Source organism: Mytilus trossulus, chromosome 10, assembly GCF_036588685.1.
Source record: "Mytilus trossulus isolate FHL-02 chromosome 10, PNRI_Mtr1.1.1.hap1, whole genome shotgun sequence".
NCBI lineage: Eukaryota > Metazoa > Mollusca > Bivalvia > Mytilida > Mytilidae > Mytilus > Mytilus trossulus.
In genome coordinates, this window is record NC_086382.1 from 72249756 (window position 1) to 72321844 (window position 72089).

Consider the following 72089-nt stretch of genomic DNA (forward strand, 5'->3'; position numbering starts at 1 on the left):
CCAGTCAGACATGCAAACCCCGGCTTAAAAAAAATACGCCCGTTTAAAGTCCGGCAAAACAGACATTCCAGTCAGACATGCAAACCCCGGCCTAAAAAAAATACGCCCGTTTTTATTCATCATGTTCATTTCATGCTAAATATTTTTGTTGGAAATTTTAGTTTTTAATAGCAAAAAAGTGGACAAGACTATTGTTTTCAATCCAGATACGGCCAAATTTTTTGTTTAAGGCAAGAATCAGAGTCATTTTTTTCTCTCTCAAATATCTCAGACTGCCTCCTCAAATCAAATGGTTCGTACCTGAGACTTGAAATCTTTCGAAAGCTTATACTGACTGGGGCTCATTATTCAATTTGTTAATCATGTTTTCGTAGGTAAATAATATTGTGGAACTTTTTTTTCATGAGAGTGTAATAGTCTATAGAGTATTTACCCTTACTTTCTGTTTAGTGGAATAGTGAAATAGAAGTCAATACGTTCTTGTTCAATCCTGTGTCGCTTTGAAGGTTTCCTGATTGTCACGACAACCTCAGCCTAAGCAATGTGTATTACTGTAATTTGAATTTCAAAATGACCGAGTGCCGTTTTTTCAACGCACTGGTCAACTCCACCATAGCAAATCACATGACTTTGACAATCAGTAAATACCGGCCAGCGAAAAATTTCTTTATAAGTAAAGAATTGTCGTATAAAAATTAAATACTCGGGAAATGGCAAAGTTCACGAAGTCTAGTCTGATTAATCATTTTACAAAAAAAAAAAAAAAAAAAAAAAAAAGTCCGAGCAAAAGGGGGGGGGGGGGGGGAACGGAGCGTACGCCCTCTACGCCCCCTCTGAATCCGCCACTGAAAATCATTCAACAGTCTCCCTATTTTTATATTGTAAATAAAGATGTCTGACTGTGAAATATTTAAATTTCTATTTTATTTTGGTACTGGCTATGGTTACATTGAAATGTAACAGTCGTAAAAAAGTTAGTGTTACAATGAAGTTTAGGCTATATCGCCGGAATGCAGACCTAGGGTTGACTAAGGAACTACATAGAATACTTACAAGTGCAAGTCCCCTGCCCCCCCTAAACCCACCTCTGACTCTAGGCAGCCCTCACAAACGAGTAATTGGGGTGGATGGGTTGGGTGGCTCAGTGTTGTATTAATATATAAGAAGATGTGGTATAACTGCCAATGAGAAAAGTCTCCTGTTCATATAAGTCGTAATATGTAGAAGTAAACCATTATAGGTCAAAGTACGGTCTTCAACACCGTGCCTGCATGAGCTCTCACCGAACAACAAGGTGTAAAGGGTCCAAAAAGTGACTAATGTAAAACCATTCAAACTTGAAAACCAACTACTGAATACCAAACTCCTGACTTAAGACAATAACCTTTTTTGTATTGTTACAATCTCAAAAACGCGTGCGATAATTTAAGAATGTGTCCGGTTAAAAACGCCAGAATATTTCAAAACTCATATACCCCCAATGATACTCTGTAAAGTAAAAACGCAGTTCAATATTAATGGTGTGGGATACGATAGAACCCGTATTGTTCGGTTGGATTGTAAATGATTAGAAAAAAAAGTCGAAGCAGGTGCCAAAAAAAAATCTGGAGGAAAGGTTTAGTAATCCGTACAGACAAATGTCCAAGGAATGCTACACTGTGCACGCTTTTTTCTGCTTGCAGACTATAGGTCTGGTTTATAAAAAAGAATGCACAATAAAAAGTTATTTTTATTTGAAGCGCTTTAATTTATGATTTTCTTTATCAATATGATTATTATTATTATAAAGTTCAGACAGAGGTACTTCACAATTTAGAAAACTAATACATCATGTACATTTTATACTGTATTTTCTTCCTGGTGCTTGACCACGTTTACTGAATGTCATTGATAAACATTAGTTTGTTCAGCATAGGTAATTCATAACAAGCATAACTGCAGGCTAAGTTTACAACACATAATTAACTAGTGATTACTTAATGTCCAGTGGCAAATATGTCATGCGTATTTAGAAAAAAACCCATTAACATTTCATTTAATAAGTTTTGTTAAGTTTAAATCATCGTTTATAAATAGTAAGTAAATTCTTTTGTTTTAATATTATCCGGTGATGCCTATAAATGTTTTTTTTACAAAATGTATGTCTATGAGGGTACTGCTTGACCGGCGTCTCGCAGAAGTGGTTTCGCCAGTGCAATTTGACATGTTTATCAAATCATTGACGTCACATTGACGCGTTTTTGAGGAATCGGACACATTTCTGTGTGCTACCATAGATAGATGTACAACATCTCTGGCTAGGTGCTATATATATGACTATGTACGATAAATTTTCAATTAAATTAAATTTCCACTTCAATCTATTAAACATTAATGTACTTTTGTATAAAGTAGTTAGTATATATTTAAATGTCTTTCGTCGTTGTTTCACGGATCTTATTATAAAGAGCACATAAATAGACCGATGGTTAAAGCTACACGTGTATGAAATACTTGCCACTGGCAAACACCAATACTTTGATGATGATGAATTAAATTATCATATTTTCCTTCTTTTTTTTTTTAGAAACAAATTTCAACTTTGATTGATTATAATATTATATATACATGTAGTATCAGAAGTCCAGTCCATTAGTGATTACTGGACTTATGGTAGTATATAAAGTAATAAGTAAATTTTGATGACATACCATTCCCTTCCATAATTGTGCATTCTTTTTATTTTTACATAACAAAGAAATGAGGAAAGTTTTAACATAAGATAATTTATTGTAGCCTAGACCTGTTGGTGACGTTCTGCTGTTGTTTTTTATGTGGTCGGGTTGTTGTCTCTTTGACACATTCCCCATATCCATTCTCAATTTTATTATTCATATATTCATTACATTTTCTTTCCTCAGAATGATTAACAGCAATGGAGACAGGAGCAGACATGGGAATGTTCGATGTGAAAATTGAAGACCTATAAACAAAATGATGTATCTAGACAATATGGCACTCATCAGAAAAAAAACCCAACATTTAATAATGAACCCTTGAATCCTGAGTTTCGTACAAATACCAAAACATTAAAGGTGGATGCTTATAATGAGCTCATATTAGAACTAAAGTGTCCTCTTGAATTACCACTGTACATGTAAAAAGACACATCATATCAGAGACTGAATTGAGGAAAAGAGCCAGAAAACTGACATTCAACAAAGCATTCCAAAGAAAAGATGGCATAGGGGGAGAGCAATGAAACATGATACATGCAAAATTAATTGTTTCTTTGATTGTTTTATTTATGAGCTTTAAAGGGTCATAAAATAACCAAGGGGCATGAAAATGACACAAACTTCACATGTTGGTATGACATTGAATGTTTTATTATATATTAAAAAATGGTTATGATAAATAAAAGAAATTCCAGTTATGATTAAAAATAAGGTAATCGAGACATTGTTTTGTGTTGATTATAATGCATTGCCTAACATAGTAACATATAACTGCATTAATTACAACATATTTTAAGCAATAGCAAAATACCAAAAAATTAACAGTATTGAAGATTCTAGTCTTGTTTGATATATATATAAATTATGCGCTATTATACAATTGATACTGTAAAATATCAGCCTCGAACCACAGTGTGAATCTTCCTGATGTCGAGTGCGTATTATTTTTATAACCAGTCACAATCAAAATCAAGAAGTAAGCAAAGAATCACAAAACGAAAGGGCATTTACAACAACACATTGAAAAATACATATATAAAAACAACACGAACTCCATTAAAAACCGGGAGTGAATTCAGGTGCTCCTAATGCGTATTTTTTTTATAAACACTGAAAGACATTCACAACCAAAATCAAGAAGTAAGCAAAGAATCACAAAACAAAAGGGCATTTACAACAACACTTTGAAAAATACATAAAAGACAACACAAACTCCATTAAAAACCGGGAGTGAATTCAGGTGCTCCTAATGGGTAAAATCCGATACACTGCTTATCTTGCTTCATTTCTGTTGTTTTCTCCTTCGCTTCAATAGTATTTCGATAGACGAGAGTAAGCTTGATAATTTTCCTTGGTCATGTTCACGTCATTAAAAAAAAGTTGCGCAGCAGGATGATATAGTCTAAGAGAAAAACGTAACCAGCTAAAAAAGGATAATAATAATATTGTTATCAAACCTATATTTGGATACCAATTGTACTGAGATGCACATTGTAAAAACTTCTCTAATGATAAACACTTAATCAGAGATATCAATAAAAGATACAAAATATGCCACAAATTATTATATAGCATACTATACTTACCGAGTTTAAAAGTTTTCAGTTCCAAATATTGTTTTAAACAATTAACATTCAAGTTAAAAAGATTAACAACACCAAATCTACTGAAACTGTACTGAAAATAACAATACCGAAATAGTACTGTCAACATCAGTACTGAAACAGTATTGACAAAATCAGTACTGAAACAGTACTGTCAAAATCAGTACTGAAACAGTACTGTCAAAATCAGTACTGAAAAAGTACTGATAAAATCAGTACCGAAACAGTACTGTCAAAATCAGTACTAAAACAGTACTGTCAAAATCAGTACTGAAACAGTACTGTCAAAATCAGTACTAAAACAGTACTGTCAAAATCAGTACTGAAACAGAACTGACAAAATCAGTACTGATTTCATTGAAAGTATAACATTATAAGTTTTCAGTCTTTCCTAACAGTACTGATATGCACGAGGGTAGAAATGTACCAAAAAAGTATGGGTAAATTATTGGTAGTGTACACATTGTTTACATGTTTTGGGTCCAGCTGAAGACCGCTAGCTCTTGGAGAGAGATTTTCTCGCTGTGTTGCAACCCAATTTGTGGCCTTTGGATGTTTTCTGTTCTTTGGTCGAACTGTTGTCTCTTTTATTTATTCCCTGTTTTAATTCTCAATTTTACATATTGTACAGACATATGGTTTTTGTTAGTTAATCTAACAGTAAATTTTAATCAAAATATGATTTCTTCTTCTTTTTTTTTCCAAGTGTGTATGTCCATGGAAATGCTCTATCACACAATCTTGGCTTTGTCTCTTATTGTAAATTGAACTACTCGTAGAAAAACACTTCAGCTAATGTATTATTTAATAAATAATACTGTAGTTAAAATAATATTTTATTGACTTGCTATTTTTCAAATCACAAATTTGAAGTACTGTTAATTTATTTATTTACTTGGGAAGCCTATTTAGTCTAACTGTATAAGCACATATAATTTACGATGTCTATCATCATCCTAAATACTTACTTCACATTATGTGGGTGGACATTTAAACAATTTATAAGTGACAGACATCTAAGAGCTGTTGACTAAGTTATTCTACTTACAAACACTTGCCATTATGTCACCATTACTAACCTTAAATTAAGTTTTCTATCTTATCTTAAAATAATTAAACAATTGTAATGTCAATAAACTGACTAGAGACTGGATAGACATCCCGTAATTTATAGAAGTGTTTTATCGTAAGTGTGTAGTATGCATGGGTTTCTTAGTATTATTTGAACATCATTATAGATTCAAACTTATCTTGAACTGAGGCTAATATGTTTAAGAATTCGAACCAAGTATTATGGCTTTCACGTTATAAGTTGGTATAATGAGCGCTGCAGAACACCTATAAAAATGACAAGCGGAGGACCTCGGTGTCCTTTTGTGCTTACTGTCTTGTTAGCGACCTCGGTTTATTTATGTTTTCGATTTGAAATCTCTGAATATAGCTTTTGCAAAATACTCGTTTATGTTGCAAATTATTTGGTGAAAAGAATTAAATTGAGTTGAGATCTTCTTCATTTTTAAGACTGGTGGTCAATAACTCAGATGATGCTTACTTGTAGTTCATATTTATTAGTTTAACGAATATATCAGACCGCAAGTTATATATTTAATGGATCAGCCAATACTATAAAAGAATAAGAAACTTTGTACATAGCGCATTTATCAATTTTCACTTTATCAAAAAGAAAAAGAAATAAAAAGTAAAATCACAAAAATACTAACTCCGAGGAAAACCCAAAACGGCAAGTCCCTAATCAAATGGCAAAGTGATAAAACACATCAAACGAATGTATACAGTCTAAAACCGATCACTGTACTAACGGAAACACATACTGCACCGTTTATAGTTTATAGCAAAATTAAGTTCCTATTCCATTAATCCATGGAAGTATATGGGGTTGCGATTAGTAAAAGTAATGCAAATATTCAGATATTCAGATGAGCCTTTATGTTAATGTCATATATGAGCTAGTATTTAATACCCTATCCATTTTTTTAAGGTCTCTTACCTAGAGTTGCTATTCAGCATATTTCTATAGAGCTCATACTATATTTCATAGTAAAAAAAACTTTAGCAATAGTTTTTAAATGGTCTGAAAGAGGATTTCAAAAAAGATACGTCTGACAACCGTACCGACGACACAGCAATAAATTAAAGTTCGTTGGTTCAAGAAAGATAACTCTTATTTGTAATTTTAGTTTTTTCAATTCCTAGAGATTTGAAATTGAAATTTAAGGTACTATTTAACCATTATCATAAACATGGTTGATCATAATTTAACAATGCATTGCAAGAACATGTAGATTACATAAAATAAAGATCATTAATTTGTTTCAAAGAACTTGCTTTGGTCTTGTATCGCTCACCCGAAATGCTAGTACTAAGTGTATTCCAAAGCTTTACACATGTTACAAGGGCAACAAAACACGTGTCTTTTCTATTTCAAGAATGGTGTAAGGTGTTTTCGTCTCGTTGAAGTCTTACTACACAAAATACTTATTTGTTAAAATACTAGTAATCATCAACATGCACTCAGTGTTAACATTTTACGCGATCCATCTGGATGCTGAAAGAAATAACGATGCTTGCTATTCACATATACGAAATTCTGATATATCATCTTAAATAATTAATTGAAGATAGTTTTCTGTATATATGGATTAAAGGCGAATGTATTAAACGACAATGGGAGAGCTTCCCAACGACACATACTCACAAACAAAATCTAGAGAACAACATACATTCTTTCCAATAATAGACATACATGTATATAGATTAGACCTTTTTTTCCCCGTTTGAATGGTTTTACGCTAGTAATTTTGGGCCCTTTATAGCTTTTTGTTCGGTGTGAGCCAAGGCTCCGTGTTGAAGGCCGTACATCGACCTATACTGGTTTACTTTTATAAATTGTTATTTGGATTGAGAGGTGTCCCATTGACACTCACACAACATATCTGCCTATATCCATGTCATTTTAAATACGCCAAGCTTTTAAGGTAGATACATGGTATACTGCCATCTCCGATTGTATAATCACAGTAAAAAATCGGTCTAGTTATTTGACTAATTCTGCAAATTTGGAGTCAAATTTGCAATTTAAAGGTTAAACTTTTGATAATATAAAGAAAAGATGGTAATTTATTGTATAATCCAAAATATTTAAACAAATATATTTGTTTTTGCTTTTAGAATCATTTTTTTTCAAATGAGCCAATTAAGGGAAGATAACTCTTTTAGTAAAAAAATTATACTGGACTGATAGGGATTTTTGTAGCAAATAAAAAAGTTCGGTGACACCATTTTTGCTTTTTATTTTCTTAAACTATAGTTCAAAACCTATCTTTTCACAATTTATTTCAAAATTCTATCTCATAGATACTTTTTTTATGCACACAAATGTGTTTTTCCATTAACAATCTTACCAAATTTAGGCAATTTTCAACGATACATAGCTTGAAAAATAGCACGGTGACCCATACTTTTTATTACATGTCTGAAAAGAGCATAGTAAAATCTTCATTTTGGCTAAGTATAAGAAAATTCTGTCTAAATTTTTTTTTACTTATTATCTACCTTAAATCGTTCTTAGTCTTTGGAAAATGCTTTGAATTATTCGAATAACAACTACATGCATGAACTAGCTACCATCAACAATAAACGAGTCTCCTCGTGAGGTTTTTGATAACTAACGAAATTGAAATCAAACTTAATACATATTTGAAATTATTTGTAATTTTGTATGCTGACGATACTGTGCTAATGGCAGAATCAGCTGCAGATCTTCAAAAGCAACTTGGCTCATTTCAAGATTACTGTACTTTATGGAAACTGAAAATAAATGCAGATAAAAGTAAAATCATGATTTTTTCTAAAGGAACACTTCCAAGAAACCTAAATTTCAATTTGAACGGAACAGAATTAGAAATAGTGAATAGTTTTAATTATCTAAGGATAGACTTAGCTAGAAGTGGGAATTTTAAGAAAGCGAAACAGTCCATAGCTAATAAAGCTACGAAGGCTTTCTACGAGGTTCTAAAATTAGGCAGAAACCACGGACTTTCAATCAAAACGCAACTAGAATTATTCGATAAGATGATAAAGCCTATTTTATTATATGGGTGCGAAGTATGGGGTTTTAGCAATAATGAAATAATAGAAAAAGTCCATTTAAAATTTTGCAAATTGCTTTTACATTTAAAATCTTCTACACCATCGTATATGATATATGGCGAACTTGGAAGACATCCTCTAGAAATTGACATAAAAAATAGAATGATATCATTCTGGGGTAAAATTCTTTCTGGAAAGGAGTCAAAATTGTCAAAAGTTGTCTATAACTTATGTTTTCAATTGTCATTTGTAAATGGAGATAAATTTTTATGGTTAGATAACATAAAAAATATTTTGAATGAATGTGGCTTAACATATATTTGGTATTCACAAACTTTTATTAATTTGAATTGGCTACGTCTTATAGTTAGTAGAAACCTTGAAGATCAATTTGAACAGAATTGGCACTTACTGTTAGAAGAATCACCAAAAGCTGTAAATTACAAAGTGTTTAAAGATAGTTTTAGTTCTGAAGCTTATTTAGATATTTTAGATAACAAAAATCTTGTAGAATTTTGCAGATTTAGAACGACTAATCATAAATTACCCATTGAAGCTGGTAGATGGCTAAACACCAGCAGACAAAATAGAAACTGTACTCTGTGTAAAAACAATGAATTTGGGGATGAATTTCACTTTATTTTGGAATGCCAATTTTTTGAACAGGAGAGGAAAAATTACATAGAAAAGTATAGCTACACAAAGCGTAATATTTTAAAGTATAAATTATAAATGTCATCAAAAAAGAAGGTAAAGTTGATTAAACTCTGCAAATTTATTAAAATTATAAATAAATCTGTGTGAACTCCTGGCTTTATCTAGTGTGACCCACCATATTAATTATTTTTGTAACATGTCTTTTACTAATTGTATTTATTGAATATTGTATATATTGTAAATATTGTACATAATATTGTGTATTTCTCTATACCTGGTCAAAATGATGGTTTATTGAGAATAAAGATATATATAGATTATTTGATTACTTGGCCGGTTTTTTTATAGTGTTTATTTGATTACAAGACCAATTATTTCACGGTTATTTGATTATTTGATAATCTTGGACTGTTTTTTCATTATCTAATATCTTGTTTAAAAATAATTAATGATTATGTGATTATTTTGGCAAAATATTTGTGATTATGTGACTTCAAAGACACCCCCATGAGGAGCCTCATAAAAGCTGCGCTGCAAAAAAAATAATCAAGTCATGACATTACCCAAACACCAAATCTAAATGAATATGGGGATGATGTCAACCCTGTCCTTTTACATCTCAATCTGTGGACCAGGAAATAACACAAGGAACATTCAATAAAATCAGTGAAGGAAAACAACTTAACTCTTTATAAAATACTGTATATTCGATAACAATAGTTTGTTGTCACAACGTTACAATTTAAAATGTCTCGTCTGTCTGTAATTTCCTATTATTCTTGTTTAGGAAGATAGAATATTCCACTGGAATGTCAAATATATATATATATATTATCAAAAGTGGACAATTAACACTATCACATTCACTTGACGAAATTCGTGACACTACAAGTGAAGGAGCAATCCAACAATCAATATCCAGAACTAGTAAATAAACTCATCGATTCCGCAGAATTGAAAACTGTCTGACGGGCACGATGACACATACTAAATTCAATTAATATCCTATTTCTCTTAATAAGAGAGAAACTAACCTTAAAAATAAATGGGAATGTGTCCATGGGACACAGATTATGCCCCCACTTGCATATCTTGTAAAGTTATAAAGGGACATAACTGAAGAAAGGTAAAACTGACGCTACCAAATCTGTACCAAAGTTTTGTGATAATAATCATTGTGCAAAAGTTTCATAACATTAGGTTGAACTAAACTTAAGTTATAGAATAGAAACGAAAACTTCAGCAATTTGTCTATTTTTAACGGGGCATAATTCCAGAACAGTAAAAGTGACACTCAAATTCAAACTCGATCTGTATCTTGTGATATTAAAGGAGCACTAGCTACGATATATATAAAAAAATAAAGTATGATTTTTTTTTAGATTAATCATTAATTAAATTGGAATAATGAAATAATAATTTGCTTTTAGCAATCAATTTGCTTTATTTTTGTTGAAATAAGCGATTATACATAATTTTTGACTGATTCACTTGCAAGTGAAAACGTCATCATCATTCTAACCGGTATTCATGTGAACTTCAATTTAACCCCTAGCTAGAGACTGACAACGCATGCATTGTACGTGAACTGGTTATTTAAAGAAAAAAAATGTCAACAATGAAAGTGAAACTACGGTAAATCATTTGATTACTAATTCGATCCACATAAATCATTCTTATACGGTTAAAAACAATGAGAAACTTATATTTTTAATCTATAAATTCAAATCAAACAGACCTATAAAAATCCAATTGCACGTGCTGGTTTAACCTATTCATATCTTTATTTGTGTTTACATCGCTTATATGGTCATCTGAGGTCAAATCGATAGTTAATTAGATGGCATCTGGATTTAAATACACACGAAACGAACCTACATATCATCTACCCCATGCTTTGTAAACTGTTTATTTTAAACGTTTGATAGATTGGATAAATGTTTTACATTGTAATTAATCAATTATGAGAATTTGAGTCAAATTGGTGACCATGAATTTGACAGCTAGTGCCCCTTTAAGCATACATTTGTGTATATATACGTTTCATAACATTTGGTTGGGGTTTTAAAACTTAGATAGAGAATAGAAACGAGAACAATTTTTCAATTTGTAAACGGGCATAATTCTGCAACAGTTAATGTGACATCACCAAAATTTCAACTTGACCTGTTTTTTGTAGTAATAAGCATTGTGTATAAGTGTCATAACGTTTGGTTGAGGCAAACTAAAGTTAAAGAACGGGAACTAACTTTGTGACGTTTGTACGGACGGACGGACGTACAAACAGAAAAGGATAAGACTTAATGGCCCTCAAACACGGCGGGGCTTTAATCAAAGTGACGCATACTTGTCTACAGATTTTTACACATATTATAGTATACATTGCACAATTATATAGTTATGTATAGGAGTTTTGTTCAATGTCACGTGAGATCCGTCATCGTCTTAACGATCAAATGTCGATTTCGCTATCAATGTTTACTTACAGTAAAATAATAATCATTGTTATACCTCAGTATGTTTTTCTATATAAAAAGAATGATTCAATGTTTGTGCTATTTCATTGCACAGAGTGAGTGAGACTATTTGCCAGTAACACTCTACCGAAGTCAATAGTTTAATCAACATATTTCCACAACTTTTTCGTACAATGTTTTTATTTGGACAACTATGATGCCATTGACTCTTCTGCAACGTTATTCTGAAATATCATAAATATAACTTACAGAAGCAATTAAATATGAATAAGAAAATATATTCGACATTTTTTTAAGAACTAAAACAAATGTATGGTATGTAGGTCTTTGATACGTCACCTGGGATTGTTTTGGTGTACTTAGCATTTCTTATATCCATGTGAATTCTTACACAATAATTCTTGGTCTTGATTACAGTAATCAAATTGAAAATATTGACAAATACCACACAGGCTAAAAGAACCCGACTAGTTCATCTTCTGCATGTTAATTATGTGACTAATTTTTATAAGTGGTCATTTTTATTTGAGAATTAAAGTATTGACGCATTGTCATTAGCCAAATGCATAAACTAAACAACTTGTAAATACAAATAACAAGACAAATCTTCATACAATACAATACAATAATATTTTATTAACGTCTCACCATCAATAATACAGTATAAACATTTCACATTATAAAAGTAAACCTTTTTAAAATTATTAATGCCATTCTAAAAGAATTATGAGAGACGGATTAAAAGGAACTAATATTTACAAATTTTCAAAAAGCAATTATAAAACAAAAGTTAAATGATAAAACATATTTACATCAATTATCGGTATAAAAAACGTCTTCTACGGTCTAAAATAAGCTTGCAGGTTTTGGCACTTTTTTGTATCACATTAATATTATCACTCGCTAAAATAAATGAAAGTTTCAAAGAATTCGGCAATAGACTAAAATGTTCGTATTCAAAGTTTAAAATCTTATACAGTTCGTCTCTTAAATCGTCGTATAACGGACATTCAGTCAATACATGCTCCTCGTTTTCAATTTTATTGTCACAAACAAAACAAGTTCTTTGATCTACTGGAAGACTCTCGTAGCGTCCTGTCTCTACACGTATTGGGGCAACACCACAGCGAAACTGAGAGTAAGCTCTTCTGTGTGAAGGTATAATCAGCTTATCTAGGTAAAGTTCTGTATATACATCCTGTTTAAATGTTCTATATGTACGTAGTTTGTTACCTCCTGGTCCATTTCGTCTAGAAGTGTATTTATGCAGATCTTCATTCCATTTCTGTTTAAAGTCAGACATAAGTTTTACGTGTATAGCATTGTTAACTTGCTGCTTATCAATATCAGTGTCATCAAACCAGTTCGCTATACCACATGATTCGAATAGACTATAAATTCTAAAGTTTGAGTTTTTGCACACTCGATGACGCCTGAAATTCTGCTCTGCCCAATTGTCTATTTTCTGATTTATTCTATTTTCATTCATATATCTTAACCGATTCCAATAGTTTATGATTACCCGCCATTGTTTCACAGACTATGACTAAACAATTCTTTGAGACTTGTTTTCGCCTTAAATGATCTTAAATGAAAAAGATTTTCATTACACGGGAGGTTAAAACAAATTATATTTTCAATTATAAAAAACCATCATAGCTTCGACTCAATTTTAAATGGAACATTACCATAGCAAATACAGACATGTAAGATATATAACTATTTTCATTCATCCTTGCACACAACTAACATACTGTTTTGAATTGAATAATCACAGCACCATCATAAGGAGACAAGTCAGTCCATATGTTCTATACATATAAAGAGCGATAACTCTAACAGTTCGTATAAATACATGTATAATAGATATACTTTTGTAAACCATGAAAAGTAGTCAGGTAGTATTGCATACAACATGTATCAGATTTTCAAATTGGATGAAGATAAAAAATATGAGACATATAAAAATACACACATATATATATATATATATGTATTTACTTAAAAACATAAAGGAATTCGCATACATTCACGTAAGAAAAAGCTGAGCATAACAACATGAACAATCTAGACTATTGAGCATTTTGGGCTGTACGCTTCTGTAAACGGAATGAAAAGAAATAAATTGAGAAATTTTCATTGGAAATATGTCAAAGAGACAATAACCCGTAAACGACCGAAGGCCTCTAATGGGACTTCAACGCAGTGAAATAATTCCGCATCCTGAGGTGGGCCTCAGCCGGCCCCTAAATATAAATGTGTAGTATTTCAGTGAAAGTTGACGTCATACTGAACTCTATTACATATAAATGAATTGAATTTTAAAAAAAAACATAAAAGACTAACAAAGGCCATATGCGCATGACTGATTGGGACAGACGCAAAAAAAAAGCGCCGGGATTAAAACACATATTTCAATTTATGATAAAGATAAAAATTATAAAATTGTGATAAAGATGAAAATTATAAAATTGTGATAAATGAAGAAAAAACAAAAATACCACACAATGTGAAAATTAAAGATAAAACTTTTTACATAAGTAAATCTTAAAATTGCAACCATCTTCTAACAAATTTTCAAAATAAAGTTAAAAACATTTTCTAGATTCAAATGACATTTGACAAGCATAATTAGAGACATAACATTAACCACTTTCTTTCTCGATTTACAATTTGTAAATTGAAATTTTCCGATAACAATGCCTTCACTAATATTATATAATAAATTCATATGCATTCACGGTAAATGTAAGAAGTATCACGAACTGTTTTAAAGACAACCCTCATCTTGTTATTGTTAAATCGCTTTAATAGTAAATGGAGTATGAAAAAGTTCTGGTAAAACTTGAGAGTGCTCGAGTCTTTATCGTTCCTCAACACCGAGAGACGTGTATTCGTTGTTAGAGTGGTTTAGGGATGGACCATTGCTGTCAACTGTACTGCTTAGATGATAATCCGGAGGAGAGGATTCCAATTTAGGTACATTTTCCTTTTTGTCGTTATCTTTTTCTTGTCTGGAACCGTTACAGTAGTTCAAACAGGATTGGTATGATGACCGTAGAATGCTTAAGCAAATATGACGATTAACTAGACCAATGACAATCAAAATAACGAGTAGTACTATCACTAAACTCCAAGCAAAATAATAATCCCACGGAGGCTTTTCTATAGTTTTAACTCCGTCCTCAATTACTAACGGATTTGACGTGTTGAAATGTTTGTGACAGTAGAAGTACTGTATCATCCAGTAATCCATTGAATTAGAATATATTTTATTTAGCCTTTTATTATAAAATGTGTTATCTGTCTTATCAAACAAAACAATGTCAATATAATTAAATTGAGGAACTTTACAAACTTCAACTAGTCTGCAATGTCTGTCGTACAAACATTGGTATCGTGTTTTATTCTCTGGACACATTTCATAAGCTCTGTCGTCCCAGTCCTTCTGTGTACGTGGACATGTTATACTATTGATTGATTGGTTGGTGTTTGGTATACTTGGAGCATCTCCTACAGGTAGAAACGACAGCGTGACTGCTGCTGGAAAAAATCTAAAATAAAAAAATATTTATATATATATATATATCTCAAACTGATTATGCGATTCAATTATTTATGCATGAAGAATGCTGATATTAAATTTGACTGCTTGTAAAATCTGGTATAAGCATGTCTAATTGTGCAATCCAAATACAGATTACACCTCTGTAAAACCAGATGCTCCGCAGGGCGCAGCTTTATATACGACCGCAGAGGTTGAACCCTAAACGGTTGGGGCAAGTATGGACACAACATTCAAGCTGGATTCAGCTCTAAATTTGGATTGTGATTAAATAGTTGACACAGCATAGGTTTCTGACACAGAATGAATGTGGTCTAAGAAACTTTAAATTTTTTTTTTGCCTTTGAGCAATTTACTATGCTGTTGAATATAAATCATCTCAAAAAAATGTTTGATGACATTTTCTTTTTTATTTATGAAATCTGAAATGAGAAAAATTGACCCCCCCCCCCCCCCCAATTTTTTTTTCACATCCCCCTTCCCTTATTCCGAAACTGATCTCAATTCAAATTTCTAATGGAGTTTGCAACAATAACTCATTTCAATACATCATAAAATATTACAAGAGGCTGTCACAACGACAGCAAACCGGATTTATTAGCATTTATTTGTGTCCTGGCAATATCACAAGAACCATTACTGATGATTGGTGAAAGTGAAAATTGTCAATATCAAATTTGACCTCTATTTTGTCATCAGTATCAACATATTAAAATTTGAAAAGCTTAGATTGAATGGTTTGTGAGTAAATGCAACAACGTGAATGGAAACACCATTTTACGATCTTTCAAGAACCATAACTCCTGAACAGTAAAAGTCAAAATCGTCATTATTGAACTTGACCCAATATTTTGTCATCAGTAACAACATATTAAAATTTGGGAAGCTTTGGTAGAACAGTTCATGCGTAAATGCACGGACACGACTGGAAACACCATTTTTCAATCTTTCAAGAACCATAACTCCTGAACGGTAAAAGTCAAAATCGTCATTATTCAACTTGACCTCCATTTTGTCACAAGTAATAACATAATAAAATTTGGGAAGCTTTGGTAGAACTGTTCATGCGTAAATGCACGGACACGACTGGAAACGCCATTTTTCAATCTTTCAAGAATTAGAACTCCTGAACGGTAAAAGTCAAAATGGCCATTATTGAACTTGACCTTCATTTAGTTGTCAGTAACAACATATTAAAATTTTAAAAGCTTTGGTTGAACGGTTCTTGAGTTAACGCACGGACAACATTTGTTTGCCGCCCGCCCGTCCGCCGAGCATCCCCAATTTAATAACCGACATTTTTGTCACAAAAATCCGGTTAAAAATGTAAAAAAAGTGCTTGTTATCAGTCTGAATGGTACAGATTGTTTTAATTTATCAGTTGGTAGTAAAAGTGAATATACATTGTATATTGTATAAAACAATGATTTAAGTCAATTCAACTACTATTCTGGACAAAGAAAGATAACTCCAATTGAAAATTTCTTGCTATTGCGCAATATTGTGCAAATTATTAGATATTTCTTGCTATTGCGCAATACTGTGCAATTGAAAATATTTACTATTGCACAATACTGTGCAATTGAAGATTTATTGCTATTGCGCAATACTGTGCAATTGAAAATTTCTTGCTATTGTAAAATACTTAATAATATTATTTTGGATCCTGATTTGGACCAACTTGAAAACTGGTCCCATAATCAAAAATCTAAGTACATGTTAAGATTCAGCATATCAAAGAAGCCCAATATTCAATGTTTGTTAAAATCCAACTTAGTTTAATTTTGGACCCTTTGGACTTTAATGTAGACCAATTTGAAAACGGGACCAAAAAATAAGAATCTACATACAGTTAGATTTGGCATATCAAAGAACCCCAATTATTCAATTTTTGATGAAATCAAACAAAACTTAATTATGGACCCCGATTTGGACCAACTTGAAAACTGGGTCAACAATCAAAAATATAAGTACATTTTTAGATTCAGCATATCAAAGAACCCCACGGATTCAATTTTTGTTAAAATCAAACTAAGTTTAAAGGACCCTTTGGACCTTAATGTAGACCAATTTGAAAACGGGACCAATAATAAAGAATCTACATACACAGTTAGATTCGGCATATCAAAGAACCCCAAATATTCAATTTTTGATGAAATCAACCAAAGTTTAATTTTGAACCCTTTGGGCCCCTTATTCCTAAACTGTTGGGACCAAAACTCCCAAAATCAATCACAACGTTCCTTTTATGATCCTTAACCTTGTGTTTAAATTTCATTGATTTCTATTTACTTATTATACTAAAGTTATGGTGCGAAAACCAAGAAAAATGCTTATTTGGGCCCCTTTTTGGCCCCTAATTCCTAAACTGTTTGAACCTCAACTCCCAAAAGCAACTCCAACCTTCCTTTTGTGGTTATAAACCTTGTGTGTTAAAATTTCATAGATTTCCATTTACTTATACTAAAGTTATTGTGTGAAAACCAAGAATAATGCTTATTTGGGCCCTTTTTTGGTCGCTAATTCCTAAAATGTTGGAACCAAAACTACCATAATCAATCCCAACCTTCCTTTTGAGGTCATAAACCTTTTGTCAAAGTTTCATAGATTTCTATTTACCTAAACTGAAGTTATAGTGCGAAAACCAAGAAAATGCTTATTTGGGCCCTTTTTGGCCCCTTTAGCCTAAAATGTTGGGACCGATACTCCCAAAATCAATCCCAACCTTCCTTTTGTGGTCATAAACATTGTGTTAAAATTTCATAGATTTCTATTCACTTTTACTAAAGTTAGAGTGCGAAAACTAAAAGTATTCGGACGACGACGACGACGACGACGACGACGACGACGCCAACGTGATACCAATATACGACCAACAAATTTTCAATTTTTGCGGTCGTATAAAAACAGAACAGTTTTTGATAACAACATCTCAAGCATCATGCATCGATTCATGATTTAATATAGCATGAATTCAAAATGTGAACTATATAAAGCCTACCAAATCTAAAACTAGAAACTCAAAATTAAGTTCCATTAAGTTCACGTGCGCCCCTCCCTAGCCACCCCTTACCTAAATTTGCAATGCATGGATTGATAATTTTACCTCAAAAATAGATTTCGCCTGGCTATGAGATTGCGAGGCAGGCTTACCTAAAATCCTGGATCCGCCCCTAAATGGTGTAATAGTGACGGGATACATGTGATCCCCTCTTTCTTGCAAATAACGCCACAAAGGAGCGCGTATTTGAATGACGATATTTGCGGTTAAAGACATAATTCAAGAGTGGTCTATTCATTAATCATTTTAAGAAGTTTGGAGAGGGCGTGGGAAAGGGGGGGGGGGGGGGTCAGTAAAAAAAATATGTGAATTAAGTTTTATTTTATCCTACATTGAACTTTTGATGTCGTCCTTTAGGAATCTAGGACTTAGAACCGCGATGGTCAAGCCTCGTACCAAGGCAATCCGCACAGTCAAGTAAACGAAACACTCGTCCAGTATTCAACTGCTAAACGGTCAACCAGTAAAATTACATCAGTTAAACTATATCCCAGCAGGCACACAACGTTGAACCAAGGAGGTTATATTAGACTAATATAACCTCCTTGGTTGAACCAACGTTGAATCAACGTTGATTTGTGGTTAAAAATATCAACGTTGAACTGTCATTGTTGAATCAAAATTGAATATGAGTTGATGCTTTCAATAATTTATTTGGTTGAAAATATAACGTTGATAAAAGGTTTTAATTAATTAAGGTTCATGACTTTGAGTGTCGACCAAAACTTCATTCAAGATGAGTTTGAACCACCTTTGAATACTAGTAGTCCTTTTTGCTGAATACTTTTTATTTATACTGGTTTACTGAATAAATTCAATAATAACTGATGACTGTTGCATATATAAATTAATCTTTAAAAATCTAAATATTTCATTACTCGAAACGGATATCTTTTTTATGATTGGCGCATGCGTATGAGACAGACATTTCGAATTTATTTGCGCCAATTTGATTACCACATCAAGTTAACAGTTGCTCTGAACAGTGCAAAGTAAGTATATTTTCCATTTATTGTTTGATTTAATAATAGTTATATATAATTTAATGTATACAATACTGTAGCTTTAATTTTATGAGTATAGTGATTTAAGCAGATTAGATATCATTTATAACATTATCCTGAGACTACTATAGTAGTCTCAGCATTATCACACGTAATTGTTATATTCCAGCAGATAAAATACACACAACAAGATTGACTTTAAGGTCTTTAAGATGTATTTGTACATTTATTGGTTGAGGCAACTTATTATGTAAAGATTTCAAAAAGGGGGAGTGTGTTTATGAACAATGATTTGATAATTTAAAGCTTTGAAAAGCGTATGGCAAAGAATTCTATCATTGCAGATATTGGGAGGTTGGAGTCATATACTCAAATGCACTCATGTTTAGCGATTGCCCGATCACTACTAACAAAGTTGTTTGTATTGAAGAAATTGAAATGTATCGATCGATTTCATTGGCCAATAAGATAAACACAACAATCATAGTATTGATTTAATTTCATCAATGAACTCGCGTGACTACAAAAGAATTTACTACAACTACTCACTGTTGCAATGAAACAAAACAAAAATATCTAATTTAAACATTAAAATAGCCGGTATGTCTATAAAATCCTTGAATATCAGACTGATTTATTTCCTGAATAGCTTTTATCACGGCTAATTTAAGGTTTTTGCTGACAAGTTCCTTAAATCTTTCTTGTTTTATAACAGTTTTAATTTTTGAAAAATATATTTCGATGGAATTCAGATCCGGTGAGTATACCAGAAGAAACCCATAATCAATGCCTTGCATATTAAAGAAATTATTAAGGATGCTCTCAGATTGATTGTGGTGGATGGCGCAATTATCAACAATTATCAAATCTCCCGGTAAAAAGGTCGGACGGCCATAACAGTCCTGTGACAAACTTGCTTCGTGCCAAAACGCTCTGAATTTGAAGGACCGTCAACAAAATTAAAATACAAAACGCAGTCAAGACCAATCAAACAGTTTAAAGTTAAATGTGCACCTTCAATAAATCTTCCTATTCCAATACACTGTTCCCCCTTTTTCGAATGCCCATAATTTCTGTTTGCAGTATCTAATTTGAATCCGCTTTCGTCCATGAACTTGATTTGATGTGACCTTTTAGTAAATATGGAGATGTAGTATGATTGTAAATGGGCGATCTATCCATCGGATAAAAAGATTATTTTTATATATGAACAAATCCATCAACACATAGTAAAACCCTTGTCGTACAGTTTGTTGAGCCAAAATAACTGTAACCACCAGGCGGCCTATTTTCGGCAATTTTGTGTAATTTATATATTCAATTCTGAACTTGGGCATGACACGTCGTTAAATGGAAGTTTAATTTCCTCCCCTACCCCCACTGGTGAAATGCAATGTGCATGATTGTTAATGAGAAAACTATTTATGTCCAAGTCAGGAGCATCTCACCTTTGTAAGTCTTGTATTTATTTTTAATTTTAGTTTCTTGTATATAATTTAGAGTTTAGTATAGCGTTCATTACTAGTATCACTAAACTGGTATATATATTTGCTCAGGGGCCAGCCGAAGGACGCCCCCGGGTGCAGGAATTTCTCGCTGGATTAAAGACCTGTTGGTGACCTTCTGCTGTTGTCTGTTCTATGGTCGGGCTGCTGTCTCTTTGACACGTTTCCCATTTCCATTCTCAATTTTATATGGACACAAGAAGATGTGAACAAAACATGTTTTTTTTTATATAAACAGTCAAACAGAACGCTTAGCATACTTCATGTATGCCAAGGTGTGATGAAGTGCGAAATGGTTGCAAAAAGAATAGTATTGACCAGATATATAGTGTTTCGTCTTTTCGAACCAAATCAATGCACAAGTAAAACATTTATACATATAACAAGGTAAAAAAAAATACATCGCCGTTGATACTAGCTATTATGTTGTGATGTTTAGCATTTGTCACATATTTACAAACAAAAAAAAATTAGCGCCTGATATGTAGTACATATAGAGATGTGGTATAATTGTCAATGATGCGACTCTTCCACAAGAGATCAGATGACACAAAAATTAAAATCTATATGTCACCGTACGTCCTTCAAAAATGAGCAACCGCATAGTCCAATATAAAAGGCCCCGAAATGACAAATGTAGTTTAAACAAGAACTCTAATGACAAAATTTATGTAAAATCGATATAAACGAAAAACAAATATGCCCACATCAACAGACAACAATCACTAAATCCTGGCTTCTGGTTTGGACAGGCTCTTACAATTAGTATGTGGCGGAGTTAAACATGTTTTGTTATTGACACTGAAGTTTAAGATTTTCCATACCCGATGAAATTAAATCCCCAAATTCGAAGTGCATGTAGTGTACTAGACCAACATATATAATAGAATAGAATAGACAATTTTGTATTTCCCAAATTACAGGGCCCATAAAGGGCATACAATCAGATATATTTGATTCACGTATAATTGGTAACAACAACATATATACAGCACCAAGTCAGGAATATGACATCCATACCTTCCGTCGACTGACCATATAGTGGAGCGTATTGTTTAGTTAGTTATTTAAGGCTTTCCTTTCTAATTGAATTTGTACCTTGGACATTTTTTTTGATATTTTTGTCGTTTATTAATTATTGACGTATAATCTTCTTCCTTTTTAAACATTTAAAAACAGAAATAACATGTCAGTGGCAAATAGATTGACGAGCAATGTTTTTAAATGGAGACGTATGGACTGGTTGGAACACCCATTTTTCTTATTGTATGACCCCCCCCCCAAAAAAAAACAAAAACAAAAAAAAAATTAAATACAAAAAAAAACTAAAAAAAAAACTCGCACCTTTTGAGGCTGTATCCGCCTCTGCATGTACATGGGATCTAATTGACTTTATTTCTCCGTGACGCCGTGAAAAGATAGAACATTGATCAAACGTAAAACAAAAGACTTGAATTATACTTATACATTTATTTAAACCATTGTGGTGACGTCAGCCTATTCATTTACCGTGGATTCTGTGATATAGATACAATGGATAAACGAGAAAACTAACGGCTTATTTATGAAAAATTGAACAAAAAATGCCACTGAATTACAGCTAGGCTCCTGACTTGGGACAGGCACATACATACAGAATGTGGCGGGTTTAAAAATGTTAGCGGGATCCCAACCCCCCTAACCTGGGACAGTGGTATAACAGTACAACATAAGAACGAACTATAAAAATCAGTTGAAAAAGGCTTAACTCATCAAATGGACAGAAATACAAGTGGACGTGGAATAGCCAACATTAATCCGATTATAAACGACCAAACTCGCTTTTATTACACAAAATATCCACAATAACATACAAAACAAGAACAACCAGATGCTCCACAGGGCGTAGCTTTATACGACCGCAGAGGTTGAACCCTGAACGGTTGGGGCAAGTATGGAAACAACATTCAAGCTGGATTCCGCTCTAAATTTGGATTGTGATTAAATAGTTGACACAGTATAGGTTTCTGACACAGAATGAATGTATTCAAATGAACTTAAAATTTTTGTTTTCTCTTAGAGCAATTCACTATGCTGTTGAATATTAATCCTCTCAAAAAAATGTTTGAAGAAATTTTCTTTTTATTTATGAAATTTCAAATGAGAAAAATTGAACCCAATTTTTTATTCACATCCCCCTTTCCCTTATTCCAAAACTAATCTCAATTAAAATATTCTAATGGAGTTTGCAACAATTACTACTCATTTAAATACATCATAAAATATTAAGATGTAAAAAAAACTGCTTGTTATCACTGAATGGTAAAGATTATTTAAATTTATCAGTTGGTAGTAAAAAGTGAATATACATTGTATATTGTATATAACAAAGATTTAAGTTGATTCTGGACAAAGAAAGATAACTCCAATTAAAAAAAATATTGTGAAATTAGATATTTCTTGCCATTGCACAATACTGTGCAATTGAAAAGACTTGCTATTGCACAATACTTAATATAATAATTTTAGATCCTGATTTGGACCAACTTGAAAACTGGGCCCATAATCAAAAATCTAAGTACATGTTTAGATTCAGCATATCAAAGAGGCCCAAGAATTTAATTTTTGTTAAAATCAAACTTAGTTTAATTTTGGACCCTTTGCACTTTAATTAAGACCAATTTTAAAACTGGGCCAAAAATTAAGAATCTACATACACAGTTAGATTTGGCAGATCAAAGAACCCCAATTATTCAATTTTTGATGAAATCAAACAATGTTTAATTTTGGACCTCGATTTGGGCCAACTTGAAAACTGGGCCAATAATCAAAAATCTAAGTACATTTTTAGATTCAGCATATCAAAGAACCCCAAGGTTTCAATTTTTGTTAAAATCAAACTAAGTTTAATTTTGGACCCTTTGGACCTTAATGTAGACCAATTTAAAAACGGGACCAAAAATTAAGAATCTACATACACAGTTAGATTCGGCATATTAAAGAACCCCAATTATTCAATTTTGATGAAATCAAACAAAGTTTAATTTTGGACCCTTTGCGCCCCTTTTTCCTTAACTGTTGGGACCAAAACTCCCAAAATCAATACCAACCTTCCTTTTATAGTCATAAACCTTATGTTTAAATTTCATAGATTTCTATTTACTTATACTAACGCTATGGTGCGAAAACCAAGAAAAATGCTTATTTGGGTCCCTTTTTGGCCCCTAATTCCTAAACTGTTGGGACCGAAACTCCCAAAATCAATACCAACCTTCCTTTTGTGGTCATAAACATTGTGTTTAAATTTTATTGATTTCCATTCAATTTAACTAAAGTTATTGTGCGAAAACCAAGAATAATGCTTATTTGGGCCCTTTTTTGGCCCCTAATTCCTAAACTGTTGAAACCAAAACTCCCAAAATCAATCCTAACCTTTCTTTTGTGGTCATAAACCTTGTGTCAAAATTTCATAGATTTCTATTAACTTAAACTAAAGTTATAGTGCGAAAACCAAGAAAATGCTTATTTGGGCCCTTTTTGGCCCCTAATTCCTAAAATGTTGGGACCAAAACTCCCAAAATCAATACCAGCCTTCCTTTTATGGTCATAAACCTTGTGTTAAAATTTCATAGATTTCTATTCACTTTTACTAAAGTTAGAGTGCGAAAACTAAAAGTATTCGGACGACGACGACTACGACGACGATGACGACGACGACGCCAACGTGATAGCAATATACGACGAAATTTTTTTCAAAATTTGCGGTCGTATAAAAACTGGAAAACCAGAGATTATGGGATTCGAACCTAAAAAGACAAGACCTAAACTTTAACTCATTAATCTTAACCATGAAACCTCGTGGCTACCAACTCATATTGTACGTTTGCCTATAATTATTAATATATAAATATAATGAAGGTAAAATGAGGTAAAATATTTAAAGAAATAAATTTTAATATTTCATATAAAACTAAGGAATCTTTTATGTAGTTGTAGAAAATAACTAATTCTTGTATACAGCTTTTTGTATAAAAAGATATAATTAAAAAGTCTTTAATGTTATGTAACTTTTAATATATAAGTATTAGATGTGAAATTCTTCTTATTTGACACTTAGCGACATAAATAAGGTTTGACAGCTTAAACTCTTAGAAGTATTTCCTTTAGCAAACATATCTAATTCTTTTCTATTGTTCACTTAGAATTCTATCTAACCAAATAATCGGATTGCTCTAATGGTCGTAAAAACAAAGTATTAAGTAATTAAAAATAGTAACCCCAAAAAGGTAAATAAGGTAAAACAGATCTAACCAATAGAAACTGTCCTTATAAAAATAAGTATTCTAAAAGTCATTTTGATTGGTGAATAAAACAAGTCCAACCAGCAGGTGTTCTTAGGGTTTAAAATAGGAAACCCTAAGGAATGAAACATTAATTTACTCGTATGGTTGGACTCCAAATAAACATATATTGACATCTTTGTTTTATTCACCAGGTTCGTAAACTTATAATTTTTGTTTAATGAAAAGTTAAATAATAGAAGTCTTTTTTGATTAAAGTTCCACAACTGTTATGATACATTATTTTAATTAATTGATAAAGTATTTTGATAATTGTTATTTCAATTTCATTTAAGAATCAAACTCTTTTATTACATATTTATGTATTTGATGAATTTACTTGTATGGTTGGACTCCAAATAAACATATATTGACATCTTTGTTTTATTCACCAGGAGCCTCGAAAGAACGCATACGATAGTCCCCCAATTATAATAGATAAAGTAAAGAACACAGACATGTAAAACAGCAGAAGAACAACAACACATTTCACCCTTCAACGGGAAAGGGGAGGCAACTGCCTTAGTCAGCGCTCTCCCCCTCTTTCCCGCATAACATAAAGGTACAAGCCCTGTGTGTATGTTGAACCGATGTATATCATATATTCATTTATATATATAAAATAAACATATAAATTGTAACCAATTGGGAGCCCAGAGGTTTCATCGATATGTTGAAGTCAGTAACATTTAACAGAATTCATGGACGGGTTCGATTTCCAGTGAAGGCATATAGAAATTACAAAAATTAAAGGTAAGTTTTTAAAATAATTCCATTAGTGAACAGAAATCAGTAAATTAGTCAATTCAACCTTAATGAAATTAGACACACAAAGGAAACAATAGAATATAATCTGGTGAGTCCATTTCAGCGACGGATTTAGGAAGCGTTGATTCTAGAAAATTAATTCACACATCATAACTGAAATGCAAGGGAAACTCCCGATCATATGTGTAAACAAATACACATTTCACCCATTGATTCATTCACAAAACTCTTGCTACGTTTATCATGTGAGTTGTTAGCATGTGTGTCTTGGCGGAGCTTTAGCGCTTGAAGGTCGAATCAGGTTTGAAGCGACCAATGACAATGATCGTTTCTTACGTGTCGATCCAATTAAGTTTTGTTCACTGATCGTGTCGTAGGACCTTTCGCTAGACATGAGTGCATTTGAGTGTAATATATCATGGAACTTCGGATGAAATTGAAGAATTTATTCGTCAGGCAAATAATAATAATCAATTATTGAAGTTCACATATGTGATCGCATACTAGTTCTTTAAAATGTTTTATGTGTTGATATGATTAAAACATTGTAAAAGTCAAAGATTTACAACATATGGCATTCTTGACCTTGCAACACATTTAAAACAAACACATTCTTCTCTCTGGGTCAGAATAGATGTCACTCACAGCATGTATTTCGAGGATTTATTAATGAATCAATACGGCGTGTGACTATAACAAATTAATACACAATGATCTGACCAATTTTAAAGTGGTTTATTATAACGTCTAAATAGAAGCTTTATCAATTAACCATACTGAATTAATTATTACAGCACAAAACAAGTTGCTTTCTTTAAAAAAAAGAAAAGCAATACATGAACCTAAGACCGCTGACTGCCGGGTCACCAACAGATTGTTGCTGAATTTGTGCGTTTGCTTTTGAATTGAAACAATTGACTGTGAATAGAAGAAGCCAGTTGAAAGTATATATTTACAGCTTCTATTTGAATCGTTATTTTAAAGCTCGACTATTTTATTTATCACTTGAGAATGTACATAATTTTTTCGATTATAACCCTTTGGCAAATCCTAATTTCTACTAACCGGATGACTTATGCAAATTGCACAAACCTATCGCAATATAAATTTATGCACTCAGTTTGTTTTATAATCTGGAATTCTGGATGCATTTAATTTATCTGTCATATCTTTATATTTTGTTTCCTACATGAATGCCTTTATATTCTCAACTCGTATTTGAAGCTGTCTTTTCTCATGGTAGATCTTGTATGCGATGAAAACCTGTGACATGCAATTGATTGGGACCTCTTATGAAGAGGCTTATTTTGGTCAAATCATTTCACATTTTAAGGATTTCCTGATTTTACTTAAATCAATTCAAACATTCTACAGGGAAACTTAGTTTTGCCGAAGAATTTCTTAATTCAGAAGTTTATGAATACCTGTACACACTTTCAAAATAACCAATCTATATAAAAAGGTATGTAGATATAAAAAGTTACCAGAATTAAAATGATGTACGCTAGACACGAGTTAAATCTACAAAAAAGCATCTAACAGTGACGCTCGAAAGAAAAAGTTAAAAGGCTAAATACATTACAAAGTTAAGGAATCTATTCCTTGGGTAGACAATCCTTAGCTTTTCGAAAAGGTCAAAGTTTATAATAGGACAATGACGCAAAAAAGAAACAAAAGAGAAACAACTCGAGGTCAGAATACCGTTGGTAATGATGACCGTGCTTGAAAGTCACATGTAAAGCTCTTTCTGCCGTGTCCTGAATTTAGATAACAAAAACGAAAGCAAGCTTTCACGAGTGAATTTAATAGTATTGCATGCAAGTAGTATTTTAGCGCACGAAATAGTAAATAGAAAGCATCTCACGGATACTCATGAAAAGAATACGAATTTGCGTCATCACATATCTTAATCTAATAGTTGAATTCGAATGTCAAACGGCCTACATTAAATGTTTTGACTCCGGATTCAGTGTCATTTTATCCGGAATTTTTGAGAACGCAAACCGATAGTGTGCTTTTCAATTTAAAATGTGATCTATAATGTGAATGAATCAAGACGTGTAGGATAGTTGGTCAACACAATGGATACAATTTTCAAAACCGTACCATAGTACAAATATGTAGATGCTTTAAGGTTAAACTATAAAAACAAACAAACAAAAATTGAATTAAAATTTTATAATTTTATAATAAACTAACGTTCCAGTTAGTATTTTTTTTTAAATTCTTTTGAATATATATATAAAATCAATAAACACAAACGTGAAGTATTTACGGATGGACATTTTATTTTTATCGATTGAATCTATTTTTAAATTCTAACATTCCACTATTTGAATATATTACTGTATATGTTCCGGACCATATGAGTATTTGGACCATACGCGTATGGTCATGACCATATGCGTATACTCATATGGTCCGACCATACGCGTATGGTCCGACCGTACGCGTATGGTCGGACCATATGAGTATAATACTCGTTTGGTTATTAACGGGCCGGACCATATGAGTATTTGGACCATATAGGTATATTTATTTTTTTCAAATTACATTATAAACGTTTCAATAATACAAAAACTTTATCTAAAAAAACAGTGATGGTTTAAAACATGACAATTTTTGTAATTTTATAATAAAAAAAAAATACGTAAAATTTAATATTGATGCCATAGTTAGTTTTCATCGCTAGTTACATTCCTGCATTTAGGTTTGGATGTCATTCACTTCCACACGGTATCATAGCTTTTTTGCATTTGCAAGAAATTTGTGCACGATCTTTTTCATTTACACATTTTGTTTGCGAGTGAAAACAAGCCTTTTTTGCAGCTGCGTTCACTGATACCGAGGTCTTTGGCAATTCTGATGTCTACGGTGTTTTTAAGAAGCTCTAGATCTCAAATATCGTAAAATGACTGCAATACACCATCTTCACAACACCACTTAAATAAATTAATAGTATGCTACTTTCCAGTGACTTCTTATGTAACAGTTCATTAAGAAATTTTTGGAATTTAATTTTTAAATCGACATATTGCCATTACTCGTAATAACAAATCGGTAATGACCATCGGTATAAAATGTGTTTACTTTAAATTTGACAATTAAGTAAAATTAAGTATCTATGTGAAACTTTTTATTATTATTTAGCTTTATCTTTTTATTATAATATAATGATAAAATTACCTTTATGATAGCGTATTTTGAATGAACGGTCATACCATATGAAGAGTTTAGAAGTATGAAAAGTAAACTGTAACAGAGTGTTAATTACCCCGACCATACGCGTATGGTCCGACCATACGCGTATGGTCGGACCATATGAGTATATACCCATATGGTCATGACCATACGCGTATGGTCCAAATACTCATATGGTCCGGAACATAATATAAGCAAAGACTTCTAAATTTATACTAAAACAGTATGAAATAATTAACATTATGGTTGTAATTAAATTTTGTTGTGTATATTGTAAATTATTTTTACGGTTGATGTGAGCTGCAATGATTTAAAATCATGCTTTGAATTGAAAACACATAAGTATCTTTATTCACGACCGTTTGAAATTTTAATATTAAATAAATTTATCTACTTTGAGTTTTATGGATATATTACAAGACAAAAACATAAATAATAATTACTCATTAAACCTTAATACTAAAATGGTATGAAATAATTCACGTAGAAATATAATGGTTATTGTTTATACAAATTTTTTTTGTAGGATGCAAGAATTTATTTAGATTTAATTTTGATGTTTCCTTTACAAATGAATATTTAAAAGAACCAAAGCAGTTTCTTGTCATATAAAATACTTATTTCTTAATTGCAACTCTCAAAATATTCTGATTTTAATCATTGTTAGTTTCTTCAGAAACATAAATACAGTATATATTTTGTATGTATTTCTTTGATTCCTCTTTTAATAAGAATATTATCTTTCTGTTTTCCGATCTAATATTAATATTTTAACCAGAATGTTCTCTCCCGTAAGTCTATGATGAAATGCACAGTATCCCGTGGTTAAATCTTCAAACATAATTAGTTTACATGTTATCGAGACAATAGACAATACCACATTATAATTGACCCAGATACACAGTGTACAGTGGTCGTTTTAAAACAAATATAATTGCGTCGTCAAGGGCCATCAAGGGACCATATCAAAGACGTAGATAACAACCTGTTATAAGACCTGTATAAATAACCGAAAACTTTCGAGACATTCCGAGAATTTTATTCTGACTTCCGGCCGAGAGATATCGAGTGGCCCATAGACACATCCAAAACTCGCCAATATAGGGTTCATGCAAAAATCAAGGAAATAGAAAATATTCATATAGTTTAAATTCAGTTTTTAATATCCAAGCCTTATCTATATGCATGCAAATGTAAGATTTAAAGACGTATCACGAAAGACTGAAATTTATTGCAGTTTGAACATGTTGTTCAAAGAAAAATGTAAACACAGGTTCAAAGTTGATCTGCAATCTTCTTGCGTTTAGCAACCATACCGAAATATCTATGATGAATATTTTAGATGCAACGTATGAAATATATTAAAATAGTTAATTTTACGTGAATAATATAGAGGGATTTGACAATTTGGAAATGCTGCACATAAAAATATATATATTTTTTGTAGATGCTTAACCAATAAACCCGTGTTGGAAATTACAAACCGGGTATTTATGAGTAGATTAAAAGCTAACTAAATAGTACTAGTATGTTATATACATATACATATTCATGGATCTACAATCTGTCGATACCTGTAACTTGGCATTGCACAAGGTCATGTTTTTCTCTGGCTGTTTATGACGTCTTTACACTAAATCAATTGGATGTTGGATGTGTACAGATTGATTGTTTAGTCTTAGATGCATGATTTTTTTATTAATTGATTAGCGGCTTTGAACTAGCCGTCAGATAACTGCGAGTACTCTCAGATCTGTTCATTGTGTCTTTTTGTGTCGGGATGTATAAGTACCCGGCCACGTCCACTTGTATTTTTTGTCTATCTGATGAGTTAAGCCTTTTTCAATTGATTTTTATAGTTCGTTCTTATGTTGTACTGTTATACCACTGTCCCAGGTTAGGGGGGAGGGTTGGGATCCCACTAACATGTTTAACCCCGCCACATTATTTATATATGTGCCTGTCCCAAGTCAGGAGCCTGTAATTCAGTGGTTGTCGTTTGTTTATGTGTTACATATTTGCTTTTCGTTCTTTTTTTTTACATAAATAAGGCCGTTAGTTTTCTCGTTTGAATTGTTTTACATTGCCTTATCGGGGCCTTTTATAGCTGACTATGCGGTATGGGCTTTGCTCATTGTTGAAGGCCGTACGGTTACCTATAGTTGTTAATGTTTGTGTCATTTTGGTCTTTTGTGGATAGTTGTCTCATTGGCAATAATACCACATCTTCTTTTTTATATAAAGACATAACATGCGCCATTATCATGCCTTTGGTGATCCAAGTTAATTTGGAATAATAAGGTGTGAGTATTAAATATATATTATTGTTTTTCCACGTTTAAAGTGTGCGAGGTTTTGTCACAATTTCTTTTAAATGTGCTCTAGCATCTTTGTGTACTAAAATCTAAAGGTGATTTTTTTTTGAAATTATTAATTATTTTCAATCTGAACTCAAGTAGAGAAAATTATGGGACCTCTCAATAGATATTTAAAGGAATAACAATAGCATTGCACAGTGATTATTTGTTCACATATGACACTAGTGTTTTTTAATTGATCAATTTTGTTATAAATTAATCAAGTTATGTCAAAGTTAGTACAATATGTTTTTTTTCTGTTGCAGATGCTGTAGTTTCAAGTTTGGAATGTACAATGGAGACCACAATACGGAACAACAGTGCAAGATGTCTAGATTGTCTCTGAAATATCTGGGAATGTACCTAGCAGAAGGACTAATTTAAAAAAAAAATATATTAAGTATTCAGATTGTGTTTGTTTGAAATTGTAAGATGGATATGTGTGCAACTTGTTGTATAATTACTGTTTTATGTCACAAACATATTTTGAGTATGAACATAATAGTTAAATAAGTACAACAAGATCATGTCTATCAAGAAAAATGAAGGCACAAAAATGTGTGCAAACTGTACAACATACAACAATTACATGTACACCAACCACCAACAACCAACACATGACTATCCCACTTAAAGGAACATAAAGTTTTGCGAAAGTTTTATTACCCATTAAATGTCATTGGTGGATATAATAAAGGGTACATTATTTCAGCTGTTAACAAACCTCAATTCAACCAATGTTCAACATCCGATTCTCAATATTTACCACATTAACAGTCTACCTGGGCACAAAATCCCACCTATTTTCAACAAACACTGACCACAGTTCAACCAACATTCGACCTGATTTCAACATACACTGACCACAGTTCAACCAAAATTCGACCTGATTTAACATACACTGACCACAGTTCAACCAAAATTCGACCTGATTTAACATACACTGACCACAGTACAACCAACGTTCGACCTGATTTAACATACACTGACCACAGTACAACCAACGTTCGACCTGATTTAACATACACTGACCACAGTACAACCAACGTTCGACCTGATTTAAACATGCAACAACCACAAGTCAACCAACTTTCAACTTGTTTTCAACTTGCATTGACCATAATTCAACCATGCAACAATCGACTTGTTTTCAACATACATCGACCAAATTTAGACCAAAATTCAACCTATTTTCAACGTTGAAAGCTGACGTTGAATCAACGTTATGTTATCAACGTCATATCAATTTTCAATCCAACACTACTTTTCAACATTGATTCAACGTTGAAATCTGACCTTTGTTCAGTGTTGATTCAACGTTGTTGTGCCTGCTGGGATACGACACAAAAGAAATGTCCAAACCAAATTAATTCCGTTTTTTTTTTCAATATATATTTAAAGCATCAAGATAGCACTTTGTAACTCAGTATATTTATCGTCGTAAACGTAATATTATAAATGATAAGGAGTGTTTTCTAAAAATAGTAATGGGATTTTCCCACGGTTTTCCATGATGAACATGATAGATAATGTTTTTATATAATGCGATAGAAAGCAGATACTCTACAAAGTAGAAAGTAATTACATGTCCTATGCATATGAACAGTCGAAAATGCATACCAGTTACAATGTAAATATTCGTTATCTAACCTGTAAATTAAAAGTATTCCTGACCATTCATTTTACATAAACGTACAGTTTCATACTGAAATGCCATGATGGTAAACACTAAAAATATGAATTACGATAAAAATTAGTTTCATCTATAACAAACTCACCCGTAGCAAAAGTGTGCTGTAGTCTGGTAAAGATGAAACATGATTGTCAACAAAACGAATATATTATTATTCATTGTGTGTGAAGCTCAACGACTTTGTTATTTCTGAAAAACAGCTAATCACTAAAAATAGTCAACCAATGAAACTGGTTAGTGTTATCAGATGACTGATTCAGGTTGTTGACCGGCAAAATTGAAAAATCATTTTATTCTAGATAACTAGGTGAAACTCGAGAGGTGAAAACATGGAGAGCGACTTGAATAATTTGTTTTTAATTTTGATTTTGATTTTAACTTGGTTTATAATTAAAATGACACCGTGTCCTTTTAGTGGAATATCGCCCTACACAAAACTTTTAAATAAAATTTAAAACGTGTCTCTAGTCTACAAATAATTTAAGTTTCTGCAAACACACATGACGTCACGGGGAGTTGATTTCCAATCATTCTGGACATATATATAGATGAAGCTAAAATCACTCAAACAGAAATTGAAATTAATTATGTTTTAAATATAAATAGTTACTCAATTTTGCACAACTATTTTAGAAAATGCAAAGTATGCTGGGTTGGCAATCAGCTCCGTGATCATACTGGCGACAACATTTGTAACTTAAATGAAGCTGAAGGTCAAATTATGACGGTAAATTTCATGACGTCAAACGCCCAAAGCAATTATTATACATTATGATTTTTAATTTTGATAGAAATTTTTGTGCTTAATTGTTAAATATTGGTTGATTTGTGATTGTGACACGGTGTTGACTGCTGTACCCATATTTTAACTATTTACCTATTATGTCTGTTTTGTTCACGCATCGTTGTAAATTTAATGGAATTTGATGCGACTGTCATACAAGCGAGAGGTTTAGCGCTATAAAAGCAGGTTCATACCATCATTTTCTACATTTGAAAATGCCTGTACCAATTCAGGAATATTACAGGTGTTGTCCATTCCGTCGTTTGATGAATTTCATAATTTGATTCTGCCATTTGATTTATAGGGACTTTTTTGTGATTTTACTTTTTATGTAGCTTTTGACTTTCAGCAATATCATATTGCATTGGAAACGCCCCCGGTGGGTAAGCCGATCGTGGTCCCCGAATAGACCCGTCTTCTATTATAATTCATGGTCATGCATTTTAGTCTCAAATTATTGACTTTACTCATAACAAACTATACTTGTGATCTTATAAAAGAGGGGCGAAAGATACCAGAGGGACATTCAAACTTACAAATCAGAAAGACAAACAATTATGTATAGTACACAAAACACAACATAGATGACAAAACTAAAGACTTAGTATAACGAACCTCTAAAAAACCTTGGGTAATCTCAGGTGCTCCGAAGGATAATCAGATCCTGCTCTACATGTTGCATCCGTCGTTTTACTCATGTTAGTACAAACCCGATAACAAGTCTTATTCGGTGGATCACAACCGTAAAAAGGGGACGGGATTGTAGTAACGACATTAGGAACATACCTGACATCTGTGAAATGAATATGCCATAACGGTCATCCAACTCGTGATGGCGTCCGTAAAATTTAGGACGGGGTAATTTCAACTTCACCATTTGAAACTCTCGGTTAAATAGTTTCCTTGTGAGCGGCAACCATCTATCAAAGGAATCATGATAGGAAATACAAGTCCACGGAATTATCGTATCAATTGGGAGATATAACTACTCCATATGCAGCCGCTGCTTGAATGTTGCTACATAGAATTGGAAAGTTCACAATTGGGAAGCTGGAATAAACTTTTCTGTAGTAAAGTTTTGTTTTCAATCGGCCTTAATTGCCAATTTCTAGATGTAAATCAAGATATGAGGCACACTTAACTGTATGTGTTGTATCTTTTTTTTCAAGTTCGATGGGATAGATGCGTTTAAAATAGACACCAAATTATGAATAATTTAGTGTAAGAACATTATTTTTATCGCGGAAAGTAAAGTTTAAGGATACTGCTAACGTCTTTTCTTTCTTCGTAAGACATTTCTGTATGAAGTCACCGTCATAAAAACAATTCGTCAAGAATAGGGGAACAAAGAAGGATTTAACCTTCCCTTATACAAATTTATCTACGTTGGCAATCAGAAAGAGAGAATTAAAACTCACGGGAAGATCCGAAAGGGAGAATCAAAACTCTAGAGACAATGCGAAAGAGAGAACCAAAAGTCACGGGAAGATTCGAAAAGGAGAATCAAAACTCCAGAGAAGATCCGAAAGGGAGAATCAAAACTCAAGACAAGATCCAAAAAGGGAGAAGCAAAACAAACTGGTAGATTCGAAAGGGAGAATAAAAACTCACGGAAGATTCGAATTGGAGGATAAATCTGATTAGTTAAGAAAGACTTACAAAACCATGGCAAAAATATACGAATTATTTTCATAATTATTATAAAAGAGTTGCATATAACACATTTATATTGTAACACATATAATTAAATTTAACTATCTGAAATCATTTACTATATATAGCCTTAACCTAGAACTTTTCATGTCGATGCAAGGATTAGGTCTGAATATTTTTTTTCCACTGTAAATATGACACAATCATTTGGCTTAGGTATAGTTACACTGAACTTACACTATAGTCATTGCTTAGAGCGATATTGACAGAAAATGATTTTCTAAAAGGCCAAAACAAAACAAGATCTCTTACACTCACGTGTCTTAAAAGTATGAGGGTGTACGTTTAGTAAAATTACAAGGGAACGCTCTTGAATATGCAAATATAATTGAGAATGGGACAGGGGTATGTGGAAAAGAGACAAAACCCGACAAAGAGCAGAAAACAGTCGAAGGTCACCAATTGGTCTTCAAAATAGCAAGAAAATATCGTACCCATAGACGTGCTTCAGCTGGCCCCTAAACAAAAATAAGTACTACATTGTAGTTGTGTGACAATGAACCTCATACTAAACTCATAAATATATATAAATGAACTAAAATCTACAACCATTCAAGACTTTCAATGTTCAAAGACCAGATGCTTCTCACCGCGTAAAAATGCGGAGGGGTTAAACATGTTTTGTCAGATCTCAACCCTCCCCTATACCTCTAGCCAATGTAAAAAACAAACACACAGCAACACAAACAGTAAAACTCAGTTTAAAAGAAGTCCGATGTAAGAAATCTTGTGATTTTGTCCTCGAAATTCAATTTTGTACGGACAAAAATGACTTTTGTTCAACAAAAATGAGTTCAGTTATACAAAATTTGTAACATACTACAAAATTATCTTTCAGTGGACAAAAGTCACTTTTGTCATGACAAAATTCATTTTTGTTACACAGACTTGACTTTTGTTACCTAATTTGAAATTAGGGCGACAAAAGTCAATTTTGTATGCAAATTAGTTAAGTTTGGATTCTGTGAACTAATTTGCATACAAAATCGACTTTTGTTACACAAAATTGACTTTTGTTACACAAAATTGACTTTTGTTACACAAAATTTACTTTTGTTACACAAAATTGACTTTTATGAGACAAAATTGACTTTTGTGAGATAAAGTTGACTTTTGTGAGACAAAATTGACTTTTGTGAGACAAAATTGACTTTTGTGAGACAAAATTGACTTTTGTGTGAGACAAAATTGACTTTTGTGAGACAAAATTGACAAATTTCAATTTTGTCTCACAAAATTGAGACAAAATTCAATTTTGTCAATTTGGTTTCACAATACTCAATTTTGTCAATTTTGTCTCACAAAAGTCGATTTTGTCGTCACAAAATTGACTTTTGTGAGACAAAATTGACAAAATTGAATTTTGTCTCACAAAATTGAGAAAAAAATTCAATTTTGTCAATTTTGTTTCACAAAAGTCAATTTTGTCTCACAAAAGTCAATTTTGTCTCACAAAAGTCAATTTTCATTTTGTCTCACACAATTGACTTTTTGTGTTTTAATTTCCATATTAGGTAACAAAAGTCAATTTTGTATGCAAATAAGTTTATATTTGCATACCTATTTGACAAAATTGACTTTTGTCATGACAAAACTGAATTTTGTTTACAAAAATGAATTTTGTCATGACAAAATCGAATTTTGTCTACAAAAATTAATTTTGTAATCATAAAATTGAAGTTCTCATAAAACAAATCTGTATCACATAGTTTTATAAGACAAAAATGATTTTGTTATGACAGAATTGAATTTTGTACAAAACCACAAGAGTCCCGTTCGGCGCCCCGTAAGAATAGGTAACAAAAAAAACTAAACACTAAACAAAATGACAATGATACATAAATTTAAAACAAAGGAATACTAGCATTTAATGACATGTCAGCTCCATATCTAGACCTCAATTACATGTTTATGTTACAGTGAATTTGTATAATCAGGGATTATGTAGAATCCCTGATTTTTCAGGAAATCTGAGAATCATTAAAATCATTAGTAATTATATATAATCCCTGAAAATGACCAGTCACTGAACATTTTAATAATTATTCTACAAATTCCCTAATATAATTTCAGGGATTATGAATAATTTAAGGATCCTTTGTTTGATAAAAAAAATATTATAGACAAATTATCATTTTACTTTCATATTCCTTGCCAGATGAAATAATTTTGCTTTTAAACACAGGGGTTTCAGATAAAGTTGAAGACTTTAAAATTAATAATATCAAGATTCCCATTTTAGCGATAACTTTGCATGTATTGTTTGTTTATTCTTAAAAAGCCAACGACAAATGTATAGTCATATGTTTTGAAAATCTACAGAGCATGTTATTTGTGGTACATGTTAAACAAATGGTGAAGATCATTATGGAACATCTAATTTTTTATTTGTTTTTGTTTTTGTTCAAATGAACAAGAAATTCAAACAAAGAACTGTGAACTTACGCATCAAGATGTATAGAAAAACTAAGGATTGACAATTAGAATAAAATATTAGAGGAAGCTGGCATTTGGTGTAATATTCTCATAGCAATTCCAAAGGGTAAAAAAGGGAATACCAAAAAACATAAGGGTAATTGTTCACCAAAAGTCTGAAAAAGGATATCGCCTGGCCTAAAAAAAAAATGGTATCTTGCTCGACCAGTTCGAGGTTGCTAATTCCCTTTTTTTTTTTTGGGGGGGGGGGGGGGGGGGGTGTACCTACAGATGTTTTTACTGCACACTTTATTTCTCTTAGGTGGGTCATACAATCTGATTCGATATGTGAAGGAAACGTTTTCTAAAATGTGGATATTGTGGTAAAAACAGATGTGAAGCATATTATTTAAATATATTGTGTTTAACATTTTAATATATATATATATATTGTGTTAAACATTTTAATATTTTTAATTAAATAGGGTTATCATTTTGATATTTTATGCTTAACATTTTACAATTTATGTTTACAGTGTAATGCCGTTTAAATATCATTTTATAGTTTAAATTATTTGACTTTTATTCATTTTCTTTGTGAATAAAACTATTTCACTATTTCAGTTATTATATATAATCCCTGACATTTTTTCTAGTGATTATACATAGTCCCTGAAAATTTAAGTGATTATATATAATCCCTAAACTGGCCAGTGGTTCTACATAATCCCTGAAAATTTCAGTTCAGGGATTCTACATAATCACTGATTATACAAATTCCCAGTAACATATATACTGATTGAAAGAGTATGTCTCATGTAAATCAAGAGATGACCGAGAAAGTATCTTGTCAGCTAAAAATAAACTTAAAGTCAGCAGACAATATAGTAACATTTATATACACCCTGACATGACCCTGCAACAACGCATTGAATCCGAAAATATGAGAGTTCTAGCTAAAACTCTGAAATCTGTGAACCCAGATCTACGTGTGAGAGGATCTAGACTTGTTGACGAATCCGCCCGTTCAGATTCCCACAGTAATGTTCGTTCAAATAGGCATCGTGAACATAATAGTCACGCTGGAAGTTACGATCGTCATTCTTCAACCAGCCGAAACAGGGACAGTTCTGATTACCGCACACAACGTAGTAGTTACAATGAAAGCTTCGACCGCCGATCATCAAGACATAACAGTGAACATTACATGCAAGACAATTCAAGTCAATACCATGGAGGGAGATAGGTGAAAATAGGTTTTTGGAATGTCAACGGATGGAGTAAAAATACCTTTTCTGACAATTTTAATGTTCGTTTAAATTCAATTTCATGTTTAAATCTTGATGTTTTAGGTATAGCTGAAACTCATCTAAAGAAAGATGAAGTACTGATTGTAAATGATTTTAAATGGTTTGGTCATAACAGAAATGGCATCCATAAAAACGCCAAGTGTGGGTCAGGTGGAGTTGGTTTTTTAATTAAAAATTATTTAACTGAAATTTTTGATATTGGTATTTTAGACCAATCTTTTGAAGGTATTTTATGGTTGTACCTGCATCACAGGCTGTCAAATTTTAGATTTAATATATGTGTTTGCTATCTTCCACCTGATCACTCTACTAGGCAAGTAGACAAGGAACTATTTTTTGACACATTGATTTCACAAGTTTATGAATTCCAAAATGATGGTTTATTTTATATTTGTGGAGACTTTAATAGTAGATGTGGGGATGAGTATGCGATGATTACATTCCTGGAGTCGATTGTATAAATATGAGAAGTATTATAGATTTTACACGTAATAGTTACTGTTCTACATTTATTGATTTTTTAACAAGTAGCAATTGTTGTATGTTGAACGGTAGACTTGGTACAAACAATGATTTCACATGTGTGTCATCAAAGGCCGGGTCAATCGGTTGTTGATTATTGTATTACTAGCTATGAAAATCTTCATTTTTTTCAAGACTTCAAAGTTATTAGAGCTTCGGACCTAATTATAAAATCTAAGCTTAATACGACTGGGTTGGATGCGAGATCGATACCCGACCATTCTTTGTTGTATTGTGAGTTAAATACACGTATCAGTGCCTCATTACCGTCGTGTCATACCTCAGGAAATCGTAGTCCTGAATTTATTAAGTTTGATGTAAAAAACATACCTTCAAATTTTTGTCACGGCGATGATATACATTTGCGACTTTTAGATACTATCAATGGTCTTGAAACAAATGAAGTATCCCAAGGTAATATTGATCAAATTATACTGATTTTTGTGCTATTGTCAGCGAAGAGATGAATCAGAAGTTGCATTCAAAAGTAATTGTCATGTCTGATAGTATATATTGTAATAAGAGAAAAAGAATTAAAAAACCTTGGTGGAATGATAATTTAAGTGTATTGTTTAATGATATGTGTTGTGCAGAAAAGTTATGGAAAAAGGGCAAATTGTCTCGTGTATCTTGTGTTGAGTTAAAGTCCAGTTTTGTGTCAAAACGAAGGGTTTTCGATCGTGAGGTTCAAAAAGCAAAACGTAAGTACTGGTACACATTGCAGCAAGAATTATTGTTGGAATCAAAAACTGATCAACAAACGTTTTGGAAGAAGATAGGTAAGATAGGAATTGCTTCAGAACGTAAAACTTTAATACCAATGGAAGTTGTAGACGCAAATGGTAAAGTATCTTCAAATATTGATGATGTTTTGTTAAAGTGGAAATCGGACTATGCCGATCTACTTAATCAAACAGGTAACCAGGTTACAACGGATAGGAACATTCCAGTCGGTCATAGCCCAGCCGTTTTGACAGAAAGCGACTTTCTTTTAACAGAAGAAATTTCATTTGAAGAGGTTTTTAATGTCGTATGTAAAAGCAAAAGAGGCAAAGCCTCTGGTGTAGATAATATTCCAGCTGATGTTTTATGTAACCAGAATTGTATTATATTTTTACATAGATTGTTTAATTGGTGTTTTAAAACTGGTAAAGTCCCAGAGATGTGGAATAATATAATTATTAATCCGATACCCAAAAATAACATGTCAGATAAAAGAGACCCCTTAAATTATAGGGGTATTGCTTTATCCCCAGCTTCATATAAATTATATTGTAACATATTAAACTTGAGGCTGTCTCAATGGGTTGAAGATAATAAGTCCTTAGTTGATGATCAAAATGGGTTCCGGAAGGGAAGGAGTACCATAGATCAAATATCTTCACTTACTAGTTTAGTCGATGTTCGTAAAAAGCTACGAAAATCCACCTTTTGTGCATTTATCGATTTTAAGAAGGCGTCTGATACGATAAATAGGACATTGTTATGGGAAAAACTCACATCTCTGGGGGTTGATGTAAAAATGTGTATGGCTATTAAGTCCCTTTATAATGGGGTCAGGTGCTCGATCAGAGTCAATAGCTTCAATACGGATTGGTTTACTGTGAACTGTGGTTTAAAACAAGGTTGTCCACTTTCTCCTTTATTATTTAACATTTTCATAAATGAATTAGCTGTATACTTAAAATCATTTGATTTTGGTGTTGACATTGGGGGAGAAAAAGTATGTATTTTATTGTATGCTGATGATATCGTACTGTTAGCAAATACTGAGAATGAGTTACAAAACCTCTTAGATGAGTTATATCATTGGTGTACTGACAACAAAATGACTATTAATTCATGTAAGAGTAATGTTGTCCATTTTAGACCGACCTCATTTGAACGATCAAGTCGCGTCTTTAAGTGTGGGGATATGAATATTGCTACTAGCAGCGAATATGCTTATCTAGGCCTTGTTTTAAATGAGTCTCTAGACTTTAGTATTACTGCAAAAGCAGTTGCTAGGTCAGCAAACAGAGCTCTAGGTCTGGTTATAGCTAAGTGTAAAGCTATTGGTGGCATGTCATATGACGTCTATAAAAAACTATTTGATGCACTTGTAAGTCCTATTGTTGAATATGGTGCCGCGATTTGGGGCTGCAAGAATTTCTCATTTATTAATGCGATTCAAATGAGAGCGTGTAGGTTCTTCCTTGGTGTTGGTAAATATACACCTAATCCAGCTATTATGGGAGACATGGGGTGGATTCCAATTTACCATACTCAATGGAAAGTAATTTCCAGACACTGGCACAGATTAGTAAATATGGAGCCAGATCGTATTAATAGGAAAATATTTATATGGGCAGATGAGGTCGGTCTGAAACATAAAATTGTGAAAAATTGGAATTTCATTGTTAAAAAACAATTCACGGAACTTGAATTGGTTGACTTTTGTGATATAAACACTAATTTTAATAAAAATATGTTTATTGATACAGTGATGTCAAGAATGATTGATAATTATATTGAAGAGTGGAAATGTATTGTTAGTTCATCCTCTTCCAGACGGGGAAATGGGCGTAATAAACTAAGAACCTATAATATTTTTAAGAAGGAGTATGTTGTTGAAAACTACTGCAAACTGGTTATGCCTTTTTGTGAAAGAAGCGCCTTTGCAAAATTTAGATGTGGGGTGGCTCCTATTAGACTGGAAACTGGGAGGTATGAAAATTTGCCGCTGGAAGAGAGATGTTGTTTTAATTGTTTTAATATTGTCGAAGATGAATATCATGTTATTTTACATTGTCCTGTTTATAATGATCTTAGACAAGTTCTTTTTACTGAGTCTCTTAAAATTGATGAACATTTTAATAGTTTTACAGATTGTCAGAAAATGGTATTTTTATTTTCGAATCAAGATATTATAAGATTATGTGCCAAAACCTGTAATTTTATTCTTAAACGACGCCGAGAAGTTTTATATTGTAAATAATAATGAAATACTTTTGTTGTATAATTTTACCATTCAGGTTTAATATTTATTATGTACATAAACATATTCTTTTAAGTGATTATCGTCTCTCATAAATCTGTACAGATTGGCTTATGTATACAAAATGTATCTTTTATAAATGTATTGTGTAATTTTATACATAAGGTGAGACGTAAATAAAATATTGAATTGAATTGAATTGTCTTCATCATATGAATATCAAGCACAATCCCTCCCGTTTATAGGGTTTTATTATCATAACATCATAAAACATATGAGAAGAACATAACATGTGTCATGCCAACAACTGATTTTAGAATATGCATTTATTTCCGATGCAAAGACCCTATAAGTGAATCAACATTAGAGCCAAAATATGCCATCTTCAATGACATATAAAACATATAAAGTAAAAAAAGAAAACAATGTTTGAAGTTATTTAGTTTACAATGAGAGCTGATATAGTGTTCCTTTAATCGGAAATCAATAGGACACCATTATCATAGATTGTTGAAATGTCTGGCTTTTGTGTCGATGGTATCGAGATAAAAATCAAATGTAGTGTAAAAATAGGGCCATTTATATTGGCTTATAGGCATGCATTGATTGCAATGCTCAAACCCAAAAGATATTACATCCTGTATACTGTAGTATCTGACCATGTCATGGTTTCTTTTCTTTTCCTGTCATGTTTTCTTTTGTTTTTTAAAAAGCAACGTTTATCGCCGTTCTATTCCCTATTTTATTTTTAGTGGAAAGCAGTTTCATTGAATCAAACGTCGATTGTTTTTTTTTGTTTTTTTGTTAGATTGGTTTTTTTTCATAGAATATTGAGTTGAAAAACATGGATTCCTATGTAATTAGTTTAATTATTGATATTTTTTCTATTGGGTCATATTTAAATGTCTCTATGCAAACTTTTTAAACTAGAAAATAAACGGAATTCGATAACGTATTATACCTTGCTCTTATCTCTACCTGATCAATTTACAGTAATAATTAAAAACGAGTGGTTCTGATAAAATGTTTTTAAAATAGACGCACCGGAATTATTATTTGATGAAAGTCATTCTTTAAAAATAAAATATATTACGCATATTTTTTATATTGTCCTCACTCCGCTCACAAATTATTATTTTTAAAAACCATCTTTTGATTATATTGTTCTCATCAGGTAGTATGCTGCTTTCATAATCATTGGCCCTTTCAGATCTGTTATTGATAAAAATTATTAATAAAAGTCGTCGCACGCATCAATCTGATATACACTGAGAACACAACACAACGATATGAAACTTTTATTTCCAAGCAAATACGTCATAAATGGTCCAGCAATTTTGGGTCTGTAATGCCTTTATACACTGAATATATAAAAAAAAAAAAAAAAAAAAGAAGGTGTGGTATGATTGCCACAGAGACAAATATCTACAAGAGACCAAATGACACAGAAATTCACAGCTATAGGTCATCGTACGATCTTCAACAACGTGCATAGACCCCGTAAAACACAAATGAAAATCAACGAATGTCTAAATGTATTTTTGTGTCAAAGCACACGGAATCATTCTTGTTTAAAATGTAAGTGGGTTGTTCAATGGCATCATACAAATTAATTAATGTTTGCTTCTGTGTTTTAAGGAACCTTATTGACATATTTTTTTAAACTTCGACTCGACCCCGACATACAGGCTAGTTTTATATTATGATCACATAGTTTTATTCTAGTTCTAGCTTGTTGTTATATAATCTATTAATTCATATAAAACATGTATTTTATATAACCTGGTATCATGATATATGTATATACATTAATAGATTTAAATTTATTGTACAATTCTAATTCCATTGATGAGTGAAATGTACCTTTTGAAAAAAAGAATCAAATTTGGGTTTAACATTTCTATTATCCGTATACAAATGTTAATATGATATAAAATAAATAAGTTGTCAGATATTTTGATTTCATTTTCCTTGTCCATTGAATATTGACTTTACGTTTTAAAACGACATAATACACCATGAGAAATTGTATGAAAAGACGAAAGAAGAAGTCATGTGATTTAAATCCACCGAACTACTTTGTTACCCATGACAATTATGTACACTAAGATGGCGGATGTTTGATATGACATGGGTCAAGTCCGTCAGGTGTAATATTATACCGGTCGTTTATGTTTGATTTAATAACTTAAGGTATTAAATAAGTGACTTAATGTACTATTGTTGGAAAAATAAATAAGGATAATGTGTTTTAACTGACCAATTATTGAAGGACATTTTGGATAAGGACAGCTATGGCGAGCAGTATGGCAGTGCCCCGTTCCTCAAGATCCGTAGGTTCGGGGAGGGGAAAGAATATGCCCCTCATTACTCATCCTATGGCTAATCTAGGGGACATGACAGATTTATCAATACGTGGAACATCAAGCCTTGGTTTACACAGACAGAAAACTGATGTATCGTTTAACCGAACAAAACAAGATCTTGGTGCCAACGTAAGGAGGTCGACCACTGCTGTCGAGAGAGATGAAGATGGTATTCCCAATGGAAGAAAGAGTTGTCCAGATAGAATACTACAATGGCCACCAGGTAAGAATTACGTTACCATACAAATTATTTATATTTAGTAAATATTCTTTATTGCGTAGTTGTTCTAGTATAAGATTTACCCCAAAAATGTGTCCTAAAATTGGACTGTATTCCCAATACAACATACGTCTACATAAATCTTATATCAACAAATTATTTATTTTCCATACAAGACAAACCATAAATTGTCATGTTATCAAAACTCTACATCAATGAAAGAAACCAATAAATATTCGTGTTAAATATTCGCTTATATCAACAAAGCATATTACCACTTTGATATTCAGCTTTTTTTAATATCGTCTTAATATTTAATCGTATGAATAGACAATTATCATCGTGCAGGTAGACTCAAATGATTTGGTCGTAAGCCATATAAAGCTACCAAAACGTGAATATTATTACTATAGAACAATAATATAAGATTATATAAATGTTTTGTTATGTTTATTGCCTTTAAAATTTAATGTTTCTATTTAAATGTCATTATTATAATATAAAAACATGCAAAAACTTTCCTATTTCGCGGTTCCTATGCAGACAAAGAAGTTTTGATATACAGAAGTAATTGTAACTGTAATTTGTATGATAGAAGGAGATGAATTATAGATCCGGATTTGTTTTTATTCATGTATCTACACATAAATTAGTTATTATGAAACACTTGTATTTTTTAATCTGACGGCAATACGACTGAGAGTTGTGTGGTTAACAAAATCGGTAATATTTAAACATCGACCCGTCCCTACTTATACACAGAATACCTTGTAAAATCTTTAAAATAAACATTTAATGGTTGAACTTATTGCTTAGTTTCGTGTTAAAAGGTTTCTTACATTATTTGTAAAGAATTGTAATAATCGGTTATCCTATCTTGTTTTATAGATATATCTGATGAGACCAATTTTTCACAGATCAGTGCGCGTATTTAGTACACAGTTATTGTTGAGTGTAATAAACATAAATTATAATTTATGCAAACTGCTCATGGTGTAATTAAAGTTTCAGATCGGTATTTGCAAAGTAGTATATATCACATACTCATTCCTATTTTAATACGCGGCTTTAAAGATTTCTTATGCATATCTTTCAAATTTGATTTCAAATGTTACAGTAGGTCTTTTCGAGAATTGTCTCCAATAAATTTAACATTATTACAGTAAAGAATTGTAATTATAAACATGGTCGTACTAAGTTTGGTTGCCTATTGTTTTATGTTTATATTAGTTCTAGTTTTTTTCTTCATTTTTGGCCCAAAATTGACAACTGACTTGCTTACTAAGCATAACATATCAAGACATTTCCGTATACACCCCTTAGATACAATATACCGATCTCTGTTGAATAGTAAACGGAGACGTCACGTTATCTAGGATTACCTAGTTCTATCATGGCCAATATATTGATGAGCTATTGATTAAACTTCACATACATTCAATAAAAACTTTTATTTCAGTGTTTCTGTTATTTGGTTACCTCCATTTTTTTGCAAAGTAAATACCATATGTTTGACAAGTTAATTCCCTTACTAAGGATTTCGTTTTCCTGTAAGCAAACACTCCACATGTTGTATTGTATAATACTTATATTATCTATATGAGAAGAACTAAAGCTTTTGTTTGTTTAATGTCTCATGTTTAAAAACTGCAATGTTTGATACGAAAAGTAAAAACCATTTATCTTTATTAAGATTGAATGATCCTAGCTAAATGTGTATTTATCGCGCTTTTATCATGCATTTTTTATCTGACGAGTGTGTATTTATTTTTGTCATATAAATCTAGCAGCATTGATGCTTTTGAACATTTTTTTAAATATCTTGTTCCTTTTTTCCTCCAACTGTGTGTGATTTTGAGCCACCGTATTCATACCGGAAGTCCACTATGCCAACTGGCTTTCTTCCAAAAATAGAGGAAGCAGAGGAACAAAAATATGTTCATAGGAAAAATTCAGAATTTGACATTGGAGTTGTTGAATACACAGTGAAAGGAAGGAAGAAAGACCGCCTTAAATTACCTCCCATTGAAAAAATAGTGGACTTAGTCAAAGAACAAAGAGGTTTTCTGAGTGGTCTGATTAATCTAACTGAGTTGTAGAGGCAAGCTTAACCAGACACCGTCTAAATATAATGGGCAACCCCTTATTAACTTGTCTTGTGTAAAACTTACAACTGCTTTGTTTTCACAGTAAAGTTATGGGAGTATCGTGCTTTACCTTTAAAGCTTTGGCGGTATAGACTTTTCCGTCTTAGTAAGTTTGGTGTCACGTGGTATATTATTGCTGTGATAAATAAATATTCAAAATCACAGGAAACGGAAATCAGTATATTGCCACTTTCAATTCTAGCACTATGATAAAAAAAAAATATTGTGCGACTGGTTTTACCATATATGTTGTTTGGCTTGAACATACATGTATTGTCACTTTTACTGAGCTTGAATTAGTACAATTTAGTCCCTCTTGATAATGAAGTGAAACTACGAATTAGCAATACGATGTCCCTTGCTATTTTCTACCACAGAAACAAGCTTTTAAAGCCATGTCAATGTTCAGTTTATGATAGTAGAAACATTTGTCAGTTGAAAACAATAACACTATTACAGAAAAAAGAAAGACACAGCATAGTATATGTGTTTTCCCAATGATTTAACTTTTATTTTTGTTAAGGAGACTAAATGAATTATTTCCAGTGCTACAGTATGGTTTATGTTGCTTTCACATATAGCTTTATACACGAATTCGTGTGATGGTGTGTTTGATGTTTGATTTTTATGTCTGTTTATGTGTTGGTGAAGGAATTTCTTTTTAAACAGATGTAGATCTCATTTAAATTTTCAATTCGATAAATGTATTTAAAGCAATATAGAATAGTCGTAATAAATTTCATTTTCATCTATTTCGCATTACTTACAGTCCAACGTGATGATACCCAAATCGAGCATGTTTTTACAGCTATTCACCTTCGTGTATTCATGCAACAGACAAGAGTTTATTAAATTCTGTGTTTATTTTGTAGATATATGTAAGCCTTTATTAGCTTTATAGTTCCACAAAATTAAATATATTTCGCATATACTTTACTAAACATCCGAACAAATCCAACAGCTGATGTGTTATTTATTTTTCTCGACATTTTAAGATAAATTTGACTGGTTTATAATTATAAATGTTGAATGCGGTCATTCGGCAATTTCAATTGTTTTCACAAAAAAATCTTAGTTACGATTAAAATTTATCGTAATTTCTAGTTTGTTTGCTCTTTTAAAAGATTTTTGGTTAAAAATTCGCAGATCCTCATTAAAGATTAACTCTGTCTGAACCTCCCACTGATTATTTCTATATGTTACAGAGTATTTAGTTGGACCCAAAGCATCAGCTGTTAAATGCGAGGACTTACAGTTTTCTCCGGCTAGAGATAAAGTCCTAGAGGTAAGATAATCTCTCTCTCTCTCTCTTTCTCGATATCAATATCGATATCGATATCGATCTGTAGATGGATTGATCGATCTCGATCGAAATTTTGCATCATAATCGGTTTCCTATGGACCCTTATTTTGATACTCATGCTATTTTATATATGCGTTTACAAACATTCAAGATATTGTTCGATACAAAGGCTTATAGAAATTTCATGGATGGGATAATAGGGTTATTAATACTAATATGGTATTATGACAATGGGATGATTAGCGATTTAATTTATTTGCTTCGGTTAATTCACAACAATAGCTCTTTTGTTGTAATTATGACTTTAATCTTTACTGTTTTAACTCCCTAATCCATGTAAATAACATTTGACCTTAAGCTACCGCATAAACTTAAAGGGACGTTTGTACGCAATGTGTAACAATCATAAGATGGATGGCTTTGTAATGTTTTGAAAACGCTGCACGGTACATACATTTAAAAGCAACATATTTTCTACAAATGTATTTGTAACGCAAGTCTACGGTGGATGTCATAGGTGCATATTTATTTACCAGGCTTAAGTTATATTTTTTGTGTATACACTACAGCTTAAGTCATCATCCATGTACATACACCACAAAGTCATGATAATGCGTATTTATTAAAATATAGATAAACTAAGAACAAAGGTTCAAAAAGATTTCATTTTGGTTTTGTGTATTGACAGCACTGTTACTCAGGTTTCAATATTATGTTTTACGTTATTTTTTGTTTTATATTATAAAGCTGACTGATATAGTACGAGAAAGACTAACGACAGGATATTACGGACTACGCCATCTTTTTAGAGCCAATGATCCTACCGGCCAAGGAAATGTGTCAAGGTAATTATTTCAAACCTAATAAACCGAAGATGTAAACTTTTTACAAATGTAAGTTTTGCCATGGTCTTGTTTTTCGGTTAAGGGTCTATTGTTGTTGTTTTTAATACTCTTGAAGATTCTGCTCTGCTCTTTGGTCGTGTTGTTTCTTCGACACATTTCCCATTCCTATTCTCAGTTAAACTCATCATACTATTAGATACCAGGATTAAAATTTAATATTTACGCCAGACGCGCGTTTCGTCTATAAAAGACCTAGCAGTGACGCTCGAATCAAAACATGTTTTAAACGTGAAACAGTGGTACGTAGTTGAAGAGCATTGAGGACCAACAATTCCTAAAAGACTTACCAAATGCAGCTAAGGTAATCTATTCCTGAGGTAGAAAAGCCTCAGTTTTCAATTTTACTGTAAGAGAGAATCAGACAGTCTTTCCTAAGTGGGGAATCTATAACAGTACCTGAACACAGAGTTCGGTAATAGTTTGAGTTAATGCTACCAGAACTGTTATTTACATATTATAATATAATAATATTCTGATAATCTATCAAGGTATTTTGTTTTACGAAGTCCAGCTATATTTTGTAAATAAAAAGATATTTTTAATATTAATACACGTTTAAATGGCGGATCGAAAGTTTTAACCACACATGCATTTTATAATTGTCTTATGGTCATGTTGACATCTGCAACTTATATTGGTACATGGATAAGAAAGCGAATAGACCAAACAGATAAATATTTATGCAAGCTTTATCATTTTTATACATATTTCATTTTTTTTTCTCATTTGTACCCGATTTTGAATGACATTCTTTCGTTGCAGAGAAGCATTGCTCCGGATACTGTATTCCTTGTGTGGATTTATCACAAGAGAACAATACTCAAAGTTTCTTAAATCGTAAGTAATTTAAATCACATCTTCATGAATAACAAATATATCTGTGTATTACATTCAATGGACACTTTTAAGGATTTTCCTTTTCAATGACACAGCCTACATAATTTTTCATCGTTACGACCTAGGCATCCCAATCAATGGCCTATGATTTCGATTTTTATAAACGCAGCTTTTTGAAAACACCTTCTATGAGGATTTAGCTTTGAACTAATATTACGGATTTACATGATGCCGAATGCTATTTTTTCTAGGAGTTGTAGATTGATTTCTTGTTGTTAGCTACACATCTAGTGGTACTTGTTTACAGGACTTTACTTATCTGTATTGTTCACCTGCCAACGCTCCGGTTTACTTGCTAGTTTGTCCACTGCATCAACATATACATTTTAGTTGGTGTGATACTTTTGCTGTACGAGTCATCAAGCGTCCCTTTTTAGCCAATTAAACATACACCTTGTGAGAAACGACCAAAAACTGGCCCGATTCCTATACCTCAGGAAATATGACAGTTGTTATCCATTCGTTTGATGTGTTTGAGCTTTTGATTTTGCCATTTGATTACAGACTTTCCGTTTTGAATTTTCCTTGGAGTTCAGTATTTTCGTGATTTTACTTTTTTTCGAATGTGTGTATGTAGAAACTAGATATATACTTGCGTCTTATTCCTTTAATAGCCGTAACAAATTTATATAACCACGATCATTGACACCCACTATACATTTAATAATAGGATTGATAATACTCGACATGCTTAGTGGAAAATTATACATGTGCATATACTGCAATTATGCTATGAAAGACTGTTATTCAATGTAATATATCGCAACTGATTTGCAACAAATGACCTCAAAAATAGAACATACACTGGCGCAGTTAATAAACTGTCCTCAACTTTATAATAATCAATTCAATACTATCATGATTTTAAATTCCATATCAATGAGTAGTTGCTTTCAAGGATACAATGCCGGTAATTTAAACTTCATTTCAATGTGTATTGGTTGAAATTAAAATTGAAGTCCTGGGGATATGACATTTCAATAACTGTCTATTTAAACTTGTGTTAAGTCAACAAATTCTTGTTGATAATACTTGAGTTTTACATATACAACAGGCTTTACAGAAGTATGTTTATCATTGTGGCGTAGTCGCTAACCGCTGGAGAAGTTTAAAAAAAAAGAGACATCGTTTTGTAAAACGACTAATTTTCATTTTGTTATGTTGTGTCACATACTATATACATGTAGTTTTTATGGCAATAAAGATTTAATTGAAATGTAAATAAGACAAGAATAGCCTCCTGAGTAGTTAGCAATGTTTAACAGCCACATAATATGTCAAACATGGTTGGATATAGATTTTTTAGATATAAGGACCATATGATGTTTTTATTTTATTTTTAAGAGACTATTACCAACACACATTTGCACATTCAATAAGGGTTCTTCAGAATGCACTTAATACCAAAGATTCCAAACAATGTTAGCTAAACGTTAAGGTAGATTCATGGTCTACCGCCATCTTGGATTGTACAATCACAGTACAAAATGGGTCTAGTTATTTGCCTTAATCTGCAAATCTGTCTCCATCTGCAAATTTGGAGACAGATTTGCAATTCAATGGTTAGACTGTTTTTTTCTATTTAAAGAAAACTTGTTAATTAATCATATTATTCAAAATATTTAAACAAATATCATTTTCTTTTTTTTCAAATGAGCCATTAAAGGGGAAATAACTCTCTTAGTACAAATTTTATACTGGGCTAATATGGATTTATTTTTATTTTTACTTGTAGCAAGAAAACAAGTTCGGTGACTCCATGTTTTCTTTTTTTTTTCTGAAAGCATATTATGAAACCTTTCTTCTCACAATTTATTTCAAAATTCTGTCTCATAGATTTTTTTTTATGCACACTACTGTGTTTTTTCATGAACAAACTAACCAAATTTTGTCAATTTTCATTGACTCATAGCTTGAAAAATAGCACGGTGACCAATACTTTTTATTAAATTTTTGAAAATAGCATAGTAAAATTTTCATTTTGGCAAATTATAAAAAAATTCTGTCTCAAAAAATATATACTTGTGATGTACCTTAAACGATATCATGATCTATAATTAGGCCTAGGTATATTACTATCATCTACCATTGACAAATCATAATATTAAGAATGAATTCAACAATAGAGTAGATATACACCATTGTGTCTTGTTAAGGAATGCATTGTCAACAGTTGTATCAATTTTTTCTATAGTCTTTGCCTTATGAATTAGCTGTTTGAATGTCTTAGTTTCAGTATTGTGTAGCTGTATATTTTCGTTTAACAATGATATTTGTTCCATATTCTAGATATGCTATTTTTGATTGACAGTAATGATTTGTGTACGTTATGTGATCGAACAAATTTTGTTCTAGTTACAATATCTCGTTCTTTTATGTTCCAGTTGAGATATTCATGCTCTAGTTAATTTAACATACTTTAAAGACCATATGCAACACTTTGCTTTTATAATGAGCACTGGCGTTAAATTCAATAACAAGAGAGAAAAACAAACCCCAAAATTAACAAATATGTAGCACTGATGATAAAATAATATTTAAGACTTGTTAAACTCAATACTAAGAATACAAAACCCTAATGTTCTATTACAGTCTTGGATTGGAAGGAAAGGAAACCATAGCATTTGACAACTTTGTAGCATGTTTTAAAGAAAATGAGGTAATAATTAGCTTTCAAACATTCACAAAAAGGTAATTCGAGATTCAAAATACCAAGTGTGTTATGGCTCTACCATCTTCAGTTTGTATCAGACTTTTAGTGGTATGTTAAAAAAAACAACGTAACTATAGGAGTTAATATTATCCTATAATTAAATTTCTTTTTAAAGTTTGTAATAATTCATTTCTACTTATTGTTCAACTAAATGATAACTTTGATTACAGTGTTGACTTGTCTAATATAATATGTTACCGTTACAGACAGTACAGAAACAATGGGTAAGCCCAGTACAGAGATCAGCATTAGAGGAGGCATTAAAACGGAGGCATCCTGAAGATAGACTCAAACTTGATTTGAAAAGGCACGATCCATATACATCTGCACCATTCTCTGATACGATCTTCAAAAGTAAATTGAAAACTATGTAAGTTTACAAAGGGTTCTCCTCCTTTTTAATACTGGATTTAAAGCTGCATGAATGGACCGACTTCATGACATAAAACAGTTAATGTTTACGTTTAGTGTCAGCTTTTCATTAAATATTATTGTTATCAACTGTTTAAAATTTCAAGAATGAATACCAAAATCACAAAAAAATCTAAGATCGAATAAACAAAAACAGCAAAACAAATTTAAATTCACTAAATATCAAAGATGATATCATTTATAATGTCATTTTCTACCTTTTTTCATTTAATTTTCAGTGAAGATGCTAGAAAGGTGTTCCCAGCAATATGTTTTGAACCTGATGGTATGATAGTGCCACCACAACTACGAGAAGCATACGCACACATCGGCATTTATCTGCACGATTCAGACTTCCAAGTTTTGTGGGATAGGTGAGATAACAGCACTATATATATATTTACTACATAGAGTACAATTATAGGTTATTCCTCTGTTAGACGAAAATTAATATGCTAAGACTAACACAATAAATTTGAAAATTGATTGCTTCTTTAAAGGCAGAACAGAATACACTCCCTTTTAGTTTCATACGATTTTCAGATTTAAAATAACCTATTTCTGAACAGATTAATGTATATACAAAACTACATTCATTGGAAAACATATAATTACCTGTATGATTCAAATAAACCAAGTTTTAAATATATTGAACACATTTGTATTGTGGATTTTGAACAACCTAGTTGCTTAAAACATGTTCACCTAGCTTTGTGCTACTTACTGAAGAAATATTTTCTATGTCTATGTGCAGATATGACACCGAAGGTTCAGGTGGTATAAGAACAATTCCATTTCTCAGAAAGCTTGGTTGTGATTTGAATCCAAGACCAAAAACATTCCACAGATCACATACGCAAGTGCCCGTTCAGCAACCACAGAGGCCAAAGTCCGATCATTTCCTGTATAAATCCGTCGATATCATAGACAAAGTGCAACATGATGTGGAAACTGACACTGCATTGCAAGTAGAAAAGACAACAGAACAGATAGGGAATGGAGTGATTAAAACGACAGAGAAGTCAGAAACAACGGTTGAGAAGGAAAGCAAAACAGAATCTACGGAATGTCAAACTAAAGTTAAACCAGCAAAACCAAAACTAAGGAAAGGGCAACCAAAATTAGATAACATTATAGACTGTTTACATTATAGGGTAGGTGAACTAAAGCGTAAATTTTCAGTATGAAATATGCCTATTAAATTTAATTGATGTTATAGACCTGGGGAGGTGTTCTCGAAAGTATGCTAAGATTCGTTGATTTTGCCATTTGATAAGGGATTTTCCGTTTTGAATTCTTGGAGTTCAGTTCTTTTGTAACGTTCGTTTTATACTGTAAAAAATATTTACAAATTTACCTTTCGTGAACTTTTGATTATTTTAATTACGGGATCTCAAATAGGAGCGATTCACAATGAAGAGTATCAAGTATTTCACTGCTCAAATAACAATATGTCACAAAATAAAAATGATGACGACCAACGTTCATTCTAGATTTGTGAAATGTTGAAATATGTTTATGTCTGTTGTGATATGTTTTCAGTTTGAAGAATCATACAACGCAATATTAACAGCATTTGAGTTGTTTGACAATTTGAGTGATGGATATATTTCCAGAGTAGATTTCAGACGTGTTCTACAGGAATTTGGCTTTAACATTTCAATAAGTGATTTAGATCATTTCTTATCTAGGTAAGTTTCATATCAATACTCTGCCAGTTATAACTACGGCTAACGTATATAGTTGAGTTTTAGCGCTAAAAAATTGACAAATTAAAATTGTGTAATATGCAAATAGTTTGAAGCTATATATTTTGTTTTTTAAATGATGAAATATCTACACTAATTTAAAATACTTTGACCTTAAAGTATCTCTAGACCAAAATAAAGATTTATGCCAAATCAGTCTAAGGGAAATAATCAGTGAATTGTTTAAAATATTTATGGATGTATATGATGGTAGATAGACTAAAACACAGTATTTTTTATTTAATGTTTAAATCTGCATTATAGTTCACTATTCCTAATGTGACATTTCAAATGCACTCATGCCCAGCCACACAAATATCTAGCCATTAAGATAGATTTAGACATATATTCTGAGTCTGTTACTAAAATTGACAAAAGTAAAATGCATTTCTTAGATGATATCAATGAAAAGAGGGCTATTCGTTTTATAATGTGGAACATTTTGTTTTTTGTTTTTGCACACATTTTAGTATTGAAAAACTTTCAAAACAACTAAATGATAAGACACTGAGTAAAACATTCAAAAGCATATTTGGCGGGAGACTTAAAGGAAGTGCAAGCACTACAATGGATAGATTAGCAGAGAAAACAGTTCAAGAAAAAGAGTCACAGGTTACAATGGGGAAAGCTGATGTTGGAAGTCGAGTAAGAAAAACAGCTTGGACTGAATTAGAAGAAAGTGACTCTAATATGCAAATTGGCAATTCGAATATAATAAATAGACAATCAACTAATTCACATCAGAAAAACGTAACTGAGCGGAAAAAGACAGCTCACTTTGGAAACTCAAGTTTTAACAAAATGGCCAAAGCAATGCGAGAGAGGAAAGAAAACCAGCAGTCATCAAGTGCAATTGTCGGTAACAGATGCTTTAGTAGAGTATCAGAAAGGGTAACAGAGAAAACAATCGACCAAGATAAACGATGCGTTAGTGTAGGGAATACAAGTATAAGTGTGGAAACAAAAACAACACATAAGTCCGTTAGTTCTGTCGACATCAGGTACAAACCACACATTCCCTTCTGTATAAAACATTAATCTTACTACTTCTCACGCGTGTGGACCTTTCTAAAAACGTACCTTCGACGGTAAAGGATGATATAAATCTATTGAAAGCTCCACAATGTAATAAAACATGTCTCCAACAGTGGTTTCTCTACAAAGTTCTGACAAACACAAGAGTATAAGATTTTTTATAGAAAGATGACTTCCGAATATTTTCTTAAAATTTTACAATGTGATGGAAGGAACAAGTTATTTCGTTATTAAGAGTTTAGCACACGTATAAACACTCTTTGTTCCGTGAAGACAATATGTGTCTAATTATTTTCATTCAAATGTTTAAAAAATATGACAAACAAAAAAGGATTGTTTTTAGAAAGGTATTACACGCAATATAGCACATAATAATTATATGGGGAATGCTTACTGATACAACTTACTATTCGAGGGAGATACTTGTAATGTAAGTTTTAGTAATATGACAGTAAGTGTTGGAACATTGTGATTGGTGATAGGAATTTAACCACAATGTTTTAGCAAGAAATAGAATCTGAGCAGTTATTGTCCAAAAAGTTGATCATTTGAAAACACCAACACGAGTTTTTTAAATGGGACATTAGCTACGAGTGATATTCAGAAAAATGTAAAATGATTTTGTTTTTATTCAATAATTAATTTAAGTGAAAAAGTGAAATAACCTCATTGAGTCTCTATTATTCATATGACCTTCAAATAAATTAAACCCTTTAATAACTAGAAAGCGATTATGTATCATGTGTATGGACTAGTCGTGTTTAACTGTTAACAGAAGAGTGTCAACATAGAAAGTGAAACAAATTGGCTGATTTGATAAAAAAAAACTTTCTTATTTACGTAAATTAAAAACTAACATACGGTATAATATGAAATCAAACAAAAATAGAAACAGCGGTATACTACTGCTGCCTTTATTTATAGAAACATCGAAATGCGCGTGTTTGCTATTTAATTGTTTATATCTGTATTTATGTTTATATCTCGATATATGACCATTCTTTGGAAGTCATCTCGACAGCTAGTTAGAAGATGTCAAGATTAAAATACAAATGTATTCACGAAGTGCTGATACATATCATATTGGGCATGCATTGCACATGTTTATTTTATACTTTTTTTAAATTTTAGTATACATACATTTTAGTATGTTATAAATTAGGTATGAGAAATTGGTGATTTTAGTGAAATCGGTGAACACGAATTTGACAGCTAATGTCCCTTTATTAACGTGTAGAGTATTTTAAATTCTTGTCTGAATTTGAAAAAAAGAAAACAAACATACTGCTCAGGTTCTACTATTAATTTTATATGTATTGTGGTACTCATTGATCGAAGAAAACAATATTTGTCTCTTATATAAATGTATCAGTATAGTAATATGATCTGCAGCATAAGTTAAGAGTTTTTTCAATTTTAGGTTTTTATTTTACCAAAATTGTGAAGAGACACAATATAGCGATCAACTCCATAATACATATATAACACATAATTAACTACACACTACACTTGATCCCTTTTAATTCTTCCTTTCTATGCTTCTGTAGGGCCAGTATAAGATCTATAAGGGGTCAACTGAACTACAAGGAATTCTTGTACAAGTATCAGAGCAAGTCAGAAAACAGTATGACTAACAGAATTGTTACAAACCAAGCCCATATGTAAGTAGTGTGAAACATCGTCCTGTGTTTCAACTTCATTAATTATTCAGATCATATAATAGAGAATTCGTGTCTTAGAATCTTTTTATTGTTATCGGAAAATCTTTACGTAGTAAATATGCTTTAAATTATCATTTATTCAATCATTTTTCATGTGTGTTCGCTTCATGTTAGTTTTATCCGAAAGCTTGCTTTGCGCGTACAAACGAAATCTGAATGACCGCTTTAAATTGCACACAGGTTTGAAGTATTTATAGTTACTGAGTTGCTTTGAGAAGATATTGTACAAGCCAACATTACCTTGCTTCATAGTTCATAGCTTATTTCTTTGCATTACCCTCTTCTTTTGCCATACTATCATACGTAGTTTATCATGTTTATAGTCACTCAGTAGCATGATATTATTGTAACGTTATATAAAGTAAATAGTAGCAGCGCTAGAATTTAAAATTACGAGTTTTCTACTGGTCAGGTATGTTTTGTATAATATTACCTCTTAGATAGAAAATTTATAGTAGATTAATATTAATGGTAAAAGCTAGAAAATAAAATACTGCTGTCTACGATTTATTTCAGAAATATGTTATGTGAATAAAAGCACAAAATTGTTTCTATTTTTATGTTTCATACTTTATACTTAATATATACAATTTCATATAGTTAAATTGTTTTATTTGATAATAATTTAATTTTGGATGTAACGCCTCTCCTGATTTACTGACGTTATTTTGTTATGAGCCCATAGACATAATTTAGTCATGTGACCGTGACGTCATCAACGTTTTTTCATGGTCTAAATGGAATTTAGAATTAAATTATAAGAAATGACTGTAATGATTTTCTGTCTATTCGAAATAACACAAAATATGTGTTGCACACTGTTAAAAAAACCCGCTATGCGCGTTATTCAGTGTGCACCAAATTGTTTATGTTATTTCTTCATATACAGAAAAAATATTACAGTCATTCCTTAATTAAATTACCTTTCGACTTCGATTTCAAAGAAAAAAACTTAATAATGTACTACATCCTCACACTATAGTTTTCGAATCTTAATAGCTATAGATTATGAACGATTTCAATCAAGATTATTGATTTGATCTTTTAAGAGTTAAACGGTCATTTAGCATAGCTGTTCATGTTGTCATAACACGTCATCTGTTGTAATGGATACCGTGTTTCACAAGAAATAATACTAATCATCAATATTGATTCTCATTTGCTTCACATCATGGCTGTGTGTAGATTTTTATAAGTAAATACGATCTTAACAATGAAGCACATGCAGAAAAGGATAAACATAATTCATTCTTGCCATTTTGATTTTTCATACGATTAGACATATCCAATAGTGTGACAGTTATTATTATACCGTGTTTTAGAAAAAGCGTTAATAACGTGCTATGCTTCCATGTTCATTGTGTCTTGAAAGTGTTATAAGGATACACATATGTTATACACAGTGTTTAATATTATAAAATGGCAAAATTAGTGACCAATCCATTACGTCACTCTGTTATTGGTCAATCAGTTAAAAAGTATGAAAGGAATATAAACTTATCGAAAATAAATATAACAACTATAAAAATAAATGTGAAAGTGAGGTATGTCGAATTAACAATTTATATGCTTTATAAACAATAACAGAAGGAAACGTTCTTTTTATTCTCATTGACATGTTTTATAAGGGCTTATATTATTTTAGAAAGCTAATTCATTGCTTGATATTGAATGGTATATTTCTAAATTTCAAATGTAATAATATGTTAATCTTAAATAATTTCTTGCTTTACCCACACATATATTGATATTGCTACGAATTGATATATAATAATGTTTTGAAATGAAATGTCAATCATGATAGAAGTGACTATTATTGTAGTTTTATAAAAAATCAAGATCTTTCAGATCGTACTGTTTAAATGATAAGGCCAGTACTAATTTATAGCGTTTAATTAAGTTTCGTTTTGTTGTTTTGAAGATTTCAACATGATTCCCAACCATTGCCAAACAGCAATTTAAGCGTGGAGGAAATGGAAGCCAAACTGGTTGATTATTTCCATGGTGATTTCCTCAAGCTTATGAGCTTTTTGAAGTGAGTGGTTAAATAATTTTGTTAAATAAAGGCAACAGTAGTATACCGCTTTTCAAAACTCATAAATCCATGGACAAAAAACAAAATCGGTGTAACAAACCAAAACCGAGGGAAACGCATTAAATATAAGAGGAGAACAACGACACAACACCGAAACGGACCAAGCATCAGACAAAACACCACGAGAATAACAAATATAACAAAGTTATGCTGTAGTAAGCGTAGATTTTGAAGGCCTCAAATGTCTATTTCTAAACGACACCACTTGAAACATCTGCAACTTATAGACACAGTGCTACAATACTTGAAAAATCTTTATTTGTGACGCAAAACATAAATAGATAAACAAATATCAGAAGATAGTAAATGTTTTACTTATTTTGGGGGAATTGCAACATTTGATCTTTACGCTTATTTAAGTTTGTAAATGTATCCTTATTTACTGTAAAGTTCAAGAAATCAAATTTTGATTTCCTTGGACTCATAGAATGTATGGATTTGAACCGACCTCAAAACGATCCACGATTCTGTGAAGAGTGATACAATTATCAAATTTATAAGCCATTTTAAATATGTTTAACAAGAGGAATACTGCTTGGTAACTAAAATTGTCTGTGTTCACACTATAATAATTTGCAACATTAGTAATACTGTTATTTGTATTTGCTTTTAGATCATGCGATAAGTATGGTCTGGGTGTAATTACTCCTCATGAGTTCCGTGGTGCTTTAGAGAAGAGACTTGGTTACACTATGTCCGATAAACAATGGGAACAGTTGAAAAATGATGTTGGACAAGATGCAGATGGTCTTATACCTTACAACAAATTCCTCCAACTTTTCGATGTTATGTATGTATTTTATTTGTTTATGACGCTATATATAACAACTAATTGAAATGAAATGAACTTGAGCGAGTGACTAATGTGAGATTGCTAAATGACGTGTTTGTTTCTTAAAATGAACACTGCATTTTCTCTGATAATAAACGCAAACACTAGTAGCAGTCCAATGTCTTAACCAGCATATACGATATCAATATACACGATTTTTACTATGCAAACGGTAAAGAAAAGGAACCGACTTACTAAATATCAATTGGACAACAAAAGTCATTAACAGTTAGATGCAAAAGAGCAGTTTTAGTCATTTTATTAAAATTCCTGTTTTCATTGTTCAAAGTAATATTTTTTTTCTCTCGAAAAACTAAGAATTTTCTTATCCCTGGCAAAGATTACTTTAGCTGTTTTTTGCATAACTGTTGGGAATTTTGAGTTCTCAATGCTCTTCAACTTTGTACATTTTTGGCTTTAAAACTTTTTTGGTTTGAGCGTCACTGATGAGTTTAACAAAGACAAAACGTGCGTCTGATGTATTTAATTATAAGTCTGGTACCTTTGATAACTATTTAGATAACTTATATTGCTATTTTAAAACTTTCTGTTACTGAACTCGTTATGGACATTTTTAACTTTGTTAACATTTTTATTGTGTAGCAAAGCGAACAAAAAAAGGTATTTAGAATATGACTAGACACACTATATGTGGTATGTGGATATGTATACTGTGTTATAGCACTCATATTGTATAAAAAGCAACGGTCAATGGATGTGTTTCAGCAATATATTGAATTGCCATAGCTATTTGTTTATTACTAGATTAAGCTAGCACATTTATACATGTCAAATGTAAATCTATAGTGTGTTGGTGTCCATATAAAACATTTTAATTGCATGGCTAATGATAAACTTGATAAATATGACAATACTGTTAGATTTCGTATAATATATTATATATGTTGTTACCATCAAGGCAAAAATTATTTACAATATATATATATAAGTCTGAAAATTACACCAAACAATGTTCGAGATAGATTTTCTACTGACAAATAATTTTTGTCCGTCCCTCAGCAGGATTCGAACTCACACCTTTGATACACTAAAGCACTAATCGCTTAGCCTCATGTCCAGCGCTCTAGACCACTCGACCACATTCGCTATATAAAAATATAATTTCAATAGTCGTAGTGTTACCTTGTCACGGAAGTCGAATCTAGAGCTAGACATGAGACACGTGTTATATATATATTTATATATATAACTCTTCCTAATTTTCGATAACTGTTAGAAAAATGGTGTGAAAATGTTTGTATTAAGTCCATAAATATAGAGACAAGAAAATAATTTCATCCATGTTTTACTTGTTATTAGACATAAAATTAAAACTTTTAAAAATACACACTAGTTTTTAAAGAATTAAAATGTACTTTTTGTTGAAATATAAAAATATAGCTCAACATGCAGACTTTTTATACGTTCAGGTATTTCACATCCAATTTTTTATGGAAATATTCTTTATAAAGCACAAAGGTGTCAGTATTCACCTCATAAACTTACAAACCCTTTGAATAGACTTATTAAGAAGGGATATAATTACGATACTGTTGTCAAGTCATTAAAGATTGCATATTTTGGCGTTAATATTGAGTCACTGATAAGGTCTTTGCGTCGGAACTAAACACATTTATTCTAAAAACAGTTGTTGGCATGACACGGGTTATGTTCTTCTCATATATGTTATGATGGTATGATACTAAACCCCTTACGGGAAGGATTGTGCCTGATGTTCATATGATGAAATCATAATCTTTCAGTCAGTTTAATTGAAGTCTGGAGCTGGCATGTCAGTTAACTGCTAGTAGTCTGTTGTTATTTATGTATTATTGTCATTTTGATTATTTTCTTTGGTTACATCTTCTGACATCAGACTCGGACTTCTCTTGAACTGAATTTTAATGTGCGTATTGTTATGCTTTTACTTTTCTACACTGGTTAGAGGTATAGGGGGAGGGTTGAGATCTCACAAACATGTTTAACCCCGCCGCATTTTTGCGCCTGTCCCAAGTCAGGAGCCTCTGGCCTTTGTTAGTCTTGTATTATTTAAATTTTAGTTTCTTGTGTACAATTTGGAAATTAGTATGGCGTTCATTATCACTGAACTAGTATATATTTGTTTAGGGGCCAGCTGAAGGACGCCTCCGGGTGCGGGAATTTCTCGCTACATTGAAGACCTGTTGGTGACCTTCTGCTGTTGTGTTTTTTTATTTTGGTCGGGTTGTTGTCTCTTTGACACATTCCCCATTTCCATTCTCAATTTTATTTTTGTTAAATTTTAGTTAATGCAATGACTACGGGCAAATGAATTAATACCAGTGAACATGTTGTACTATTGAATTAGGGTGATGCTGTTTTATGATTTGTTCTCATATTTACTTCTATTGTGTACATTTAAAGGCCTGGATCTTGGAATAAGAAACAGGAAGGAGGGGTAGACGTTGTTAAGGTTGTAAAGTCAGACATGCCAACACCAGCAGTAGTAGAATTGTTAATGAAAGAGAAAGCAAAGACGTCTATATCATTCAAGGAGGTGGAGAAACCAAAAATAGATGGATCAGGAAATAAAACGATTGTAGAGGTACACTATATTTAAAAAAAATATAAATTGTTATAAATTTGTCTAAAATGTAACCATAATTGCAGTAGAGTTGGTAAATTAGTATAATTGAATCGGTTTATTCAGATAAAATATTGTGGTCAGTAATGATATTATTATTCCATAATCATGCGTCTTGTTTTGAATTTTAAAAAGGCAAAGAAAGGACATAAACATTTTACCACAAATATGATCATATTTACAAAAATATTTTATGAATTCTGATGTACTTTAAAACATTCATCGCAAATTTTATATTGGACATTTGTAAAAGCAGACATTCGTGTCAAATTACTAGTTTTAACTTCCTAGTTCTAAACATATTTTTTTTTTTCAGCTCAAACGACTGCTCGAGGAATTGTTCAAAAACAAGTTTCACACTTTTGATAAGGTATATTATAATAAAGATACCGTGATTAAGAAATCTACTAATATACAACTGCCATGGCGTTTTCAGTTTGTTTTAGATTTATGAGTTTGACTGTCCCTTTGATATCTTTCGCCCCTTTTTTTTTTTATACATTTTCAACATATAAATAAGTAAATAAAAGGATACACATCTTCTACACACAGCATCTATAACTCGTGACCATGTTGTAACCAGGCCCGCTTATGATTTGATACACCAGACGCGCGTTTCGTCTGCATGATACTCATCAGTGATGCTCAGATCAACATTGTTAAAAAGCCAAAACAAGTGTAAAGTTGAAGAGCAATACGTGGATGAAGTGTGTATATTTCGTTTAACATCAAACTCAAAATAACTAAAACAGTAGCTATTCATAATATGTGTATGCATGTATTACAAAAAACGCCACACTAGAAAAACATTTGTATCTTCACATATTACATTTTGAAATCTTCTGCATGCTGATATGACCGAATTGGTTTTTTTAACTATCTAATAAAAATGATATATTTGTTTCGATAGCATTTCAAACAAATGGACAGGAAAATGATGGGAAGAATGAGTAAATGGCAGTTTGGAGCATTGATAAAATTGTAAGTAAAACTACATGTTTGTTGTACATTGTGTAGGTTTCAGTCTATGTTTAAATTTAAAAAAAAAGTAGGAATGACATAACGCATTTTTTACCCTACACTTTAATAGCAAAATAATCGTATATTAACCAAATCATGTGTTAAATGATTTCTCGTGGCTTTCATCAAATTTGTCGTTGAGTCCACATAACAATTGTTTTACTTACCAACGAGTAACTACTAAGTTACATCACATTACTTTCATCATATAACATAGCAAAATACCTGTACCAAGTCAGGAATATGGCAGTTTTATCGATTCGTTGAATGTGTTTGAGCGTATGGTTTTGCAATTTGATTAGGAACTCTCCTTTTTGAATTTTCCTCAGAGTTCAGTATTTTGTGATTTAACCTTTTCATACATATGTCTGGTTTATTTACTTCCAGGTGTGGTTTATCAATGAACCAACAGGAACTTGATAAAGTATGGGCCACACTCAGTGTCGCTAATGATGGAATGTACAGCTACAGTGCACTTATACGACACTTTATGCAGTTTAAAAGTAAAAATAAAACAGCAGAAAATGTTTTAATTGGTGAGTTTAAATACAACAGAGCACAAGAATTAGCTGATATTGTGTTTGTCCTTGGCCCGATGAAGTGTTAATGAGTGATATATCTTAAACATGCAATGACGAATATGGGCCAAGTTGAAAGCAAATTTTAGTATCTTTAGAATACCATATCACGAAAACTTGTATTTTTTTCTTAAACAAATAAACAAATATATCGACACCTCAAGATTTCCTCTTTCAACCCACATTTCTTTTTCTTTAAATATCCTGTACCAAGTCAGTTGCAGTTGTTATTTATTATCGTTTCTATGAATGTAGGATTGTCGTGTTTTTGTTACACTTCAGTGTTTCTGTTGTTTAGTTGTTTTCCTCTTATAGTTGATGTGTTCCTCTCAGTTTAAGTTTGTAACCAATATTTTTTTCTCTCAATCGATTTGTGATTTTTGCACAGCGGTAACTACTGTTGCCTTTATATGTTAGCTTGTGCCTTGATTTCCAACTTATTAGCTTTATATATTCTTTTTATCATTCTATACAAACCTTTGTCAAACTTTTTAGATGACGTTTGAAGGAATCATTTTCAATACACATCTTTACAATAATTGGTTACAGATAATGGTGATTTCAAGTTTATATTTAATTATAGCGTATCGTACGCCAATTATGATGTAGATTTCACAATTTGATGACTTCATTTTCATATGAAATAATTAACCTGTCGATATACTGTATTTAATCAAACGAATACGTAGATATATGGTAACTGAAATAAGTGAGAGAAAAAAAGAAGAAGTGAATAAAACAAAATATGGTTTGTGTGCGTTAAATTTGTCGTCTGTGTTTTGTTGCACTTTAGTATTTCTGTTGTTTTTTTGTATAGTCGATGTGTTTCGGTTTTAGTTTGTAACCTGGATTTGTTTTCCCTCAATTGATTTATGACTTTCGAACAGCTGAATACTTCTGTTGCCTTTATTTAAGATACTCATTATGGTTTATTACAGAGGACACTACAGATGCTGTAGAGCGGGCCCATCAAGTTCAGAGAGAGAGAAGAGAGAAGAAAGCACAAGAAACGCATATGCCTATAGAAACAATTGAACCAGAACCTCAGAAAACCGCACCATCCTCTGCTATGTCAGTGAAGAGTGTTCGTACAAAAGACTTACTTGTTAAGGTGAAACCAGACGTAAGTAAATATATACTGTTTTAAAGTAATTCCAGATCTGATTACAAAAAATATTCTAAATATAGATATGAAATGGACTTATAATTGATAGATATAACATATATATGTCATAGTTTGTAAGTTTTATAATGGACATTTGTGTGTTAAGTTGAGACTGATTACAAGTTATGATACATACTTTGGACATCCATATTTAAAAAAAAAGTTAAATGGATTTCTTAAACATCTTTCTTCAAGATAAAACATTATGTAGAAAAAAAGTGTTTTTTGGATAATTGATTACATATTATTGTATTCTATTCATTAGGTGATTAGTAACTGGGAAGGACTGAAATCTGTTTTCAAATATATAGACAAGAATGGTTGTGCGACAGTTAACTACAACGAAATAACAGTAAGTGCCTCATTAGAAAGATAAGCATGACTATTGACGTTTTTATGCATTACATTAAAAAATTGAAAGCAATACGTTTAATAATTCCAATGCGTCCGAAGCGCTTTTCTGGATATACCTTCATCAGGAACGCCCAAAGCCAAACACTTGAAATCCGAGAATGTGGCAAAAATACCTAGACAAATTCATCTAAGGTCAACTTTGCCTGAGGGAGTTGAAACCTTAGTTTCTTAATAATTTCAAAATTTATAAACGGACAATTTTAGAAAAGTTTGTTAAATGATGTCAGTACCAAAGTACTGACTACTGAGCTGATGATATCCTCGGGGAGTCCACCAGCAGAGGTATCACCCCAGTGATGTAAAAAATTGAAAAAAATACGTTTAATAATTTCAATGTGTTCGAAGCGCTTTTCTGAATTATAGTCATCATGGAAATGTGCTTACACTTAAGGGAGTTCGCTTCTCAGTTTCAAAATAATAAGCTTTTAAAAACACTAGTTCAAACTGATAGGGGATTAATAAAGGAATTAAAAGAGCAAAACAATATATAGGTCAATGTGCTTGTTTTCGAGATATTAGCCATTGACAATTTGGCGGAAAAATGTTCTCTCTTGACTTTTCATAGCTTTATCATTGACAAGTTTAAGTTCTCAAAAACTATTGAAAAATATTTAAAATTTTATCAGACTTTAACAGCTGGTTTATCATTATACATGTAAAAGATATATAAAAAGTAAAATTGGGGTCAATGGGCAAATTTGGTTAAGGTACTCAAATGAATAAAACCAGAGAATTCCGAAAATCTGACAAATATTCCAATACATCCTTACTTCAACAATAGTTTGCAGTTGATTTTTAATTATATTGATTATCTAAAAATTAAAATATTTTATGATAATTCAAAATATTCTACAAAAAATGAAAATGCATAATCGTTAGTAAATGTCGATAGTAATGTCATCTACATACTATTCTATAGAGAAAGGAAAGAAATTAACTCATAAAAATTTGCTTTACAGGAAGTAATGGAGTCAATGAAGTTTAATCTATCAGCAGAGGAACTGAAGGAACTAATACTGAGGTTTGATTTACAGAAAAATGGAAGGTAATATTTCTATTTAGGATAACAATATGTTCTAAGCATTATGGTCAGGGATACTGTCTTGGTTTTTTAAATACTTTACTTCTGCAATAAACGTTTTTACTATCCTACTTACTTCTTTAACTAATGGCTTTCAGAAATATTGTGACGAGCTATATTCAACCAGTAGTATCAAAGTAGATGGTCAATGGGATCTACTCACAAATATTCAATTACAAAATCTATAGAACTTTTCAATAATATATAAAACGAGTAATTTCTGCGCTCTACATTTGTCTCATATGTAATGAACCGATTGTCTCATATGTAATGAACCGATTGTCTCATCTGTAATTAACCGATTGTCTCATCTGTAATGAACCGATTGTTTTTACACCCGACTATAACATCTTACATGTGTGTGATATAGATGACAGGATATATGTCATGTATAGTAGGAGACGATTACTCTCTCGACGCACTCGTCTCGATCATTTTAGAGTTTATTCGATTTATTATGGATTTTTTTGTTGTTGCCGTCGATTTGTCTCTATTAGATTGATTTACACGATTTAAACATTGATACGGTAGCGGTAACTAGATTTAAACATATATACTCCATACATAAGATGAATAAGATGGAAAATAATCTCTATGTTGTAAGTGTATTCAGCACACGTGATTTTGGCAGTTTTATGATCCATTGCAGTCTTTGGCATACATATTATTGATGATTAAATTTAGTTTTGTTTACCCATTATTATACATTTCTAAACAAAATGACGTTGCATATTTCTATTTTTATTATTTTCAGATTCCATTATTTGGAGTTTATGAAATGTTTTTCAAACCGACCTGTACCAGCGTCACGTTACAAAACCCTTGTCTACAGCAAACACGCACACAAACTAGAGCAAAAAGTAAGTACAAAACTACTGTGTCTGTTATAAACCTTCAATATCAATTCCACACCATAAAATTCAATTAAGCTTTTAAAAGTAAAGACCCTCACATATAGTATTGATCATCTTAATAAAATGTAATACTATTAAATTATGGTATACAATTTTTTTTAGACATTTCAAAAATATCTTCATCGGCTGTAGATTGATATTGCATATGTAATCGCGTTTGTTTCTTTTGTTTTTTCACCATTCGTTTAGAAACGTATAAAGAACATTAGTGGTCTAAATCTTTTGTTATTCTTCCGTTGTTTAATTATTTTAGTTAATTTATAACCTCTAATTCTTTATCACAAAACATTCATTATTTTTGCATCTCCTGGACCACATGTTTAAGCTATTGCAAACTAACTAAGCTATCCATCTTGTTCAACATTTTAGGTTGCTACATAAAAGTAACAAATTATTAAGCAAGGTACGATTTCCCTGTAAGTAAATACAAACAGCTTTGATGCTATGTTGGTATTAAGTTAAACGTTCGATTGAAATGTGTGATTTACACCGCTGTGAATATTGTTGCTAATTGGTGACTAATCACTTCTGCAGGTTGCTGCACGGAACAAGGTAGTTCTGATCACGATCTTAAAGATCAAATGCTATGTGTATATGTTCATTCGCATATATATGTTATCAATTGTGAAAAATTAGAAAATGTGAACAGTTTGATGAAAATGTCAGAACTAAAAGCTGCAAAAAATATACCATGTTTGTTTCATATCTTATCTTTATATAAAAGGTTTTTTTTCACCAATAAATTTTTTCAAAGAGTTCAATCTCTACAGTTGTAATTCATTCGTTTGATATGTTTGGACTTTCGATTTTTCCTTTTGATTTTTGATTTTCCTTTTTGAATTTTCCTCGGAGTTTAGTATTTTTGTGTTTTTACTTCTCATATAATTAAAAGCATTGCTTTAGTTTAATCATTAATAAAACCTACAACATTGAGAAATTGTTCACAATTTCAAATTTCATTTACATACCTTCATTTGGGATATTTAGAAGCCAAATTTCAATTATCAGTATAAGTTCACTTTTGATGTTGTTTATTGTACCTTTCTTCATTTTTACTCAGTATTTACAAAAATGATCAACATCCGTTCATTTAATAGGTAAATAAAAGTTTATAATTAATTGAAGAGTCGATTGGTTTGATGCTGTTTAAAGCTTGTATTAGATACGTATTCTTAATACAATTTGAAGTATAGATGGTAAAACAAATTCAGAGGAAAGGGCCAATTATACCAATGGCAGAACTAATCGATGAGATATCGAAAAACCTCATTGCGAAACACGCACAACGACGAAAAGAAAAGCAACTGTTGTATACTGTTGTTTTCTTTGTCTTTTACAAACAAAATTGAAATTTCATTTCATTTCTACTTATTTTGATTCTAAATATCGTTTCTGACTAGAGTTTAAAAACAGCATCAGAACATGTTTTATTTTAAATGTAAATGAACACCATGTGTGTCCTACTCCAGTAACTGTCCCTCACATTTGATCCGACACCATATAACTGTGTGATGTTGGTTGATAATTTAAAGAGTATTTGTCCTTACCTTGTACGTAACAAGTTAACGTCATATTTGTCTGTGATTTCTTTTTTGCGTGAACAATATTTATCAATTTTACTTTATTTATAACATTATGTTTGGTTTGAACATGCTAATGTGCACCATCGTGCTTGCTTTATGATCTTACATATATTCATAATTATTAACAGCAACGGGACATAGGATCAGCCACTGTGGCACAAGTAATAAACAATATGAGAAAGAAGGTGACACTTTCTATAATCTAGTTGAAGCATAGTGATTAATGCATTATACATATCATTTTTATGCATGAATTTTATATTATATATAACTCTGTTCTTTGCATTTAAGTGCAAAATCTCAGATACTGTTTAGCCACATTTACTAATGAATGCAGCTTCATATACTATTAGATACATTGCCACTGTATTTTTTCGTAGATTTATGCATGTAAAACGAATATCATACAAACAGTGGCACAATTAGTTTGCACTTTCTTTTACGTTAAATTTCAATTCTAATATTTTGCTTTTGATTTAAAACATAGAAACATATATTTCCGGTAGAAACTATAGCTCTTATTTTTAGTGACGATTCTACCCTTAGTTTCAATTCAGAGAATCCAATATTTATAAAATGAATAACTAGTTTTGATAAAAAAAAAATGCGAAGAAGGTCATATTTGCATTAGTTTTTTTTTTAAGTACCTTCAATATACATTGTGTTATTCTCTTGATACCATTTATGCTGCTGTACATATAACTCTTTTTTTTTAAAGTTTTTCTCTCAATATATTTATGACCTTCATAACAACGGTATACTACTTTTGCCTTTATTTCTTATGAACATAGGGATGTATATTGTAGAGAGTGCTTGAACTAGCTATACTATTTCACGTTTAAATTGCATGATTTGTTGACGATCTGAAATTGTTTTGAATCTTAAGATAATTTTAGTTGTACTTTTGTACATAGGTATCATAGCAAATGCGTAGCTGTTTCCTTGGAGAAAAGGAATATGATGTACTAATTCATAATATAAACATTGAAACATATTCTCTGTTTTTTGCATCGAGCATAGCTGAAATTGTCGAAGTTCGGATTTTGCATAGGAATTAAACTTATCATCAATACAAGGATTGAAATTATGTACGCCAGACAATCGTTTCGTCTACACATGGTTCATAAGTGTCGCTCAATAAAAAATAAATAAATAGCCATGTAAATTACTAAGTTGCCGAACAATCAGGACCTAAAATCCCGAAAGGCTTTATTAAAATGATACTTTTAACGTTGTTATATAAATCCTACAATCTTGACTTAACCAAAGGCAGATGAACATCGCATTCATACGATTGTTCATCCCAACATAATATTAAGATCTAGAACAAGAATGTTTCAATAATTGAAATACAAAAATAACATATAATCGTATTTGTCACACAACTTTGGTACATGTGAACATTGATTTAGACAATTTTTAGTTAACAACATTGATATTAAACTTATTACTTTTATACATTTATAATGTCGATGCACATTTATAATGCTGATGCACATTTTTTTTAATGTTTGTTAATCTAAGAATATCAGCGACTTACAACTGATTGTTAATAGTTT

General features: G+C 31.6%; 2 protein-coding genes across 7 annotated transcripts in view; one reads left to right on the forward strand and one right to left on the reverse strand.

The window, feature by feature from the left end:
- Positions 1 to 13952: 13952 nt before the first annotated feature.
- On the reverse strand, positions 13953 to 33240 carry LOC134688496 (uncharacterized). Its single transcript, XM_063549265.1, has 2 exons — positions 33124 to 33240; positions 13953 to 15119 (listed from the first exon to the last, which is right to left on the reverse strand). Exons 1-2 carry the CDS (start codon positions 33195 to 33197, stop codon positions 14429 to 14431), a joined length of 765 nt encoding a protein of 254 aa, XP_063405335.1. The 5' UTR covers positions 33198 to 33240; the 3' UTR covers positions 13953 to 14428.
- Positions 33241 to 44834: 11594 nt separating this feature from the next.
- Positions 44835 to 72089, forward strand: part of LOC134688497 (EF-hand calcium-binding domain-containing protein 6-like) — a 28148-nt gene continuing 893 nt past the window's right edge. Inside the window, exons 1-23 of one of the 6 annotated variants that reach the window (XM_063549266.1) lie at positions 44835 to 45348; positions 48698 to 48777; positions 49543 to 49640; positions 50463 to 50537; positions 53190 to 53256; positions 53517 to 53680; positions 53961 to 54095; positions 54476 to 54875; positions 55264 to 55412; positions 55940 to 56470; positions 58052 to 58165; positions 60147 to 60260; positions 60934 to 61110; positions 61756 to 61773; positions 63556 to 63736; positions 64092 to 64145; positions 64686 to 64756; positions 65183 to 65331; positions 66312 to 66496; positions 66804 to 66890; positions 67912 to 67997; positions 68788 to 68893; positions 70659 to 70715. In XM_063549266.1, the coding sequence (XP_063405336.1) occupies positions 45054 to 45348; positions 48698 to 48777; positions 49543 to 49640; positions 50463 to 50537; positions 53190 to 53256; positions 53517 to 53680; positions 53961 to 54095; positions 54476 to 54875; positions 55264 to 55412; positions 55940 to 56470; positions 58052 to 58165; positions 60147 to 60260; positions 60934 to 61110; positions 61756 to 61773; positions 63556 to 63736; positions 64092 to 64145; positions 64686 to 64756; positions 65183 to 65331; positions 66312 to 66496; positions 66804 to 66890; positions 67912 to 67997; positions 68788 to 68893; positions 70659 to 70715 (3393 nt within the window). In that variant the 5' untranslated portion in view covers positions 44835 to 45053. The remainder of the gene's footprint in view (positions 45349 to 48697; positions 48778 to 49542; positions 49641 to 50462; positions 50538 to 53189; positions 53257 to 53516; positions 53681 to 53960; positions 54096 to 54475; positions 54876 to 55263; positions 55413 to 55939; positions 56471 to 58051; positions 58166 to 60146; positions 60261 to 60933; positions 61111 to 61755; positions 61774 to 63555; positions 63737 to 64091; positions 64146 to 64685; positions 64757 to 65182; positions 65332 to 66311; positions 66497 to 66803; positions 66891 to 67911; positions 67998 to 68787; positions 68894 to 70658; positions 70716 to 72089) is intronic. The other 5 variants (XM_063549268.1, XM_063549267.1, XM_063549269.1 and 2 more) reach the window with 5 other exon arrangements.

Excerpts from the sequence above, each read along its gene's own strand:
- LOC134688496 (XM_063549265.1), bottom strand. The coding sequence starts at position 33,197 with ATGAATAATAATATATTCGTTTTGTTGACAATCATGTTTCATCTTTAC. Across the intron at positions 15,120-33,123 it reads ACAGCACACTTTTGCTACGG|ATTTTTTCCAGCAGCAGTCA; the intron begins GTGAGTTTGTTA and ends TTTTTATTTTAG.